The sequence below is a fragment of the Pristiophorus japonicus genome, chromosome 4, assembly GCF_044704955.1.
Source record: "Pristiophorus japonicus isolate sPriJap1 chromosome 4, sPriJap1.hap1, whole genome shotgun sequence".
NCBI lineage: Eukaryota > Metazoa > Chordata > Chondrichthyes > Pristiophoridae > Pristiophorus > Pristiophorus japonicus.
The window spans coordinates 59,304,898-59,376,986 of record NC_091980.1 but is presented as its reverse complement, the minus strand read 5'-3'; positions in this window follow the sequence as shown (position 1 = coordinate 59,376,986).

The following is a 72,089-nucleotide window of genomic DNA, read 5'->3' as shown; positions in this document are numbered from 1 at the left end:
TCAATGGAATGTTGGAAAATGACAGTCAATGCATCCGCTATTTCCAAGGCCACCTCCTTAAGTACTCTGGGATGCAGACCATCAGGCACTGGAGAGTTATCAGCCTTCAATCCCATCAATTTCCCCAATGCAATTTCCCGACTAATAAGAATTTCCCTCAGTTCCTCCTCCTTACTAGACCCTCTGACCCCTTTTATATCTGGAAGGTTGTTTGTGTCCTCCTCAGTGAATACCGAACCAAAGTACTTGTTCAATTGGTCTGCCATTTCTTTGTTCCCCATTATGACTTCCCCTGATTCTGACTGCAGGGGACCTGCATTTGTCTTTACTAACCTTTTTGTCTTTACATATCTATAGAAGCTTTTGCAGTCCATTTTAATGTTCCCTGCAAGCTTCTTCTCGTACTCTATTTTCCCTGCTCTAATCAAACCCTTTGTCCTCCTCTGCTGAGTTCTAAATTTCTCCCAGTCCCCGCTTTCGCTGCTATTTCTGGCCAATTTGTATGCCACTTCCTTGGATTTAATACTATCCCTGATTTCCCTTGATAGCCACGGTTGAGCCACCTTCCCTTTTTTATTTTTACGCCACGCCTCATACCTTCAAAGTTACCCTTTTTTAAGTTCTGCACCATGGTCTCTGAATTAACTGTTTCATTCGCCATCCTAATGTAGAATTCCACCATATTATGGTCACTCTTCCCCAAGGGGCCTCGCACATTGAGATTGCTAATTAATCCTCTCTCATTACACAACACCCAGTCTAAGATGGCCTCCCCCCTAGTTGGTTCCTCAACATATTGGTCTTGAAAACCATCCTTTATGCACTCCAGGAAATCCTCCTCCACCGTATTGCTTCCAGTTTGGTTAACCCAATCTATATGCATATTAAAGTCACCCATGATAACTGCTGCACCTTTATTGCATGCACCCCTAATTTCATGCTTGATGCCCTCCCCAACATCACTAGTACTGTTTGGAGGTCTGTACACAACTCCCACTGACGTTTTTTGCCCTTTGGTGTTCTGCAGCTCTACCCATATAGATTCCACATCATCCAAGCTCATGTCCTTCCTAACTATTGCATTAATCTCCTCTTTAACCAGCAATGCTACCCCACCTCCTTTTCCTTTTATTCTATCCTTCCTGAATGTTGACTACCCTTGGATGTTGAGTTCCCAGCCTTGATCATCCTGGAGCCACATCTCTGTAATCCCAATCACATCATATCTGTTAACATCTATTTGCACAGTTAATTCATCCACCTTATTACGCATACTCCTTGCATTAAGACACAAAGCCTTCAGGCTTGTTTTTTTAACACCCTTTGTCCTTTTAGAATTAAGATGTAGTGTGGCCCTTTTTGTTTCTTGCCTTTGTTTATTTGGCCTTCCACTATTGCTTTTTACCTTTCTACCATCTGTTTATCACTCCATATTACTTCACCCTGTCTCGCTGCATAGGTTCCCATCCCACTGCCATATTAGTTTAAACACTCCCGAACTGCATTAGCAAATGTTACCCCCACGACATCAGTTCCAGTCTTGCCCAAGTGCAAACCGTCACTTTTGTACACATCCCACTTCTCCCAGAACTAATTCCAATGTCCCAGGAATTTGAATCCCTCCCTCTTGCACCACCGCTCAAGCCACGTATTTATTATAAATATCCTGGTCCCTCTACTCTGATTAGCACGTGACACTTGTAGCAATCCAGAGATTACTACCTTTGAGGTCCTACTTTTTAATTTAACTCCTAGCTCCCTAAATTCAGTTTGTAGGACCTCTTCCCGCTTCTTACCTATAAAACCAAAGTAGAGAAACATAGAAACATAGAAATATAGAAAATAGATGCAGGAATAGGCCCTTCGGCCCTTCGAGTCTGCACCGTCATTCAATGAGTTCATGGCTGAACATGCAACTTCAGTACGCCATTCCTGCTTTCTCGCCATGCCCCTTGATCCCCCTGGTAGTAAGGACTACATCTAACTCCTTTTTGAATATATTTATTGAATTGGCCTCAACAACTTTCTGTGGTCGAGAATTCCACAGGTTCACCACTCTCTGGGTGAAGAAGTTTCTCCTCATCTCGGTCCTAAATGGCTTACCTCTTATCCTTAGACTGTGACCCTTGGTTCTGGACTTCCCCAACATTGGGAACATTCTTTCTGCATCTAACCTGTCTAAACCCGTCAGAATTGTAAACGTTTCTATGAGATCCCCTCTCATTCTTCTGAACTCCAGTGAATAATAGCCCAGTTGATCCAGTCTTTCTTCATATGTCAGTCCTGCCATCCTGGGAATCAGTCTGGTGAACCTTCACTGCACTCCCTCAATAGCAAGAATGTCCTTCCTCAAGTTAGGAGACCAAAACTCTACACAATACTCCAGGTGTGGCCTCACCAAGGCCCTGTACAACTGTAGTAACACCTCCCTGCCCCTGTACTCAAATCCCCTCGCTATGAAGGCCAACATGCCATTTGCTTTCTTAACCGCCTGCTGTACCTGCATGCCAACCTTCAATGACTGATGTACCATAGCACCCAGGTTTCATTGCACCTCCCCTTTTCCTAATCTGTCACCATTCAGATAATAGTCTGTCTCTCTGTTTTTACCACCAAAGTGGATAACCTCACATTTATCTGCATTATACTTCATCTGCCATGCATTTGCCCACTCACCTAACGTATCCAAGTCATTCTGCAGCCTCATAGTATTCTCCTCGCAGCTCACACTGCCACCCAACTTAGTGTCATCCGCAAATTTGGAGATACTACATTTAATCCCCTCATCTAAATCATTAATGTACAGTGTAAACAGCTGGGGCCCCAGCACAGAACCTTGTGGTACCCCACTAGTCACTGCCTGCCATTATGAAACGTACCCATTTACTCCTACTCTTGGCTTCCTATCTGCCAACCAGTTCTCAATCCACGTCAGCACACTGCCCCAATCTCATGTACTTTAACTTTGCACATTAATCTCTTATGTGGGACCTTGTCGAAAGCCTTCTGAAAGTCCAAATACACCACATCAACTGGTTCTCCCTTGTCCACTCTACTGGAAACATCCTCAAAAAATTCCAGAAGATTTGTCAAGCATGATTTCCCTTTCACAAATCCATGCTGACTTGGACCTATCATGTCACCTCTTACAAATGCGTTGCTATGACATCCTTAATAATTGATTCCATCATTTTACCCACTACCGATGTCAGGCTGACCGGTCTATAATTCCCTGTTTGCTCTCTCCCTCCTTTTTTAAAAAGTGGGCTTACTTTGGCTACCCGCCACTCCATAGGAACTGAACCTGAGTCTATGGAATGTTGGAAAATGACTGCCAATGCATCCGCTATTTCCAAGGCCACCTCCTTAAGTACTCTGGGATGCAGTCCATCAGGCCCTGGGGATTTATCGGCCTTCAATCCCATTAATTTCCCCAACACAATTTCCTGACTAATAAAGATTTCTTTCAGTTCCTCCTTCTTACTAAACCCTCTGACCCCTTTTATATCTGGAAGGTTGTTTGTGTCCTCCTTAGTGAATACTGAACCAAAGTACTTGTTCAATTGGTCTGCCATTTCTTTGTTCCCCATTACGACTTCCCCTGATTCTGACTGCAGGGGACCTACATTTGTCTTTACTAACCTTTTTCTCTTTACATATCTATGGATGCTTTTGCAGTCCATTTTAATGTTCCCTGCAAGCTTCCTCTCGTACTCTATTTTCCCTGCCCTAATCAAACCCTTTGTCCTCCTCTGCTGATTTCTAAATGTTTCCCAGTCCCCGGGTTCTTTGCTATTTCTGGCCAATTTGTATGCCACTTCCTTGGCTTTAATACTATCCCTGATTTCCCTTGATAGCCACGGTTGAGCCACCTTCCCTTTTTTATTTTTATGCCAGACAGGGCTGTACAACTGTTGTAGTTCATCCATGCAGTCTCTAAATGTCTGCCATTGTCCATCCACTGTCAACCCCTTAAGTATCATTCGCCAATCTATCCTAGCCAATTCATGCCTCATACCTTCAAAGTTACCCTTCTTTAAGTTCTGGACCATGGTCTCTGAATTAACTGTTTCATTCTCCATCCTAATGTAGAATTCCACCATATTATGGTCACTCTTCCCCAAGGGGCCTCACACAACGAGATTGCTAATGAATCCTCTCTCATTACACAACACCCAGTATAAGATGGCCTCCCCCCTAGTTGGTTCCTCAACATATTGGTCTTGAAAACCATCCTTTATGCACTCCAGGAAATCCTCCTCCACCGTATTGCTTCCAGTTTGGTTAGCCCAACCTATATGCATATTAAAGTCATCCATGATAACTGCTGCACCTTTATTGCATGCACCCCTAATTTCCTGTTTGGTGCCCTCCCCAACATCACTACTACTGTTTGGAGGTCTGTACACAACTCCCACTAACGTTTTTTGCCCTTTGGTGTTCTGCAGCTCTACCCATATAGATTCCACATCATCCAAGTTCATGTCCTTCCTAACTATTGCATTAATCTCCTCTTTAACCAGCAATGCTACCCCACCTCTTTTTCCTTTTATTCTATCCTTCCTGAATGTTGAATACCCTTGGATGTTGAGTTCCCAGCCCTGATCATCCTGGAACCACATCTCTGTAATCCCAATCACATCATATCTGTTAACATCTATTTGCACAGTTAATTCATCCACCTTATTACGGATACTCTTTGCATTAAGACACAAAGCCTTCAGGCTTGTTTTTTTCACACCCTTTGTCCTTTTAGAATTAGGATGTAGCATGGCCCTTTTTGTTTCTTGCCTTTGTTTACTCAGCCTTCCACTATTGCTTTTTACCTTTCTACCATTTGTTTCTGACTCCATATTACTTCGCCCTGTCTCGCTGCATAGGTTCCCATCCCCCTGCTATATTAGTTTAAACACTCCCGAACTGCATTAGCAAATGTTACCCCCCAGGACATCAGTTCCTGCCCAATTGCAGATCGTTCCTTTTGTACAGGTCCCGCTTCCCCCAGAACTGCTTCCAATGTCCCAGGAATTTGAATCCCTCCCTCTTGCACCACTGCTCAAGCCATGTATTTATTCTAAATATCCTGCTCCCTCTACTCTGATTAGCATGTGGCACTGGTAGCAATCCAGAGATTACTACCTGTGAGGTCCTACTTTTTAATTTAACTCCTAGCCCCCTTTATTCAGCTTGTAGGACCTCTTCCCATTCTTACGTATATCGTTGGTACCTATATGTACCACGACAACTGACTCTTCACCCTCCCTCTCCAGAATGCTCTGCAGCCGCTCCGAGACATCCTTGACCCTTGCACCAGGGAGGCAACATACCATCCTGGAGTCTCGGTTGCGGCCGCAGAAACTCCTATCTATTCCCCTTACAATAGAGTCCCCTTTCACGATATATCTCCCACTCTTTTTCCTGCCTTTCTGTGCAGCAGAGCCACCCATGGTGCCATAAACCTGACTACTGGTGATTCGCCTGGTAAGTCATCTCCCCCAACAGTATCCAAAATGGTATATCTGTTTTGGACGGAGATTGCCGCAGGGGACTCCTGTACTACCTTCCTGCTCTTGCCTTGTCTCTTGGTCACCCATTCACTATCTGTCCTAACCCTTACCTGCGGTGTGACCAACTCACTAAATCTGCTATCCACAACATTCTCAGCATCGCGCATGCTCCAGAGTGAGTCCATCCGCAGCTTCAGTGCAGTCATGTGGTCTGTCAGGAGCTGCAGCTGTACACACCTCCCGCACACATAGTAGTCAGTTTTTATGTCCCTGGCAAGCTTCCTCTCGTACTCTATTTTCCCCCTCCTAATTAAACTCTTTGTCCTCTTCTGCTGAATTCTAAATTTCTCCCAGTCCTCAGGTTTGTTGCTTTTTCTGGCCAGTTTATATGCCTCTTCCTTGGATCTAACACTATCCTTAATTTCCCTTGTTAGCCACGGTTGAGCCACCTTCCCTGTTTTATTTTTACTCCAGACAGGGATGAAAAGTGTTGAAGTTCATCCATGTGATCTATAAATGTTTGCCATTGCCTATCTACCGTCAACCCTATAAGTATCATTTGCAAGTCTATTCTAGCCAATTCACACCTCATGTTGTCGAAGTTAGCTTTCCTTAAGTTTAGGATCCTAGTTTCTGAATGAACTGTGTCACTCTCAATCTTAATAAAGAATTCTACCATATTATGGTCACTCTTCCCCAAGAAGCCTCGCACAACAAGATTGCTAATTAGTCCCTTCTCATTACAAATCACCCAGTCTAGGATATCCATCTCTCTCGTTGGTTCCTCGATATATTGGTCAAGAAAACCATCCCTAATACACTCCAAGAAATCCTCCTCTACCGCATTGCTACCAGTTTGGTTAGCCCAATCTATATGTAAATTAAAGTCGCCCAATGATAACTGCTGTACCTTTATTGCACACATCCCTTATTTCTTGTTTGATACTGTTCCCAACCTCACTACTACTGTTTGGTGGTCTGTACACAACTCCCACCAGCGTTTTCTGCCCTTTGGTGTTCCGCAGCTCCACCCATACAGATTCCACATCATCCAAGCCAATGTTCTTCCTTACTATTGCATTAATTTCCTCTTTAACCAGCAACACCACCCCGCCTCCTTTTCCTCTCTGTCTATCCTTCCTAAATGTTGAATACTCCTGGATGTTGAGTTCCCAGCCTTGGTCACCCTGGAGCCATGTCTCTGTGATGCCAATTACATCATAACCATTAACTGCTATCTGCGCAGTTAATTCGTCCACCTTATTCCGAATACTCCTCGCATTGAGGCACATAGCCTTCAAGCTTGTCTTTTTAACACATCTTGCCCCTTTAGAATTTTGCTGTAATGTTGCCCTTTTTGTTTTTTGCCTTGGGATTCTCTGTCCTTCACTTTTACTATTCTCCTTTCTATCTTTTGCCTGTTTCCCTTTTATTTGCTTCTGCCTCCCTGCATAGGTTCCCATCCCCCTGCCATATTCGTTTAACTCCTCCCCAACAGCACTAGCAAACACTCCCCCTAGGACATTGGTTCCGGTCCTGCCCAGGTGCAGACCACCCGGTATGTACTGGTCTCACCTCCCCCAGAACTGGTTCCAATTCCCCAGGAATTTGAATCCCTCCCTTCTGCACCACTGCTCAAGCCACATATTCATCTGAGCTATCCTGCGATTCCTACTCTGACTAGCACGTGGCACTGGTAGCAATCCCGAGATTACTACTTTTGAGGTCCTATTTTTAATTTAGCTCCGAGCTCGCTAAATTCATTTTGTAGGACCTCATCCCATTTTTTACCTATATCGTTGGTACCTATGTGCACTACGACAACTGGCTGTTCACCCTCCCTTTTCAGAATGTCCTGCACCCGCTTCGAGACATCCTTGACCCTTGCACTAGGGAGGCAACATACCATCCTGGAGTCTCGGTTGTGGCCGCAGAAACGCCTATCTATTCCCCTTACAATCGAATCCCCTATCACTATTGCTCTCCCACTCTTTTTCCTGCCCTCCTGTGCAGCAGAGCCACCCACGGTGCCATGAACTTGGCTGCTGTTGCCTCACCTGAGGAGTCAGCACCCTCAACAGTACCCAAAGCGGTGTATCTGTTTTGCAGGGAGATGACCGCAGGGGACCCCTGCACTGCCTTCCTTGCACTGCTCTTTCTGTTGGTCACCCATTTACTATCTGGCTGTATACCCTTTACCTGCGGCGAGACCAACTCGCTAAACATGCTATTCACGTCATTCTCAGCATCATGCATGCTCCAGAGTGAATCCACCTCCAGGGCGGCAATGCGGTCTGTCAGGATCTGCAGGTGGATACCCTTCCCAAACACGTAGTCGTCAGAGACATCGAAAGCGTCCGTGACTTCCCACATAGTACAGGAGGAGCATAACACATTTCCGAGCTCTCCTGCCATGGCTTAACCCCGAGATCAACTTAATTTGGCAACAACAATGCGAAAGGTTATTTGCTGATAAAGAAAGGAAAAAGAAAAACTACTTACCAATCACCAGGCAATCACTTACCCCCTTGGCTGTGACGTCACCTTTTGCTTTCTTTCTACTTCTTTATTGCCTTCTCCCTACAGCTGCACAAGCACGCCTTCTCGACCACAAACTCCCGACTGCTGAACTCGTGGCCTTTTATAGGCCTCCAACCCTGGACGCTCGCCTTCTCAACCACAAACTCCCGACTGCTGAACTCCCGGTCTTTTTATAGGCCTCCGACCCCGGACGCTCGCCTCCTCGACCACCAACTCCTGACTGCTGAACTCGCGGCCTTTTATAGGCCTCTGACCCCGGACTCTCGCCTCCTCGACCACGAACTCCCGACTGCTGAACTCGCGGCATTTTTATAAGCCTCCGACCCCGGACTCTCGCCTCTCGACCATGCAGTCACTTCTGTTAAGGCCCTAGGATGCAGGCCATCAAGTCCAGCGGACTTGTTCACCTTCAGTTCCATTAATTTACCGAGTACTTTTCCTTTAGTATTAGTGATTGTTTTAAGTTCCCTCCTCCCCCCATAGCCCATTAATTATCTATTACAGGTGCGATGTCCATAATCTGGAGTTTCGGAATCCGGAATGTTCAGGAATCGCGACACCGGGCCGATCCGTGGCGGGATCGTCTGGAAAACGGAAAATGTTCCGAAATCTGGACTCACCCACCTCGGCCCTCCGCCTCAGCTACCCGACCTCCCCCCTGCCCCCCACACCGCCGCCCCCCCGCCCCCAGCCTCGGTCTGACCTCCCCTGGCTTCGGCGGCCCGACCTCCTCCCCACGACCTCCGGTGCGGCCCAACCTCCCCCCAACCTCCGGCCTTGGCCCAACCTCCCCCCAATTTCTGGCCTCGAACCGACCTCTCCTGCCCGACCTCTGGCGGCAACTGACCCCCACCCCTCCCCGACCTCCGGTGGCCCGACCGACAACCCCCTGCCCCGGCCTCGTCCCTGGCACGACCGACCTCCCTACCCCTTCCCTACCAACCTACCTACCTACCTCAGCCCAGGCAAAGACATTCCAAAATCCAGAAATACCTGGAATTCGGAACTGCCTCAGTCTCAAAGTTTCCGGGTTTCAGACATCACACCTGTGTGGGAAGTTTTTAGTGTCTTGTACTGTGAAGATCGATACAAAATATTTGTTCAAAGTCTCTGCCATTTCCTTGTTCCCCATTATTAATTCCCCAGTCTCATCCTCTGAGGGACTAATGTTTACTTTAGCTACCCTCTTCCTTTTTATATACCTGTAGATGCTCATGCTATCTGTTTTTACATTTCTTGCTAGTTTACTCTCATCATTCATCTTCTCTCTCTTTTTTTTTAAGTCATCCTTTGCTGGTTTAAAAATAATTCCCAATCCTCTGGCCTCCCGATAACCTTGCCAACATTGTATGCCCTTGTTTTCAACTTGATACCATACTTTACTTCCTTAGTTAGCCACGGATGAATCTCCCTTCTCTTAAAGTCTTTCCTTCTCACTGGAATATATTTTTGTTGAGAGTTATAAAATATCTCCTTAAATGACTGCCACTGCTCATTAACTGTCTTACACTTTAATCTATTTTTCCAGTCCACTTTAGCCAACTCTACCTTTATAACTTTGCAATTGCCTTTATTTAAGATCAGGACACTGGTTTGAGACCCAACTTTAATACCCTCCAACTGAATTTGAAATTCAACTCTTTCCTAGAGGATCCTTTACTCGAAGATCATTTATTAATCCTGTCTCATTGCACAGTACCTGATTTAAGATAGCCTGCTCCCTAGTTGGTTCCACAATGTACTATTCAAGGAAACCATCCTGGATACACTCTATGAATTCTTCCTCAAGGCTACCTTGGCCAATTTGATTTGTCCAATCAATATGAAGATTAAAATCGTCCATGATTATTGCCATACCTTTCTTACAAGCCTCCATTATTTCTTGATTTATACTCTGTCCAACAGTGTAGCTACTGTTAGGGGGCCTATAGACGATGCCCACCAGTGACTTCTTCCACTTATTATTTCTTATCTCCACCAAATTGATTCAACATCTTGATCATCTGAGCCAATGTCATTTCTCACTACTGCCCTGATCTTGTCCTTTAATAACAGAGCTACCTCGTCTCCTTTTCCTTTCTGTCTATCCTTCTGAATTGTGAAATACCACTGAATATTCCCAGCCTTGGTCATCTTGCAACCATGTCTCTGTAATGGCTATCAGATCATACCCATTTATTTATATTCGTGCCGTCAACTCATCTATCTTGTTATGAATGCTGCATGCATTCAGATAAAGAGCTTTTAATGTTGTCTTTTTCCCATTTTTCCCTGCTTTGACCCCACTTTTTGATACACTCTTATTTTTATACAGTCTATCCCTTCCTGTCACCCGCTGGTTGTTATTTCCCCCATCGCTGCCCTGCTCAATTGCTTTCTCCCTTTTCCTTGACTTTTTAAATTTCCGCTCACCTGAATCCTCCCCCCCACTATTTAGTTTAAAGCCCTCTCTACAGCCCTAGTTATTCGATTCATCAGGACAGTAAGTGGGCCCAAGTTTCCCCAGGAGTTGCTCTTTTTTTTTGGAGCAACTTGATTTTTCTGGACTATCTTTTTAGTTGCAATTCTGGCCATTTAATTTGCGCCAGTGTAAGTGAGTTAGTTAGGTTTTTTTTTAGTTCAGTTTTTTTTTCTAAAGGAGAGGTTCCCAGCCACTTACCCCTGTTTTAGGCGTTTGGCCAGCAAATAGTTGCTCCAAACTAACTTAGGCCAGCGTATGCTGCCACTTCTGTCCGCATAGAAAAACCTTACCGAGAGTTAAGGAATCAGCGCAAGTAACTACATTTAAAGCACCACCAAGCACTAAACAAAGCACAAAACAAAAACACAAAGCAATTAATTAACAAATAAAATAGAAGGAACCCTGTACCTAAAGCACCAAGACCAAAATAATAAACAATCAATCAATCAATAAATAACAAATAAAAAAATAGAAGGAACCCTGCACCCAAAGCACCAAAATCAGTAAATAACAAATAAAAATTAGAAGTCCTACCTTAGGGAACGCAGCGGGCCGCCGATGAGGGAGCCCATTCGGCCAGGGCTAGGGACAGCGTACTTCGGGCCCCTCCCACACAGTGTTTGCAGAACCGGCCTGCCAGGAGCTACTGCACATGCGCACAGACTCTAGCACGCATGTGCAGAGGTCCCGGCACTGTTTTCAGCGCCGGGACCTGGCTTTGTCCCCAATCCACGACTGAGGAGAGGCTGGGGAGTTGTCAGAATATGGACGTCTTTTTTTGGTGCACTTGGAGATGGACAAAAGCGGTGCACCTCACGTGAGGGCGCCAGAAAAATAGGTTAGGGAAACTCTAGCCCTCCTAGCAACTGAAGCCCATCCCAATGGAACAGCTTCCTCTTACCCCAGTACTGGTGCCAGTGCACCAGGAATTGAAACCCATTTCCTCCACACCAATATTCGAGTCATGCATTCATCTCTCTGATCTTATTTATCCTATGTCAATTTGCTCGTGGCTCAGGTAGTAATCCAGAGATTATTACCTTTGTGGTTCTGCTTTTTCATTTAGTCCCTTGCTGTTCATACTCCCTCAGCAGAACCTGTTTCTTTGTTCTACCTATGTCATTGGTACCTATGTGGACCACGATAACTGGATCTCCCCCCTCCCACTCTAAGTTCCTCTCCTGAGGAGATGTCCTTAACTGTGGCACTGGGCAGGCAACACAACCTTCGGGACATCCGCTCTTGGCTGCAGCGAACAGTATCAATGCCCCTAACTATACTGTCCCCTACCACTACAACATTTCTTTTTACTCCCCCCACTTGAATGGTCCCCTGTACTACAGTGCTGTGGTCAGTTTGGTCATCCTCGCTGTAGTCCCTGCTCTTGTCCATACAGAGAGTAAAAACCTTTGGTAAAGTAAGAATCTTTTGAGGTCATAACTAGCAGATTAGATAAAGGGGAACCAATGGATGTAATATACTTGGATTTCCAAAAGGCATTTGATAAGGTGCCACATAAAAGGTTGCTAATCAAGATAAGGGCTCATGAGGTTGGGGGTAATATATTAACACGGATAGAGGATTAGTTAATTGACAGATAACAGAGAGTAGGGATAAACAGGTCATTTTCATGATGGCAGACTGTAGCTGGTGGGGTGCAAGAATCAGTGCTTGGGCCTCAGCTATTTGCAATCTATATTAATGACTTACATGAATGGACCTAGTGCAATGTTTGCTGGTGATACAAAGCTAGGCGGGAAAGAAAGCTGTGAGGAGGACACAAAGACCATGCAAAGGGATATAGGCAGGTTAAGTGAATGGGCAGTAAGGTGGCAGATGAAATATAATGTGAGGAAATGTAAGGTAGGAAAAATAGGAAAACAGAATATTTTTTAAATGGTGAAAAATTATTAATTGTTGGTACAAAAGCAAAATACTGTGGCTGCTAGAAATCTGAAATAAAAACACAAAATGCTGGAAATACTCAGCAGGTCAGGCAGCATCTGTGGAGAAAGAAACAGAGTTAAGGTTTCAGGTCGATGACTCTTCGTCAGAACTGGAACTAGTTGACATGGCCCTCGACTGTGTCCGTTCTAGTTCCCGCACTTCTGCTCTCACCCCTTTACCTCCCTCCCAGAACTATGACAGGGTCCCCCGTGTCCTCACCTTTCACCCCACCAGCCCCACCACCAAACACAACTTCCCCTCCCCTTAAAGCATTCCGAAAGGACCACTCCCTCCGCAACACCCTGGTCTATTCCTCAATCACCTCCAAAGCCCCTTCCCCTTCCCATGGTACCTTCCTGTGCTGGCACAGAAGATACAATACCTGCCCTTTTACCTCCTCCCTTCCCACTGTCCAGGACCCCAAACACTCCTTCCAGGTGAAACAGCGATTTACTTGTACTTCTTTCAATTTAGTATACTGTATTCACTGCTCACGATACGGTCTCCTCTACATTGGGGAGACCAAACGCAGATTGGGTGACTGCTTTGCGGAACACCTCCGTTCAGTCCGTAAGCGTGACCTGAGCTTCCGGTCGCCTGTCACTTTAATTCTCTGCTCCACATCCATTCTGATCTCTCCATCCTCGACTTTTACACTGTTTCAATGAAGCATAATATAATCTTAAGGAACAGAACCTCATCTTTCGATTAGGTACTTTACAGTCTTGTGAACTCAACATCGAGTTCAACAAGTTCAGACCATAAGCTCTCACCCTACATTTACTCTCTCACACGGCAGCTGTTGATGATTCTGCTATTCCCATTTGCACCTCATCGAGAGTCATCTTTTGTTTCTTAACTTGTCCCATTACCATCTCCTTCTGCCTTGCACCATCATCCCTTTTGTCTTTTAATCTCTCCTGCCTTCCGCCCTATCACAGACCTTCCCTTTCGTTATTTCCTCGCCACCCTGCTTTCCCTGCCCCTTCACTTGCTTAAAAATCTGTTACATCTCTAACTTTTTCCAGTTCTGATGAAGGGTCATCGACTTGAAACATTAACTCTGTTTCTCTCTCGAAGATGCTGCCTGACCTGCTGAGTATTTCCAGCATGTTGTGATTATACTAAACGTTGGTGTTCAGAGAGATTTAGGTGTCCTCATACAGGAAACACAGGAAGCTAGCAAGCAGTAGAGCAAGCAATTAGGAAGGCTAATGGAATGTTGGCCTTAATTACAAGGGTTTGGAGTACAAGAGGAAGTCTTAATACAATTATACAGGGCTTTGGTGAGACCACACCGGGAGCACTGTGCACAGTTTTAGTCTCCTTATCTGAGAAAGGACATACATGCCTGAGAGGCGGTGCAACGAAGGTTCACTAGATTGATCCAGGGATGACAGGGCTGTCCTCTGAGGAGAGATTGAATAGATTGGGCCTATACTCTCTGGAGTTGAAACATATACGATTCTGAGTGGGATTGACAGGGTAGATGCTGAGAGGTTGTTTCCCCTGGCTGGAGAGTCTAGAACTAGGGGGCAGTCTCAGGATAAGGGGTCAGCTATTTAAGATTGAGCTGAGGAGGAATTTCTTCACCCAGAGGGTTGTGAATCTTTGGAATTCCTTACCCTAAAAGGCTATGGATGCTGAGTCGTTGAGTATATTCAAGGGTGAGATAGATAGATTTTGGGACTCTAGGGGAATCAAGGGATATGGGGATCGGGCAGGAAAGTGGAATTGAGGTCGAAGATCAGCTATAGAAACATAGAAACATAGAAAATAGGTGCAGGAGTAGGCCATTCGGCCCTTCTAGCCTGCACCGCCATTCAATGAGTTCATGGCTGAACATGCAACTTCAGTACCCCATTCCTGCTTTCTCACCATACCCCTTGATTCCCCTAGTAGTAAGGACTTCATCGAACTCCTTTTTGAATATATTTAGTGAATTGGCCTCAACAACTTTCTGTGGTAGAGAATTCCACAGGTTCACCACTCTCTGGGTGAAGAAATTCCTCCTCATCTCGGTCCTAAATGGCTTCCCCCTTATCCTTAGACTGTGTCCCCTGGTTCTGGACTTCCCCAACATTGGGAACATTCTTCCTGCATCTAACCTGTCTAACCCCGTCAGAATTTTAAACGTTTCTATGAGGTCCCCTCTCATTCTTCTGAACTCCAGTGAATACAAGCCCAGTTGATCCAGTCTTTCTTGATAGGTCAGTCCCGCCATCCCGGGAATCAGTCTGGTGAACCTTCGCTGCACTCCCTCAATAGCAAGAATGTCCTTCCTCAGGTTAGGAGACCAAAACTGTACACAATACTCCAGGTGTGGCCTCACCAAGGCCCTGTACAATTGTAGCAACACCTCCCTGCTCTTGTACTCAAATCCCCTCGCTATGAAGGCCAACATGCCATTTGCTTTCTTAACCGCCTGCTGTACCTGCATGCCAACCTTCAATGACTGATGTACCATGACACCCAGGTCTCTTTGCACCTGCCCTTTTCCAAATCTGTCACCATTCAGATAATAGTCTGTCTCTCTGTTTTTACCACCAAAGTGGATAACCTCACATTTATCCACATTATACTTCATCTGCCATGCATTTGCCCACTCACCTAACCTATCCAAATCGCTCTGCAGCCTCATAGAATCCTCCTTGCAGCTCACACTGCCACCCAACTTAGTGTCATCCGCAAATTTAGAGATACTACATTTAATCCCCTCGTCTAAACCATTAATGTACAGTGTAAACAGCTGGGGCCCCAGCACAGAACCTTGCGGTACCCCACTAGTCACTGCCTGCCATTCTGAAAAGTCCCCATTTACTCCTACTCTTTGCTTTCTGTCTGACAACCAGTTCTCAATCCATGTCAGCACACTACCCCCAATCCCATGTGCTTTAACTTTGCACATTAATCTCTTGTGTGGGACCTTGTCGAAAGCCTTCTGAAAGTCCAAATATACCACATCAACTGGTTCTCCCTTGTCCACTCTACTGGAAACATCCTCAAAAAATTCCAGAAGATTTGTCAAGCATGATTTCCCTTTCACAAATCCATGCTGACTTGGACCTATCATGTTACCTCTTTCCAAATGCACTGCTATGACATCCTTAATAATTGATTCCATCATTTTACCCACTAACGATGTCAGGCTGACCGGTCTGTAATTCCCTGTTTTCTCTCTCCCTCCTTTTTTAAAAAGTGGGGTTACATTGGCTACCCTCCACTCCATAGGAACTGATCCAGAGTCAATGGAATGTTGGAAAATGACTGTCAATGCATCCACTATTTCCAAGGCCACCTCCTTAAGTACTCTGGGATGCAGTCCATCAGGCCCTGGGGATTTATCGGCTTTCAATCCCATCAATTTCCCCAACACAATTTCCCGACTAATAAGGATTTCCCTCAGTTCCTCCTCCTTACTAGACCCTCCGACCCCTTTTATATCCGGAAGGTTGTTTGTGTCCTCCTCAGTGAATACCGAACCAAAGTACTTGTTCAATTGGTCCGCCATTTCTTTGTTCCCCGTTATGACTTCCCTGATTCTGACTGCAGGGGACCTACGTTTGTCTTTACTGACCTTTTTCTCTTTACATATCTATAGAAACTTTTGCAATCCGTCTTAATGTTCCCTGCAAGCTTCTTCTCGAACTCCATTTTCCCTGCCCTAATCAAACCCTTTGTTCTCCTCTGCTGAGTTCTAAATTTCTCCCAGTCCCCGGGTTCTCTGCTATTTCTGGCCAATTTTTTTGCCACTTCCTTGGCTTTAATGCTATCCCTGATTTCCCTTGATAGCCACGGTTGAGCCACCTTCCCTTTTTTATTTTTACGACAGACAGGAATGTACAATTGTTGTAGTTCATCCATGCAATCTCCAAATGTCTGACATTGCCCATCCACAGTCAACCCCTTCAGTATCATTCGCCAATCTATCCTAGCCAATTCACGCCTCATACCTTCAAAGTTACCCTTCTTTAAGTTCTGGACCATGGTCTCTGAATTAACTGTTTCATTCTCCATCCTAATGCAGAATTCCACCATATTATGGTCACTCTTCCCCAAGGGGCCTCGCACAACGAGATTGCTAATTAATCCTCTCTCATTACACAACACCCAGTCTAAGATGGCCTCCCCCCTAGTTGATTCCTCGACATATTAGTCTAAAAAACCATCCCTTATGCACTCCAGGAAATCCTCCTCTACCGTATTGCTTTCAGTTTGGTTAACCCAATCTATGTGCATATTAAAGTCACCCATTATAACTGCTGCACCTTTATTGCACGCACCCCTAATTTCATGTTTGATAGAAACATAGAAACATAGACATAGAAACATAGAAAATAGGTGCAGGAGCAGGCCATTCAGCCCTTCTAGCCTGCACCGCCATTCAATGAGTTCATGGCTGAACATGAAACTTCAGTACCCCCTTCCTGCTTTCTCGCCATAACCCTTGATCCCCCGAGTAGTAAGGACTTCATCTAACTCCCTTTTGAATATATTTAGTGAATTGGCCTCAACTACTTTCTGTGGTAGAGAATTCCACAGGTTCACCACTCTCTGGGTGAAGAAGTTTCTCCTCATCTCGGTCCTAAATGGCTTACCCCTTATCCTCAGACTGTGACCCCTGGTTCTGGACTTCCCCAACATTGGGAACATTCTTTCTGCATCTAACCTGTCTAAACCCGTCAGAATTTTAAACGTTTCTATGAGGTCCCCTCTCATTCTTCTGAACTCCAGTGAATACAATCCCAATTGATCCAATCTTTCTTGATAGGTCAGTCCCGCCATCCCGGGAATCAGTCTGGTGAACCTTCGCTGCACTCCCTCAATAGCAAGAATGTCCTTCCTCAAGTTAGGAGACCAAAACTGTACACAATACTCCAGGTGTGGCCTCACCAAGGCCCTGTACAACTGTAGCAACACCTCCCTGCCCCTGTATTCAAATCCCCTCGCTATGAAGGCCAACATGCCATTTGCTTTCTTAATCGCCTGCTGTACCTGCATGCCAACCTTCAATGACTGATGTACCATGACACCCAGGTCTCGTTGCACCTTCCCTTTTCCTAATCTGTCACCATTCAGATAATAGTCTGTCTCTCTGTTTTTACCACCAAAGTGGATAACCTCACATTTATCCACATTATACTTCATCTGCCATGCATTTGCCCACTCACCTAACCTATCCAAGTCACTCTGCAGCCTAATAGCATCCTCCTCGCAGCTCACACTGCCACCCAACTTAGTATCATCCGCAAATTTGGAGATACTGCATTTAATCCCCTCGTCTAAATCATTAATGTACAATGTAAACAGCTGGGGCCCCAGCACAGAACCTTGCGGCACTCCACTAGTCACTGCCTGCCATTCTGAAAAGTACCCGTTTACTCCTACTCTTTGCTTCCTGTCTGACAACCAGTTCTCAATCCACGTCAGCACACTACCCCCAATCCCATGTGCTTTAACTTTGCACATTAATCTCTTGTGTGGGACCTTGTCGAAAGCCTTCTGAAAGTCCAAATATACCACATCAACTGGTTCTCCCTTGTCCACTTTACTGGAAACATCCTCAAAAAATTCCAGAAGATTTGTCAAGCATGATTTCCCTTTCACAAATCCATGCTGACTTGGACCTATCATGTCACCATTTTCCAGATGCACTGCTATGACATCCTTAATAATTGATTCCATCACTTTACCCACTACTGAGGTCAGGCTGACCGGTCTATAATTCCCTGTTTTCTCTCTCCCTCCTTTTTTAAAAAGTGGGGTTACATTGGCTACCCTCCACTCCATAGGAACTGATCCAGAGTCAATGGAATGTTGGAAAATGACTGTCAATGCATCCGCTATTTCCAAGGCCACCTCCTTAAGTACTCTAGGATGCAGTCCATCAGGCCCTGGGGATTTATCGGCCTTCAATCCCATCAATTTCCCCAACACAATTTCCCGACTAATAAAGATTTCCCTCAGTTCCTCTTCCTTACTAGACCCTCTGACCCCTTTTATATCCGGAAGGTTGTTTGTATCCTCCTTAGTGAATACCGAACCAAAGTACTTGTTCAATTGATCCGCCATTTCTTTGTTCCCCGTTATGACTTCCCCTGATTCTGACTGCAGGGGACCTACGTTTGTCTTCACCAATCTTTTTCTCTTTACATACCTATAGAAACTTTTGCAATCCGCCTTAATGTTCCCTGCAAGCTTCTTCTCGTACTCCATTTTCCCTGTCCTAATCAAACCCTTTGTCCTCCTCTGCTGAGTTCTAAATTTCTCCCAGTCCCCAGGTTCGCTGCTATTTCTGGCAAATTTGTATGCCACTTCCTTGGCTTTAATACTATCCCTGATTTCCCTAGATAGCCACGGTTGAGCCACCTTCCCCTTTTTATTTTTACGCCAGACAGGAATGTACAATTGTTGTACTTCATCCATGCGGTCTCTAAATGTCTGCCATTGCCCATCCACAGTCAACCCCCTAAGTATCATTCGCCAATCTATCCTAGCCAATTCACGCCTCATACCTTCAAAGTTACCCTTCTTTAAGTTCTGGACCATGGTCTCTGAAATTACTGTTTCATTCTCCATCCTAATGCAGAATTCCACCATATTATGGTCACTCTTCCCCAAGGGGCCTCGCACAATGAGATTGCTAATTAATCCTCTCTCATTACACAACACCCAGTCTAAGATGGCCTCCCCCCTAGTTGGTTCCTCAACATATTGGTCTAGAAAACCATCCCTTATGCACTCCAGGAAATCCTCCTCCACCGTATTGCTTCCAGTTTGGCTAGCCCAATCTATGTGCATATTAAAGTCACCCATTATAACTGCTGCACCTTTATTGCATGCACCCCTAATTTCCTGTTTGATGCCCTCCCCAACATCCCTATTACTGTTTGGAGGTCTGTACACAACTCCTACTAATGTTTTTTGCCCTTTGGTGTTCTGCAGCTCTACCCATATAGATTCCACATCATCCAAGCTAATGTCTTTCCTAACTATTGCATTAATCTCCTCTTTAACCAGCAATGCTACCCCACCTCCTTTTCCTTTTATTCTATCCTTCCTGAATGTTGAATACCCCTGAATGTTGAGTTCCCAGCCCTGATCATCCTGGAGCCACGTCTCCGTAATCCCAATCACATCATATTTGTTAACATCTATTTGCACAATTAATTCATCCACCTTATTGCGGATACTCCTTGCATTAAGACACAAAGCCTTCAGGCTTGTTTTATTAACACCCTTTGTCCTTTTAGAATTTTGCTGTACAGTGGCCCTTTTTGTTCTTTGCCTTGGGTTTCTCTGCCCTCCACTTTTCCTCATCTCCTTTCTGTCTTTTGCTTTTGCCTCCTTTTTGTTTCCCTCTGTCTCCCTGCATTGGTTCCCATCCCCCTGCCATATCAGTTTAAATCCTCCCCAACAGCACTAGCAAACACTCCCCCTAGGACATTGGTTCCGGTCCTGCCCAGGTGCAGACCGTCCGGTTTGTGCTGGTCCCACCTCCCCCAGAACCGGTTCCAATGCCCCAGGAATTTGAATCCCTCCCTGTTGCACCACTGCTCAAGCCACGTATTCATCTGCACTATCCTGCGATTCCTACTCTGACTATCACGTGGCACTGGTAGCAATCCCGAGATTACTACTTTTGAGGTCCTACTTTTTAATTTAGCTCCTAGCTCCTTAATTTCGTTTCGTAGGACCTCATCCCATTTTTTTACCTATGTCGTTGGTACCAATGTGCACCACGACAACTGGCTGTTCTCCCTCCCTTTTTAGAATGTCCTGCACCCGCTCCGAGACATCCTTGACCCTTGCACCAGGGAGGCAACATACCATCCTGGAGTCTCGGTTGCGGCCGCAGAAACGCCTATCTATTCCCCTCACCATTGAATCCCCAATCACTATTGCTCTCCCACTCTTTTTCCTGCCCTCCTGATCTTATTGAATAGCAGAGCAGGCTCGAGGGGGTGTATGGCCTACTCCTGCTACTACTTCTTATGTTCTTATGTTATTGCAAACTTTTGGTGGAGCAGAGCATCTCGGACAGCAACTTCCTGATTTCCACTTTTAACTGCGAATGTGTGGTCGCCAGATGTTGCTGCCTGATTTCCATGTAAATAACAGTGAGTCTCATTGTTATTTTTACTGCAAATGTGCAATGAGCAAAATTCATGATGTATCAGAAGATATTATTATGAACAGAAGAGGGCGTCATAGGATAACAGTTGAAATGAAGGATATCTAAGAGATAATGGCCCAGAAATACCGGCCTCCCAGGTCCGTACGGAATGTCTACGGACCCGGGAAGGCATCGCAAAAGCCGGTTTTCAGTGCACAATGCACATGACCTGAAAACCGGCTTTTCCGATGACAGATCCTCCACATCTCGGGAGTGAGAACAATTGCAAGGGCAAGATTGCAGTATTTACCCATATCTTGCCCAGCAAATGTCCTCAAAACTCTTGTGCCTGATAAAAGCAGGTGCATAGCCAACTTTTACAGGTGTAAGAGTCTTAAAGCACACTTAAAACATAAAAAATAACATTAAAAATATTTTTAAAAACCCTGCCCACTATGTTAAATTTATTTTAAACCATAATTAAAAAAACGTTTTAAAAACGCGGAAACATTTTCCTTCTCTAAGATATTTATTAAATTTAATTTCAATTAATTTTGATTATGTGAGGTATGTTTTTATTTTTTATTTGGTGTTATTTTGTTTGTATTTTTTCTCAATTAATAGCAATGAGAACTCGTAGATACGGAGTTTCCATTGTTATTAATTGAGAATACTGTACCTGATTGGTTGAGCAGTCACACATGACTGCACCTTCTGCATGGGAACCAGGAGGACGGGAACGCGCTTCGCAGCGTGGGAAGAGAAGGCTCCCCATCGGAATCCCACGCTCCTCCCGGACCACCAGGTAACTTCATAGAAATGTTTCAGGTCGGAGACAATTGCCCGTGAGAAGCCTCTGACTGCAATTTCAGGGCCAATAAGAAGTTTCAGATTGATTAGGAAGAATCAGACTATGTTGATTTTACAAATCAAATTATAGCCTAAAAGGGATTTGGACAAGAAAAAAAAGCAAGATCTTGTATCAAAACAAAACAAAACATAGTTTTATTTTAGTTTTTGAGGTTGGGTAAGTGAATTGGTCCCTCCGAACCTGTGTGACTAGGTTAACTGTGTTTCTGATTCCTCTTACTTAGTCTACATTTGCCAGCATGGTATGGCTCAGACTGGGAACTTTGCATGTGTACTATTATAGATGCAAAAGGGCCTGAATTTGCGGTTGGAGGCTTCCCGCGGGCGAATGCTTCTGAACCACAAGTAAAAGCTATACTTACCTGCTGCCTCCAGACCTAAGAAGACGCGCTCCTGGGCCTGCAGGGGTACGCCTGCGTAAAGGTCCACATATCCCATGCAGTTCACAAGCATCCCTGGGATCACATGGGCTGGCCCAACCAATGAGAATGGGGGCTCCTCATTATGCTTATGGAGATTCGATTTACATATCTTTCGTGGGCATTAATTGGCCAGTAGTTGGGCAAATAGTCCAACTCTCCACCAGTGAATGCCCATTTCCCAGGGATTCGTACGATCTTTCAAGCTGAAACATGACAGATCACAAGTTCTGGATTTTTGCGCATGCGGGGCACTTACGGCCACATATGCTGTGCATACGCAGTCACAGGTCATGGAAAATCTCACCAAATTGAGGCTCTCTGCAGCAGTCAGTCAGGGCTCCATGTCTTAGCACATTGAGGCTAATTGTCACAGTTGGAGCTCGGTGCCACCATCATTTGTGTCGTCGTACTTTGAGGCTCTATGGTATAGTCTACTTTACAATATTTTTGAGGGTTTGATAGATTTGGGACTATCGATCATTAGAGGTTTATAATGAGGTGCACCTCGCTCTGTATTGCAGTGTACTGAAGCTATGTAGTACTCTTTTAGCTCAGGGTTGCACTGTGCTGAGGTATTGCTTGCAATCATTGGGGATTCTGTTTGTTCTGCTCCACATTGCGGTACATGAAGCTTTGGTTTGGCTTTATGATACCGTGTGTTAGGCTTTGTTTCAGTGTGTTATGGCTCTGTGTTACGTTGTGTCAAGCACTGTTTTAGAATGTGTTGTAGTTCTGTGTTACAATGTGTTAGGGTTTGCTTTGAGAATGCTGTAGGAGTTATGTTTTACGGTGTGTCTATCTCCGTGTCAATGTGTCGTTTGCCACTGTACATTGCAGTGTGTTAGTCTCTGTTTCGGAGCGTTTTGAAGCTCTTTATGCCAAATTCTATTTCTTAGTGTGTTATGGTTTCATGTACCAGCGCAATAGGCTCTTAGATATAAAGGACTAATTTCTGTTGGGGTTATCCCACTTGGCTTTCGTAACCTTGGTGTGGAAAAGTTATATAAATCTTGCAAAATGATGCAATCAGTCACACTGAGATTTCTGCTATATCTTTAAACTTGCTTTTCCCAGCAAGGCTACAGGAAACTTGGGCCCAAATTTGGCCAGTATAGATTTCTGGTGCACTCACCAGAGGTGCGTCGCTTTTGTAGAACTCCAAGGGCGCCAAAAATCTTCAGGCCGAGTTTGGCTGCTCCACAGCCTCTCCTCGATGGTGGCGCAGCGTGGAAACTGGATTCGGGGGCGGAGCCAGGTCCCAGCTCTGAAAATAGTGCCGGGACCTCTGCACATGTGCGCTCGAGTGTGCGCGCATGCACAGTAGCTCCTCACCCCCAAAATCTGTGAGTGTGCCGAAGCGCGCCGCCCCTATCCCTGGCCAAATGGGCTCCCTCATCAGCGGCCTGCTGCCTTCTCTTCCATAAAGGTAGGATTTCTAATTTTTATTTGTTATTGATTGATTGATTGCTTATTACTTTGGTCTTGGTGCTTTAGGTGCAGGGTTCCTTCTATTTTTTATTTGGTAATTCATTGCTGATTTCTTTTTGTGCTTTGTTTAGTGCTTTGTAAGTCTTGGTGCTTTAGGTGCAGGGTTCCTTCTATTTTTTATTTGTTAATCAACTACTTATTACTTTTTGTGCTTTGTTTAGTGCTTTGTACGTCTTAGTGCTTTAAGTTCAGGGTTCCTTCTATTTTTTATTTGTTAATTAATTGTTTATTACTTTTTGTGCTTTGTTTAGTGCTTTATAAGTCTTGGTGCTAGATGCAGGTCCTTTCTGCTTCCTTGTAGTTTTTATTTGTTATTGAATGCTTATTTTTGTGCTTTGTTTAGTGAAGGCCACAAGTGGCCACATACGCTGGCCGAAGTTAGTTTGGAGCAACTATTAGCTGTCCAAATTAGCTTAAATGGCCAAAACAGGCGTAGGTGGCTGGTAATACCCCCTATTGAAAAAAAAACTAAACTAAAAAAAATCCGAACTAACGAACTCACACTGGCGCAAATTAAATCGGCAAAATTGTGATTTTTAAGATACTCCAAAAGAATCAAGTTGCTCCAAAAAAAACGGAGCAACTCCTGGCCAAATTTGGGCCCAATATTGCCAGAGCAATAATTAAAGGAAGACGTTGCAGATGGATCTGTACTGGAGACATGGCTGCTGTGTCCAGACTCTTTTATTTTATATATTTATGTCTCAAATGTTGTACTTGTCTTTAAAACCACAGATCAGAATTAACAAATCCAGGCATTGATAATTTATTTAAGAAAGTTACCTCTTAGGTTACAGTGCAATCAGCTTTTCGTTTGGTGAGTTCCATTCGTTGCAGTTCTAGTACAAACCATCATCATGGGCAGTCCCTCGGAATCGAGGAAGACTTGCTTCCACTCTTAGCATGAGTTCTTAGGTGGCTGTACAGTGCAATACGAGAACCACAGTCTCTGTCACAGGTGGGACAGAGAGTCATTGAGGGAAAGGGTGGGCAGTGAGCCTGGTTTGCCGCATGCTCCTTCCGCTGCCTGCGCTTGATTTCTGCATGTTCTCGGCGACGATACTCGAGGAGCTCAGCGCCCTCCCGAATGCACTTCCTCCACTTAGGGCGGTCTATGGCCAAGGACTCCCAGGTGTCAGTGGGGGATGTCGCACTTTATCAGGGAGACTTTGACGGTGTCCTTGTAATGTTTTCTCTGCCCACCTTTGGCTCGTTTGCCGTGGACGAGTTCTGAGTAGAGCGCTTGCTTTGGGAGTTTCGTGTCTGGCATGCGAATTATGTGGCCTGCCCAGCGGAGCTGATCAAGTGTGGTCAGTGCTTCAATGCTGGGGATGTTGGCCTGGACGAGGAAGCTAATGTTGGTGCGTCTGTCCTCCCAGGGGATATGCAGGATCTTGCGGAGTCATCGCTGGTGGTATTTCTCCAGCGACTTGAGGTGTCTGCTGTACATGGTCCACATCTCTGAGCCATACAGGAGGGCGGGTATTACTACAGCCCTGTAGACCTTGAGCTTGGTGACAGTTTTGAGGGACTGGTCTTCAAACAATCTTTTCCTCAGGCAGCCGAAGGCTACAATGGTGCACTGGAGGCAGTGTTGAATCTCATCGTCAATGCCTGCTCTTGTTGATAGGAGGCTCCCGAGATTGGGGAAGTGGTCCACGTTGTCCAGGGCCATGCCATGGATCTTGATGTCTGGGGGGCAGTGCTGTGCGGCGAGGACAGGCTGGTGGAGGACCTTTGTCTTGCTAATGTTTAGCGTAAGGCTAACTGTGATAAAATAAAGGTTCTGACAAAAGGTCATCGGCCTGAAACATTAACTCTGTTTTTCTCTCTCTACAAATACTGCCTGACCTGCTGAGCATTTATAGCATTTTCTGCTTTGATTTCAGATTTCCAGTATCTGCAGTATTTTGCTTTTGTATTAAATAAAGGAGAACGCACTCAAACTTTTTAGTGGCTGGTGGCATTAGCTTTCTGAATGCAAAGTATGAACAAGGCAGGAGTTCTGCCCTCAGGAACGACACTGGCAAGTGAGGAATGGGGACATTTTTAACAACTGGTTTAGTGGTAGCTATGGTGTTGAAATAGGTTTCCGTATTTCACATAGTGCTAGTACTGCTGTGTTCATGTCACAGTTCTGCCACAGATTCAGGGCTGCTGTTGAATGTTAATAGAAACAAAGAAAATAGGTGCCTTTTGAAAGTCCAAATACACCACATCCACTGGTTCTCCCTTATCCACTCTGCTAGTTACATCCTCAAAAAATTCCAGAAGATTCGTCAAGCATGATTTCCCTTTCATAAATCCATGCTGACTTGGACCGATCCTGTCACTGCTTTCCAAATGCGCTGCTATTTCATCTTTAATGATCGATTCCAACATTTTCCCACTACTGATGTCAGACTAACCGGTCTATAATTACCCGTTTTCTCTCTCCCTCCTTTTTTAAAAAGTGGTGTTACATTAGCTACCCTCCAGTCCATGAACTGATCCAAAGTCGATAGACTGTTGGAAAATGATCACCAATGCATCCACTATTTCTAGGGCCACTTCCTTCAGTACTCTGGGATGCAGACTATCAGGCCCCGGGGATTTATCGGCCTTCAATCCCATAACTTTCCCGAACACAATTTCCTGCATAATAAGGATATCCTTCGGTTCCTCTTTCTCACTCGACCCACTGTCCCCTAGTACATTCAGAAGGTTATTTGTGTCTTCCTTCGTGAAGACAGAACCGAAGTATTTGTTCAGTTAGTTTGCCATTTCTTTGTTTCCCATTATAAATTCACTTGAATCCGACTGCAAGGGACCTACGTTTCTCTTCACTAATCTTTTTCTCTTCACATATTTATAGAAGCATTTGCAGTCAGTTTTTATGTTCCCTGCAAGCTTCCTCTCATACTCTATTTTCCCCCTCTTAATTAAACCCTTAGTCCTCCTCTGTTGAATTCTAAATTTCTCCCAGTCCTCAGGTTTGTTGCTTTTTCTAGCCAATTTATCGGCCTCTTCCTTGGTTTTAACACTATCCTTAATTTCCCTTGTTAGCCACGGTTGAGCCACCTTCCCCGTTTTATTTTTACTCCAGACAGGGATGTACAATTGCTGAAGTTCATCAATGTGATCTTTAAATGTTTGCCATTGCTAATCCTCTGTCAACCCTTTAAGTATCCTTTGCCAGTCTATTCTAGCCAATTCACGCCTCATACCGTCGAAGTTCCCTTTCCTTATGTTCAGGACCCTAGTTTCCGAATTAACTGTGTCACTCTCCATCATAATAAAGAATTTTACCATATTATGTTCACTCTTTCCCAAGCGGCCTCACCCAACAAGATTGCTAATTAGTCCCTTCCTTACACATCACCCAGTCTAGGATGGCCATCTCTCGAGTTGGTTCCTCGACATATTGGTCTTGAAAACCATCCCTCATACACTCCAGGAAATCCTCCTCCACCGAATTGCTACCAGTTTGGTTAGCCCATCAATATGTAGATTAAAGTCGTTCATGATAACTGCTGTACCTTTATTGCACACATCCCTAATTTCTTGTTTGATGCTTTCCCCAACCTCACTACTACTGTTTGGTGGTGTGTACACAACTCCCACTAGCGTTTTCTGCCCTTTGGTATTTCGCAGCTCCACCCATACCGATTCCACATCATCCAGGCTAATGTCCCTCCTTACTATTGCATTAATTTCCTCTTTAACCAGCAATGCCACCCCACCTCCTTTTCCTCTCTGCCTATCCTTCCTAAATGTTAAATTCCCCTGGATGTTGAGTTCCCAGTCTTGGTCACCCTGGAGCCATGTCTCCGTGATGCCAATTACATCATATTTGTTAACTGCTGTCTGCATAGTTAATTCATCCACCTTATTCCGAATACTCCTCGCATTGAGGCACAGAGCCTTCAGATTTGTCTTTTTAACACACTTTGCTCCTTTAAAATTTTGTTTTGATGTGGCCCTTTTTTTTTGCCTTGGGTTTCTCTGTCCTCCATTTTTACTATTCTTCTTTCTATCTTTTGCTTCAGCCTCCATTTTATTTCCCTCTGTCTCCCTGCATAAGTTCCCATTCCCCTGCCATGTTAGTTTAACTCCTCCCCAACAGCACTAGCAAACACTGCCCCTAGGACATTGGTTCCGGTCCTGCCCAGGTGCGGACCGTCCGGTTTATACTGGTCCCACCTCCCCCAGAACCGGTTCCAGTGTCCCAGGAATTTGAACCCCTCCCTCTTGCACCACGCCTCAAGCCATGTATTCATCTGAGCTATCCTGCGATTCCTACTCTGACTAGCACGTGGCACTGTTAGCAATCCTGAGATTACTGCCTTTGAAGTCCAATTTTTAATTTAGCTCCTCGCTCCCTAAATTCGTCTCATAGGACCTCATCCCGTTCCTTCTTTTCCCTCATCCCTGAACGCACTGTTTATATATATTCTATAATTACTCATTGTATTGCTCCACTCAAGTTCGATGAATGATGAGTTCTCACAGAAATGCAACAAGTTCATCACATGGCTCTCAGACTCTGCGGAAGATTAATCAGCTGGACAACAGCCCCAGTGGAACCATTCAAGTTGCAGGATTTTGAATAATTGCAGACTTTATAGTATATGAAATGTAAATTTAGCCAATGGGATTATTATGCAGCTTAGAGGCCTCTGATGTGAGTAAGAAAGCTAGGCGAGAACTCATTCTCAATCGTGTTGCAATGTATTCAGCACCTGATTCACGGAGACCATGTTTTATTCACATTGATCATTTCGTTATTGCGGTGAGAATTTTGATATTACATTTGTATTTAATCTGATACCTAGTTTTGTTATTTTTTTCCAAAATATGATTAAGATATAACACTTTTTAATACTATTAAGTGCAATGGAAAATCATCAGAGGTGACAATGGTTCTGTCTGTTGTGGTGAATAAAGGGCACATCTGTATAAAACAGCTCAATTGTGAGTGCTAGCCAGTGGCTCAAGTTGGTTGACCCCTCAGCGATGAATCAGAAGGTCACAGGTTCAAATCCCACTCTCAAGATCTAAGCACAAAAATCTAGGCTGAAAATCCAGTGGAATGCTGCATTATGTCTTTTGGATGAGACATTAAACAGAGGCCCTGCCTGCTCTCTCAGGTGGATGTAAAAAATCTCATGGCACTATTTTGAAGAAGAGCCAGGGAGTAATCCCTGGTGTCCTCGCCAATATTTATCCTTCAACCGCCTTCAGTAAAAACAGATTATCTCGTCATTATCACCTTGCGGTTTATGCAAGGTGATAATGGGAGCTTGCTGTGTGCAAATTGGCTGCTGTGTATCCTACATTATAACTACACTTCAAAAGTACTTCATTGGTTATAAAGCGCTTTGGGTGGTTATGAAAGGCACTATACAAATGCAAGTTCTTCTTCTTATACCCATTGGATATAAAGTAAATGCCCTTCGCCGAGCTCCCCCACAATCAATATCCTGGGAGTCGCCATTAACCAGAAAGTGAACTGGTCCAGCCAGTAAAATGCCATGGCTACTAGAGCAGGTTATGTATCACTGTTCACTGCAACTCACGAAGTCACTTCCAAAGGTGCACAGATTCCTGTCCAAGAAGGCAAAGTGCTTAAATTTAAGACTTCAATGTTTGACAACACATTAGCAGAAACTTTACATGAACATTGGCTAAAAGACCCAAGTGCCTTCTCTTGTGTGTTGTTAGTTGGTATGATGGTGTGGCTAGTGATCATCATAGGCAATCCCTCGGAATTGTAGACTTGCTTCCACTCTAAAAATGAGTTCTTAGGTGACTGAACAGTCCAATACGAGAAACACAGTCCCTGTCACAGGTGGGACAGACAGTTGTTGAGGGAAGTGCTGGACGCTCGTTCCGCTGCCTGCACTTGATTTCTGCATGCTCTCGGCGATGAGACTCGAATTGCTCAGTGCCCTCCCTGATGCATTTCCTCCACTTAGGGCGGTCTTTGGCCAGGGACTCCCAGGTGTCGGTGGGGATGTTGCACTTTATCAGGGAGGTTTTCAAGGTGTCCTTGAAACGTTTCCTCTGCCCACCTTTGACTCATTTGCCATGAAAGAGTTCCGAGTAGAGCGCTTGCTTTGGGAGTCTTCTGTCAGGCTTGCAAACAATGTGGCCTGTCCAGCGGAGCTGATCGAGTGTGGTCAGTGCTTCAATGCTGGGGAGTGGCTAGTGAGATGGGGATGTGATAATGTAGATAGAGAGAGGGATGGGTGGAGATGCAAGCTAAGTTGAGTAATGATGTGCAGGAGAAGGGTAGGGAAGGTAGAGTGATGGGATATGATGAGTGGTACAGCAGGATGAGGTTGAATGTGGCTTTGCAGTAATATTTTGTGATCCACTGAGATCATTGAAATGTTTGTGCCACTGCAGCCAGATCCCCCTGGTGACACCCCTGCTTGTGACCTCATGTACAATGTGCAACTAAGCTGCATTGGTGTCCTGGGGAGGTCTCTTTCACCTAGTAGAAGGGAAGAGAACCTCCCTGCATGCTGTGACTCCCTCCATAAGCATCTGGAGAGAGTCGTGGGGGAGCATGGGTGCAGTCGTGCACATTTGTGTAGTGCTGGTCAGTGTTTGCAGCACCTCAATGCTGTAGAACACAGACAGAACAACTGTCAAAATGAATGTGGACATGGTCCCTTTAAGGAAAGCAGCTGATGACTCGTCATTAAATGATGTCATCAGACCTGTTTCCTTTTAATTGACCGGCAACCTCACAGGGCAGGCTTAACAAGCCCAATTTATGTAAATTCACTTGGACAGAGGCGGATGAAGGAGGGAGCAGGGTTCCAGTGCACACCTGAAGTCGGTTGCCTCGCTCCTAAACCGGTAGGAAAAATGGCTGCCTTATTGTCTGAAACAGGCAGATGCTTTGGGTCACCAGCGGATGCAATGTCGAAGTTTACAGGGTGATAAGGCTACTGACCCCATTTTGAGGCTGTTACCGCCCCATTAATAATAAATTAAAATGAACCCCAAGATGCGCACCCACTCCTACTTCCACATACCATCACTGCTTCCCTTGGAACACTGTTTAACTGAGGCCTATCGTCTCTTGCTTTCTCCTAGCCCCTGCCTCCCCATTCTCTCCCAGTATAAGATCCATCCCCTATTTCTCTCTCACTTCTGTGTCTTACATCACCTCCTGGACAGTCATGTGTATATTTCTGTCTGCAAAGATACAAATATAAAATAACAAATCACCTTCAATCAGTCAATCAATGAAACAACCCACTTTGTTTTATTCGATAAAATGTTCAAGTCTACTCGCTAATTCAAAATGCAATGAGCAACTCAAAAATTCGTAACCAGGGTATGCACATACTTCGTAGCTCACCTTTCAATTACTTTTTAATGCAAGTAGTTGAATTATTTAAACTTCAGAAAGCTTTGCAATTTTGATGGAGCTATCAAATGTGTTTTATAAACTGTGTTTCAATCAAGAGTTATTGTTAGCCACACAATAGGGATTGATATATCTTTGACTGTTTTTCTATGAAGAGTATCTGGAAAAGGAAGGGTCACTGATGTAACTCTATCTATTTATCTTAACCCCACCAATCCAAAATGTGCTGCAGTGAATGGAACATATGTTGCGACTGGTATATAGTTTTCAGGCTATTCCCATGAATCATTTTGGTCTTTACAATGTGTTGTAGTTTTTCATCTCTATACAACAACATCATCAATATTAATTGCTGATTTTGGACAGCACAATATACTGTTAGTTACAAAGAGAATTAATTAGATCAGTCTCATATGAGATACTCCTGTCTTGTTATGGCGAAAATAGGTACCTTCTGCTGACTATGTGAAATACTGTCTCTTTATTAATATTAATACCACACGTTTTTCCATTATTACAGATTGCACTAGTTATATTTAGTCATTTTGATCTGCCTGATATTTCACAATACGTTAATAAAATGTACATCATAAAGGTGTTTCTACAACAGTTGGTTTGACAAATTTTGGGGTTAAAGAAGAATAACCTAGTATAGGAAACACATTTTTTTCTTGCCATGATCTCACTGAATGACGGGACAGGCTCGAGAGGCTGAATGGCCTGCTCCTGTTCCTATGTTGTTCCTGTATAATTTGTTGAAAAGAAATAAAGATCTCACACCTTTTGGAGACTATTCTTAATTATTAAAATGATATCACTGAGAGTAATTTCTTTCCTTAGATGTCTCCGTAAATATACACACAAACCTAATGAGTAGCATAAGGTGAATTCATTTTAAGGTACTGTGGTGTATCTAGCACACAAATCACTGACTCCACACGGTCTGGTGTAAGTCTAACTGCTGTGACCTTCGACCTTTATTGTTCAGCTCCAGGGTGCCTCTCAGGTGTGGTGGTCAGCCTTTTATAGTGCTTGTTGCAGGCACTTCCAGGTTTCCCATCAGAGCGCCCTCTGTGGTGTAGTATTGTGCCTACATTACATTTAAGGTACCAGGACGATACACACATCAACACATAACAGGCATTTTCTAGATTTTATTTAAATCTGAATAAATTTTGGAGCTATTCTTAATTATTAAAATGATATCACTGAGAGTAATTTCTTTCCTTAGATATCTCCGTAAATATACACACAAACCTAATGAGTAGCATAAGGTGAATTCATTTTAGGGCACTTTCTAGATTTTATTTAAACCTGTTCTGAATGCCAAGTACAAATGCAGTTTGTTTAGTTAACCAGATGTGTGACTTTTCAGAGTCTCCAAACCAAGCTACTGATACATTGAACAGATCGAATTTCTGTTTGTATGGGATTGCACATTTTTCTCTCAGAAAGACACACCCCATGTGAAAGAAAAAGTTAAGTTTTTGGGTGTGACCTTTCTATTGCACTGACAAGAACCAGTCAGGACACGCCAAGGAAAGGAGAGAGAAAACAACAGCAAGAGTTTAGATCTACAACTTGCGTTCACAAAGATTGATTTAACAATCTATGTTGCTACAAACGGTTACACGATAGTGTTTTTTAAAATGTGTCTGTTTTTCCCATTTTCGCCTCTTTTAAAGGCACTGGGGGCAAATTTGTTTTGTATACTGTCCCATGCACACAGAGAAATAGAGCAACTGGCAGATTACATTATTTTTAAAAATCCTACCGCCCGACTCAATGGACTAAAATTTAACGTGGAATGACGCGCGGGTTTGGGGGAATAAAACCGACGAAATTGACAATGTGTCAGGAAATCAGCTCCAACCCATCGACATCCACATTTAACAGTAGCGCGTTAGGCTGCGTGTAAGCGGCGAGAGAGGCGGGTTGTCAATTTCAATAAGTTAAAAGATCAATTACAGCGATATTAATGTGCGATTTGGAGTTTAGCTTTGGCTCCATGGGTTTCCCGGGCTTCCTGGAACTCGCCAGTGAAAGCAAGGCAAGCAGAAAGTGGCAATTAAGGGGGCTGAAGCCATGACAGTTAAATATGCCAATAAGTACTGACTACTCACAGCTGCTTTCTTGCCTGCTTGTGTGAAAGGGTTTGTGCTGCACTTCAGTCCCACACTCCTGATCTTTGGGCACCCTGTGCGGAGGGGAGCGGGTAGGTCCGAGGGCCTCCTCGTAGGACTGCTCCTGGGCACGGCCAAGGGTACCATCAGCTGGTCCAGGCAGCGGGCGGTCGAGGGGGTCGTTCAGCCTGACTGCCTGCCTCTCTTCCGCGCCTACATCCGCGCCAGGGTGTTCTTGGAGATGGAGCACGCGGTGTCCACCGGTACGCTCGCGGCCTTCCACGAGAGGTGGGCGCCGGAGGGACTGGAGTGCATCATCACGCCCGGCAACCAAATTTTAATTTGGTTTGATATGTTTTAAAGTTTAATTTGTTTTAATTGCCGGGTTTTAGTGTCCCCCTCCCCTTTTAGAGGAGGCACTTGTTAAATTTATGATTTTAAAGTCCAAAAAAAACCAAAATAAAAATTTTAAAAAACAAAAAACAAAAAAAAGGGCATTTGAAAAGTGTCTGGAATGTCCCCCAGATTGGGGGGCACTTGATTTAACTGTCTATTTTGTTCCCCAAAAGAGTTGAAAGGGTTTGTTCACAGTACTTGTGATGAGAGGTTACTTTACGTACTTTAGATGCGTCATCTATACTTTGAAGGTACGGAGGTCTGATTGCACTTTGGAGCTCTGATCTGTCATATCAGCGTGGGTGCCGCTTACGCTGTATTACTTTGGATCTCAGATGAGAACCAAGATGACCACCAGCAGCATCAGGAGCAGCAGGAACACCACCAGCAGGCCCTGCACTAGGAACAGCCTGCTGCTCAAAGATCAACACATCCACAGGAGAGAGGGGGCTGAAATTCAAGTCCGCAAGAAAACTGGTGCACCTCCCGACTTTTTGGGGCCATCACCACCGAAAATTTTTCGGCAAGCCCCCGATCGAAATTCAACAAAAAAAAATGGGGTCCTGTGCTAACAAGCAGCCGGAAACTCCAGTTTGCTTTGGTATGGGTGTCTTGATTGAAACGGGATCACCGCGGAGAAATTCAGTATGTTGCTAATGTCGATCTAACGAGCCAGCTGCTACCTGGCCTTCTTAAAGGATGTCTAGTGCTAGTAGACCAAGGAGGGCGAGCCGCTTTACTGACACAGAGCTGGAGACCCTCATGCAGGGTGTCAAGGGCAGGAGGAGACTGATTTATCCTGACGTGGACAGATCAAGTCGTGAGGTGTTATGCAATGCATGGAAGGAGATTGCTGGGGAGGTTTTAGGTACCTCCCATGCAGTGCAGAAAACGCATCAATGATATCATCCATCTTATGAAAGTGAGTACTTGTTCCACTAACTGCTGACCTTGCATCTGGGAGCCTCTCCTTCAACATTCTCTGATTTCCCATCCTCACTGTTTAGTCACTGAAGCTGTATTTCATTGTTGACAACTATATATATATATGTGTGTGCTCTCGCAACGGAGGCTCCCTTTCATCTCACACTTACAGCTGCATGTCAGGGGCAAAAAACACTTGTGCACCACAGTGGTACTCACCAATCAGTCTTTGTTTTGCCGGCTAAACTGGCTCACAATAGAAAGGAGCAACGGAGGATGACTGGTGGTGGCGAGGCAGACATCGAGGTCCTCACACCTTTGGAGGAAAGGGTTGAGGCGCTCTTGGGTGGACATGGTGCCTTGCCTGTGGGCCAGGTTACTGCTCACACCGATGTGGGTAAATGAGAGCCCTCCTTTAATGCACTCTCTCCTTGAATGCGCCAGCGCCTACTGTTCCTTACCTTCTGGAAGTCTGCTATTTTCAGGCTCCATGCATCAGTCCCCCACCTCCCTTCATGGCAACCCTTCTCCCATTTATGCTTACAGATGACAGACCAACTGGCAGCACACCCAGCACAGTGGGGAGTGAGGAGAGACTGCGCAGACCAGCTGGAGGCCTGCATGAGACCATTCTACACATCACAGCCAACATCTCGAGTCGCAGCAGTGAGGAGATTGAGGGGCCAAGCCCTGCCGACACTATAGAGAGCACTCCATCATTTGGGGATGCGACTGAAGAGGAAGAGGAAGAGGAGGACACTGATGGCACCAATGGATTACTGCTGCTACCCACATGTGCCAGCTTGATACTGGGAGTGAGCGGTCTGATATAATTGATGTGGTACAGGGGTCTACACAGGGTATTGCACTGGCACCTAGCGGGCTGCAGCATGGTGACGGGTCCACACCGGAGTTCTGCCAACGAGGACTCAGATGATGCCATCGATGTTGCGGCTTATGTAGAAAGGTGGAGACCACGCACTCGTAGATGTTGGGAGCACTGACAAAGATGCCAGAGAGGCTGTCGGAAGTGGTGAGGAGTGTGGAGGAGTCCACCTCCCGCATAGTCGACAGCTCTGTGCACACCATGGAGCCCATCATTGCCAGTGCAGGTGATGGTGGACCCTCAGAGTGACCGTATGGATCCAGCTGTGATGCCACAACCTGCAGGTGATGTGGCAGCTGCCATTTCAGCACAGGCACGATGGAGCAAGCGCATCAGTGCTGGATTGGAGAGGATGGCCATGGCCCTGGAAGCTCAGAATGCTTTTATTCACTCTGGGCAACAGGCCACGGAGCGTCAAACTGCTGCCATGTCTGCTGGCTTTGAGACTCTGGTTGCTCCCATGAAGTATCAGCTGGATGCCACACGACACCTCAGTATTGCGTTCGTGGCTGGGTCCAATACGGGCCATGGGGGACCTCCCGGTGTGGCTTATGAAAGAAGGTGGAGGCCATGCATTTGCACTGACCTGACCTCCCTCAGCTTGGTGGTGGTGGTAATGTGCCGCCCCCGGTGAGTGACTCAGGCTTGTCGGACCAGGATCTGATGATGTGCTCTCTCAGGATCACAATATTCTTGGACCCAGACCTGCCACTCCACCAGTGCCTCCATGCATAGCCTTGCCTGAGCCAAACCAGACAGAACCCTCCCAGGAGGGTGCTGACCTGTCTGCACCCGGCCCTTCCAGGCCCAAAGGTGGGCAAGGGCATCTGAGAAAGACATCTCTAGGTACCGCAGAGCAGCCTTCCCAGATCCATGAGGCAGCCACATGGGAGACACTTGGGCGAAGTGATAGGATAGTCATGCGTAAAAGGTAGTATAAGGAGATGTTGATGCGTCTGTCCTGCCAGGGGATTTGTAGGATCTTGCGAAGACATCATTGGTGGTATTTCTCCAGCGACTTGAGGTGTCTACTGTACATGGTCCATGTCTCTGAGCCATACAGGAGGACAGGTATTCCTACTGTTGTGTCCTTACACTCTACTGTAAACTACTGCAAATCAACACGAGGCACATACTGGAGACAAGGTCACTCTGTGACCTGTACCTTTATTCACAGGACCAAGAAGTGATGACCCTGCGTGGAACCTCCCTTTATATACCTGGATGACCAGGTGAGGAGTGTCTCCCACATGTTCACTCCCTGTGGTCAAGGTGTGCATTTCTTAGGTGTATACAGTGCACAGTGTTGTTACAGTTACATGAAGGTTACATACATGACAACTGCAGCCCTGTAGACCAGGCCAACATCCCCAGCATTGAAGCACTGACCACACTTGATCAGCTCCGCTGGACAGGCCACATTGTTCGCATGCCTGACACAAGATTCCCAAAGCAAACGCTCTACTCGGAACTCCTTCACGGTAAACGAGCTAAAGGTGGCCAGAGGAAATGTTTCAAGGAGCCCCTCAAAGCCTCCCTGATAAAGTGCAACATCCCCACTGACACCTGGGAGTCCCTGGCCAAAGGCCGCCCTAAGTAGAGGAAGTGCATCCAGGAGGACGCTGAGCACCTTGAATCTCATCGCCGAGAGCAAGCAGAAATCATGTGCAGGCAGCGGAAAGAGAGTGCGGCAAACCAGCCCCACCCACACCTTCCCTCAACGACTATCTGTCCCACCTGTGACAGAGTCCGTGGTTCTCGTATTAGACTGTTCAGCGACCTAAGGACTCATATTTTAAGAGTGGAAGCAAGTCTTCCTCAATTCCGAGGGACTGCCTATGATGAAAAGGAGATGCACTAGGGTAACAAATTATGTTTTTGAATTTGTTTCTGGGACTGTTTTTTGTTCTGTTGTCTTTTTGCTATAACTTGCATCATGTCGTAAATCTTTATTTTTTGCACACATATCTGGGTAGGTGTTTCATTTGAGAATGGGCAATTCTGTGTAAAGGCACTCATTGGGATGGCCATTGAAAATAGGAGCTGATGGGTCATGTGGGGATGAGATTATGTGAATCGAGCAGCAATGAGACATAGCTGTACCTCCCTTGCAGGGTTGTGATGGCGACGACGCCTCCTGGCTGGGTGGTGATGGGGATCCTCTGCCTCCTCCTCCTCATCAGGTGGTACTGCTGGCTTGACCTCCAGTGGCTAGCCCCTCATGACGGCCAGGTTGTGCAGCATGCAGCAGACCACGATGATTATGGAGACCCGTTCAGGAGAGTACAGCAAGGCGCCACCCGATCAGTCCAGGCAACGGAACCTCTGCTTGAGGATCCCAATGCAGTGCTCAATGATGCACCTGGTGCCAGAATGAGCATCATTGTATGCATGCTTGGCTGCTGTCCTGGGGTTCCATAGTGGACTCAGCAGCCAAGTGGACAGGGGATATCCTTTGTCATCAAGCAGCCATCCACAATCATGGTTTAGCCCGATGAAGATGGCAGGCACACTGGTCTAGAGCAGAATGAATAAATCATGGCTGCTACTTGGGTATCTAGCATCAACTGCCAGGATCCTATGCTGGTGGTCATATACCAGCTGTACATTGATGGAGTGGATTCTCTTCTTATAGATGAAGACTTCGGGATGGTATTGTGGCATCCGCAGGTCAACGTGCATGCAGTTGATTGCACCCTGCACCCTGAGGAACCCTGCAATCTGGACAAATACAGTCTGCCACTTGACCTGCTTCTCCCTCGTCATCAGGAAGGAGACATAGTCCACTGTTCTCCTATATCGAGCTGCCAGGTGGAGCAATGGGTAGAGAATTGGGAGATGTAATAAAGTAGTACTAGGTAAAATAATGGGACTAAAGGCGGACAATTCCACGGGACCCGATGCCTTACATCCTAGGGTCTTAAGGGAAGTGGCTGCAGAGATAGTGGATGCATTGGTTGTAATCTACCAAAACTTCCTGGATTCTGGGACTTTCCAAGCAGATTGGAAAACGACAAAAGTAACGCCCCTATTTAAAAAAGGAAGCAGAAAAAAGCAGGAAACTATAGATCAGTTAGCCTAACATCTGTCGTTGGGAAAATGCTGGAGTCCATTATTAAGGATGCAATAGCGGGACTTTTGGAAAAGCATAATTCAATCAAGCAGATTCAGCATGGTTTTATGAAAAGGAAATCATGTTTGACAAATTTGTTGGAGTTCTTTGAGGATGTAACGAGCAGGGTGGATAAGGGGAACCAGTGGATGTGGTGTATTTGGATTTCCAGAAGGCATTCGAAATGGTGCCACAAGAGGTTACTGCACAAGATAAAAGTTCACGGGGCTGGTGGTAATATATCAGCTTGGATAGAGGATTGGCTAACTAACAGAAAACAGAGAGTCGGGATAATTTTCCGGTTGGCAAATAGTGACTAGTGGGGTGTCGCAGGGTTCGGTGCTGGGTCCTTAACAATTTACAATCTATATTAATGACTTGGATGAAGGGACCGAGTATAATGTAGCCAAGTTTGCTGATGTTACAAAAAAATGGGTGGGAAATCAAATTGTGAGCAGGACACAAAAAATCTGCAAAGGGATATAGACAGGCTAAGTGAGCGGGCAAACATTTGGCAGATGGAGTATAATGTGGGAAAATGTGAGGTTATCCACTTTGTCAGAAATAATAGAAAAGCAAATTATAATTTAAATGGAGAAAAATTGCAAAGTGCTGCACTACAGAGAGACCTGGGGGTCCTTGTGCATGAAACACAAAAATATTAGTATGCAGGACAGCAAATAATCAGGAAGGCAAATGGAATGTTGGCCTTTATTGCAAGGGGGATAAAGTACAAAAGCAGAGAAGTCCTGCTACAACTATACAGGGTATTGATGAGGCCACACCTGGAGTACTGCATACAGTTTTTATGTCTTGAATAAAGAGTCAGACTAAATACTGCAAGCTCAAAGTAAGGTGTGACCGTAGTCCTTTATTAGAAATCTCAGAGTGCCTCTCCAGCCTGTGAGGCCTCCTTATATACAGGTGCTCCCAAGTGATTTTGGGATTCGAGGGGAAAGCCCTCTGGTGGTTAGATATGGTATTTACAGGTTTACATACATAAAAACACTCCCACCCCGCCCCCCCCTCCCCACAAAGTCAATAGTGTAACTATTTACAATGTGAGTTCATAGAAACATAGAAACATAGAAAATAGATGCAGGAGTAGGCCATTCGGCCCTTCGAGCCTGCACCACCATTCAATAAGATCATGGCTGATCATTCCCTCAGTTCCCCTTTCCTGCTTTCTCTCCATACCCTTTGATCCCTTTAGCCGTAAGGGCCATATCTAACTCCCTCTTGAATATATCCAATGAACTGGCATCAACAACTCTCTGCGGCAGGGAATTCTACAGGTTAACAACTCTCTGAGTGAACAAGTTTCTCCTCATCTCAGTTTTAAATGGCCTGCCCCTTATCCTAAGACTGTGTCCACTGGTTCTGGACATCCTCAACATCGGGAACATTCTTCCGCATCTAACCTATTCAGTCCTGTCAGAATCTTATATGTTTCTTTGAGAACACCTCTCATCCTTCTAAACTCCAGTGTATAAAGGCCCAGTTGATCCAGTCTCTCCTCATATGTAGTCCAGCCATCCCTGGAATCAGTCTGGTGAATCTTCGCTGCACTCCCTCAATAGCAAGAACGTCCTTCCTCAGATTAGGAGACCAAAACTGAACACAATATTCCAGGTGATGCCTCAACAAGGCACTGTACAACTGCAGTAAGACCTCCCTGTTCCTATACTCAAATCAACTAGCTATGAAGGCCAACATGCCATTTGCCTTCTTCACCGCCTGCTGTACCTGCATGCCAACTTTCAATGATGGATGCGCCATGACTAGCAGGTCTCGTTTACCTCCCCTTTTCCTAATCTGCCGCCATTCAGATAATATTCTGCCTTTGTGTTTTTGCCACCAAAGTGGATAACCTCACATTTATCCACATTATACTGCATCTGCCATGCATTTGCCCACTCACCTAACCTGTCCAAATCACCCTGCAGCCTATTAGCATCCTCCTCACAGCTCACACCGCTACCCAGTTTAGTGTCATCTGCAAACTTGGAGATATTACACTCAATTCCTTCATCCAAATCATTAATGTATATTGTAAAGAGCTGGGTTCCCAGCACTGAGTCCCGCGGTATTCCACTAGTCACTGCCTCTCATTCCGAAAAGGACCCATTTATCCCTACTCTCTGCTTCCTGTATGCCAACAAATTCTATATCCACGCCAATACCATGTGCTTTGATTTTGCACACCAATCTCTTATGTGGGACCTTGTCAAAGGCCTTTTGAAAGTCCAAATACATCACATTCACTGGTTCTCCCTTGTCCACTCTACTAGTTACATCCTCAAAAAATTCCAGAAGATTTTTCAAGCATGATTTCTATTTCATAAATCTATGCTGACTTGGACTGATCCTGTCACTGCTTTCCAAATGTGCTGTTATTTCATCCTTAATAATTGATTCCAACATTTTCCCCACTACTGATAACAGGCTAACTGGTCCATAAGTACCCGTTTTTTCTCTCCCTCCTTTTTAAAAAAGTGGTGTTACATTAGCTACTCCCCAGTCCATAGGAACTGATCCAGTGTCGATAGACTGCTGGAAAATGATCACCAATGCATCCACTATTTCTATGGCCACTTCCTTAAGTACTCTGGGATGCAGACAATCAAGCCCTGGGGATTTATCGGCCTTCAATCCCATCAATTTCCCCAACACAATTTCCTGCCTAATAAGGATTTCCTTCAGTTCCTCCTTCTCACTCGACCCTCAGTCCCCTAGTACATTCGGGAGGTTATTTGTGTCTTCCTTCATGATGACAGAACCAAAGTATTTGTTCAATTGGCCTGCCATTTCTTTGTTCCCCATTATAAATTCACCTGAGTCCGACTGCAAGGGACCTACGTTTGTCTTCACTAATCTTTTTCTCTTCACATATCTAAAGAAGCTTTTGCAGTCATTTTTTATGTTCCCGACAAGCTTCCTCTCATACTCTATTTCCCCCCTCTTAATTAAACCCTTAGTCCTCCTCTGTTGAATACTAAATTTCTCCCAGTCCTCAGGTTTGTTGCTTTTTCTAGCCAATTTATCTGCCTCTTCCTTGGTTTTAACACTATCCTTAATTTCCCTTATTAGCCAAGGTTGAGCCACCTTCCCCGTTTTATTTTTACTCCAGACAGGGATGTACAATTGCTGAAGTTCATCCATGTGATCTTTAAATGTTTGCCATTGCTTATCAACCGTCAACACTTTAATTATCCTTTGCCAGTATATTCTAGCCAATTCACACCTCATACCATCAAAGATACCTTTCCTTAAGTTCAGGACCCTAGTTTCCAAATTAACTGTGTCACTCTCCATCATAATAAAGAATTCGACCATATTATGGTCACTCTTCCCCAAGCGGCCTCGCACAACAAGATTGCTAATTAGTCCTTTCTCATTACACATCACCCAGTCTAGGACGGCCAGCTCTCTAGTTGGTTCCTCAACATATTGGTCTAGAACACCATCCCTAATACACTCTAGAAAATCCTCCTCCACCGCATTGCTACCAGTTTGGTTAGCCCAATCAATATGTAGATTAAAGTCGCCCATGATAACCTTTAATGCACACATCCCTTATTCCTTGTTTGATGCTGTCCCCAACCTGACTACTACTGTTTGGTGGTGTGTACACAACTCCCAATAGCATTTTCTGCCCTTTGGTATTCCGCAGCTCCACCCATACCGATTCCACATCATCCAGGCTAATGTCCCTCCTTACTATTGCATTAATTTCCTCTTTAACCAGCAATGCCACCCCGCCTCCTTTTCCTCTCTGTCTGTCCTTCCTAAATGTTGAATACCCCTGGATGTTGAGTTCCCAGCTTTGGTCACCATGGTGCCAATTACATCATATCCATTACTTGCTATCTGCGCAGTTAATTCGTCCACCTTATTCCGAATACTCCTCGCATTGAGGCACAGAGCTTTAAGACCTGTCTTTTTAACACACTTTGTCCCTTTTAGAATTTTGCTGTAATGTGGCCCTTTTTGTTTTTTGTCTTGGGTTTCTCTGCCCTCCACTTTTACTATTATCCTTTCTATCTTTCGCTTCTGCATCCATAATATTTCCCTCTGTCTCCCTGCATAGGTTCCCATCCCCCTGCCATGTTATTTAACTCCTCCCCAGCAGCACTAGCAAACACTCCCCCTAGGACATTGGTTCCGGTCCTGCCCAGATGTGGACCGTCCGGTTTGTACTGGTCCCACCTCCCCCAGAACCGGTTCCAATGTCCCAGGAATTTGAATCCCTCCCTCTTGCACCACTCCTCAAGCCACATATTCATCTGAGCTATCCTGTGATTCCTACTCTGACTAGCACTGGTAGCAATCCTGAGATTACTATTTTTGAGGTCCTACTTTTTAATTTAGCTCCTAGCTCCCTAAATTCGTCTCGTAGGACCTCATCCCGTTTTTTTACCTACATCGTTGGTACCTATATGTACCATGACAACTGGTTGTTCACCCTCCCTTTTCAGAGTGTCCTGCACCCGCTCCAAGACATCTTTGACCCTTGCACCAGGGAGGCAACATACCATCCTGGAGTCTCGGTTTCGTCCACAGAAACGCCTATCTATTCCCCTTACAATCAAATCCTCTATCACTGTAGCTCTCCCACTCTTTTTCCTGTCCTCCTGTGCAGCAGAGCCACCCACTTGCCATAAACTTGGTTGCTGCTGCCTTCCCCTGATGAGTCATCCCCCTCAACAGTACCCAAAGCGGTGTATCTGTTTTGCAGTGGAGTTGCCGCAGGGGACCCCTACACTAGCTTTCTTTCACTGCTCTTGCTGTTGGTCACCCATACCCTATCTGGCTGTGTACCTTTAATCTGTGGTAAGACCAACTTGCTAAATGTGCTATTCACGTTATTCTCAGCATCGTGGATGCTCCAGAGTGAATCCATCCATGATATGTATTCTGTTGAAGTCGCCTGCCCTCCTCTAGCTGTGTAGATTAGGGTGTACTAATGAGAGCCTTGTCTTAAATGCCCTTTTCATGAGCAGTTCAGCGGGAGGGACCCCAGTGAGCGAGTGGGGTCTTTTGCGGTAACTAAGCAGGACTCCGGATAAGCGATTCTGCAGTGAGCCTTCAGTTACCATTTTCAAGCTCTGCTTGATTGTTTGAACTGCTCGTTCTGCCTTGGATGCTGGTTTAAACAAGGCAGATGTGACATGTTTGATCCCAATGCGGGTCATGAACTCCTTGAACTCAGCACTGGTAATGTCACTTACAAGGACATCAGGCAGGTCGTGCATGGCAAACATAGCCCGTAGGCTTTCAATGGTGTCAGCGGACATGCTTGCCGACATTATCACACATTCAATCCATTTAGAGTACGCATCAACAACCACTAAGAACATTTTCCCCAAGAATGGACCAGCATTGTCGAGATGAACCCTGGACACGGTTTGGAAGGCCAGGACCATAAGCTTAGTGGCGCTTCCCTGGGTGCATTGTTTAACTGTGAACATATATTACATTTGTGCACGCAGGACTCTAAGTCTGCATCGATACCGGGCCACCACATGTGGGATCTGACTATCGCTTTCATCATTCTGATGCCTGGTGGGTGCTGTGGAGATCACTGATGAAAGTGTCCCTGCCCTTTTTTGCCACCACTACCCAATCACCTCATAGGAAGCAATCTGCCTGTACAGAGATTTCATCTTTGTGCCGGTGATACGGTTTTAGTTCTTCCTGCAATTCTAGCGGGACAATAGACCAACTCCCGTGGAGCATACAGTTTTTTTACTCAGGACAGTAAAGGGTCCTGGCTCGTCCAGATTCTAATCTGTCGGGCGGTAACAGGTGATTGCTCATTCTCGAATGCTTCCATTCCTATAACTAAATCTGCAGGTTGTGCCATCTCCACCACGGTGGTGGGCAATGGCAGCCAACTGAGAGCATCGGCACAGTTTTCTGTGCCTGGCCTGTGGCGGATGGCATAGATGTATGCTGACAACGTGAGCGCCCATCTCTGGATGCGGGCCGATGCATTCGTATTTATCCCCTTGCTTTCAAAAAAGAGGGATATAAGTGGCTTATGGTCGGTTTCCAATTCAAATTTGAGCCCGAACAGATATTGATGCATTTTCTTTACCCCGTAAACACACGCTAACGCTTCTTTATCGATCATACTGTTGGCTCTCTCGGCCTTAGACAGGCTTCTGGATGCATAAGCAACCGATTGCAATTTCCCAAATTCATTAGCTTGTTGCAATACACCCCGTACGATGATGCATTACATGCTAATACCAAACACCCACATGGATCGTACAACACAAGCAATTTGTTTGAACATAACAGCTTCCTAGCTTTCTCAAAGGCATTTTCTTGGCTTTTACCCCATACCCATTCATCTCCTTTATGCAGTGAAGAGTGCAGGAGTTCTAACAATGTGCTAAGACCCGGTAAGAAGTTACTAAAATAATTCAGGAGTCCTAGAAACGACCGCAGCTCCGTCACGTTCTGTGATCTCGGTGCGTTCTTGATTGCCTCGGTCTTCGAATCGGTGGTCCTGATGTCATCCGCTGCAATTCTTTTCCCCACGAACTCCACTTCAGGCGCCGGAAAATGCACTTCGAGCGTTTTAGCCTGAGTCCCACACGATTAAGCCGACTAAGAACCTCCTCCAGGTTCTGCAGGTGCTCGACGGTGTCCTGACCTGTAACCAAGATGTCGTCCTGGGAGATCACGGTGCGTGGGACCGACTTCAGCAAGCTTTCCATGTTCCACTGGAATATCGCTGCGGCCGAGCGAATACGAAATGGGCATCTGTTGTAAATGAAGAGAACTTCATGCGTGTTGATGCAGGTGAGGCCTTTTGATGATTCCTCCAGCTCCTGTGTCATGTAGGTCGAGGTCAAGTCCAGCTTTGTGAATGTCTTCCCTCCCGCCAGCGTCGCAAATAAGTCATCTGCCTTCGGTAGTGGGTATTGATCCCGCAGTGAGAAACAATTGATAATTACTTTGTATTCACCACAGGTTCTGTACGGTGCCGTCTCCCTTGAGGACTGGAACTATCGGACTGGCCCACTCATCTTGCTCATCTCAGCCTGTCCAGCTCAATCTCCACACTCTCTCTCATCAAGGTAGTGCTCTTGCCTTGTGATGGATGGGTCGTGCTCCCGGAATCAAATAGATCTGCACTTTTGCTTCTTGGAACTTCCCGATGCCTGTTTCGAACAGCGAGGGGAACTTGTTTAGGACCTGGGTACATGAGATGTCGTCAACGGACGAAAGGGCTCGGACATCATCCCAGTTCCAGCGTATCTTTTCCAACCAGCTCCTGCTGAACAGCATGGGGCCATCGCCCGATACCACCCAGAGTATTAACTCGTGCACCGCTCCATCGTAGGAGACCTTTTCAGTAGCACTGCCGATTACGGGAATCAGTTCCTTTGTGTATGTTCTCAGTTTAGTACGAATGGGAGTCAGGACTGGCCTTGAGGCCTTGCTGCACCACAATTTATCAAAAGTCTTTTTGCTCATTATGGACTGGCTTGCACCCGTGTCCAACTACATGGACACGGGGAATCCATTTAATTCAACCTTCAGCATTATCGGGGGGCACTTTGTGGTAAATGTGTGCACCCCATATACCTCTGCTTCCTCGCCCTGAGGCTCTGGTTCGTCATGATCCACCATGGATCTGTTCTCCTCTGCAATATAGTGGTTTGCAGGATTAGCAGGGTTTGCAGCTCGTCTGCACATACGTTGGAGGTGTCCCATTGTTTCACAGCCCTTGCAAACGTATCCTTTGAACCAGCAAGAATGGAAATGATTATCACCCCCACAGCGCCAACCAGGTGTTAATGGCCTTGTATTCACCACCCTTGATGGTGGACTCTGAGTCATCTGCGGACATGCAGCTGCTGGTGTGGAAGCCCTGTCCTGTACATTTCGATTCAAAAACAACATTACTTTGTTCATAGTACTTGCAAAAGCATTTGTGTGCTGAGAAATTTGTTTGGTATTGTCACTGGTGGCGATAAACGCCTGGGCTATGCTATGGCTGTACTCAAGGTTGGGGTATCTGCAGTCAAAAGTTTGAGAAGTATTACTTCATGGCCAATGCCAAGTAGAAAGAAGTCCCTGAGCATGTGCTCCAAGTGTCCTTCAAATTCGCAATGTCCTGCAAAGGCGCCTTAGCTCGGCGACATAGCTTGCCACTTCCTGGCCTTCAGACCTCTTGTACATGTAGAACTGTTACCTCACCATCAGAACGCTTTCCTTTGGGTTTAGATGCTCCTGGACCAGTGTGCACAACTTATCGTATGACTTGTCTGTGGGTTTCGCTGGAGCGAGCAGATTTTTCATGAGACCATATGTTGGTGCCCCGCAAACGGTGAAGAGGATCGCCCTTCGTTTGGCAGCATTCGCTTCTCCTTCCAGCTCGTTGGCCACGAAATATTGGTCAAGTTGCTCCATGAAGGTTTCCCAATCATCTCCCTCCATAAATTTCTCCAGGATGCCCATAGTTCTCCGCATTGTTGTGGTGGGGTTCGTCATTTGTATCTCATCGCCAGTTGTTATGTCTTGAATAAAGAGTCAAACTAGATACTGCAAGCTCAAAGTAAGGTGTGGCCATAGTCCTTTATTACAGATCTCAGAATGCCTCTCCAGCCTGTGAGGCCTCTTTATATACAGGTGCTCCCAAGAGATTATGGGATCCCTTGGGACTTCAGGGGATAAGCCCTCTGGTGTTTAGACATGGTATTTGCCCTGGTCCCCGGCGGTCCGACCTCGCCCTGGCTCTAGGCGGCCTGACCTCGCCCTGGCTCTCGGCGGCCTGACCTCGCCCAGGCTCTCGGCAGCCTGACCTCGCCCTGACCCTCAGCGGCCTGACTTCGCCCTGGCCCTCAGCGGCCCGACTTCGCCCTGGCCCCTGGCGCCCTGACCTCGCCCTGGCCCCCAGCAGCCCGAACTCGCCCTGGCCCCCAGCGGCCTGACCTCGCCCTGACCCCCGGCGGCCCGAACTCGCCCTGGCCTGACTTCGTCCCAGTTCTCGGCGGCCCGACCTCAACTCCGCCCCTTACCTTGGCCATCCGACCCTGCCCGACCCCGCCCCCACCCCACCTACCTCAGCCCAGGCAAAGACTTTACGAAATCTGAAAATACCTGGAATCCGGAATGGCCTCGGTCCCGAAGTTTATAGGTTTCAGACATCACACCAGTTTTGCCGGAACTAATATGGCGTTGGACAGATATCAGGCACTCTTGGGATATGAGAGACAGTACCAGAGGAATGGTTGATTTTTGCCCCAGTTCTGTGTAGTCCAATTTCTTCCCTAATGTATCATAGAAATAGACAACTGTAATGTATGCACCTGTGAGTATGCTCACAGATTTGTAGAGCTGTTGCGGCGCCTAAATTCGGCCGACGTCCGCCGCGCGGCCAATGCCATTGAGTTGCTAAAAACAGCTTTGGACCCTGACTCCGTTAGGTGTGTCGAGAAGGCTCAAGCACGTGGGGAGATCCCGTCCGAACTGACCCCCGTCCGGACGGAATTCCTCATCGGCGCCAAACCCCGGAGCCTCCCTCGGGAGCCGGCGGCGCCTCACAACTTGAGCCGCCTCAGGGAAATCCCCTCCGTGCCTTTCAGTTCTGCGCAGAGGGGTTTCCTGTACGGGCTGCTCCTACACACTCTCAACCTTGCCATCCTCGTCTGCCGTCCGGACACGCCATGGCGTACCATCTTGCCATCCGGAGGAGGCGGGGGTCCCCAATGGAGGGCACTCTACGCGGGAGTCCTCCCACTATTTATCGGGGACTTGACCTGGAGGGTGGTGCACGGAGCAGTCCCGTGCAACAAATTTTTAAGTCGGTTCACGGGCTCCCAGGCCGCCTGCAATTTCTGCGGTCTGGAAGAGTCCGTGTTCTATGTTTTTATTGAATGTACGAGGTTGCAGCCCCTGTTCCATTGTTTAAAGGGGCTGCTCCTCAATTTCTGGTTGCACTTCAGTCCCACACTCCTGATCTTTGGGCACCCTGTACGGAGGGGAGCGGGTAGGTCCGAGGGCCTCCTCGTAGGACTGCTCCTGGGCACGGCCAAGGGTGCCATCAGCCAGTCCAGGCAGCGGGCGGTCGAGGGGGTCGTTCAGCCTGACTGCCTGCCTCTCTTCCGCGCCTACATCCGGGCCAGGGTGTCCCTAGAGATGGAGCACGCGGTGTCCACCGGTACGCTCACGGCCTTTCGCGAGAGGTGGGCGCCGGAGGGACTGGAGTGCATCATCACCCCCGGCAACCAAATTTTAATTTGATTTTATGTTTTAAAGTTTAATTTGTTTTCATTGCCGGGGTTTTTAGTGCCCCCCCTCCCCTTTTATAGGGGGCACTTGTAAAATATGGAATTTTAATGCCCTAAAAAAACAACACAAAAAAACCCTAAAAAAATACAAAAAAAACAAAAAAAAACAAAAAAAAAGAGGGCTGTTATAAGTGTCTGGAGTGTCCCCCAGATCGGGGGGGCACTCGATCTAATGTTATTTTGTACTCCCCAAAAAGAGTTGTAGAGCTGCTGCATTGTGATTGGCTCAGCTAGTCATGTGATGTTCACAAGACTCAGTAAAACCCCAACCAGTTGGGTCTAGGTCACCCATGATGAGCTATGCTGTTGTGAGCCTAGTGGATGAACTGGTAATATGTAGTATGATTGTTAAATCTTTGTTAATAAATCAATTAGTTCTTAGTAACAATGTATTGCGATGAATTCTTAAGCAAAGAACCCATGAAGCAAATACATTACAATAACTAAAATCAAAATTGCAGGGTCCCTGCTCTGCTGCTGGATGTGCCACAGAGTGGGACTCCCAAATGTTTGCAGTGGAGGATGTTGATTCTAACCCATTCGAAGATTACAGGCCATTAATTAAGTCGTTGTGATGGGTGGCCTACACCTGTACCAGCACAATAGACGGCTGGCCGGAAAATCAGAGCGGCAACGTGCCGGTTTGATGGCGGAGTAAGAGAGCATTTTAGGTTGAATAGAAACTGCAATATTTTCGAATTCACCCAAAGCGAATCACGTTCCTTAACCAAAAGGTAATCAATTCCCTCTGAGGCTCAATTAACTTTTCTTGGTGGCTTTATTAGGCCCACAACAAAACTCATGCAAGAATGTTATGTGCAGAATTCCTGGGGTAGCCTGGAAAGTGTCCTAGTCAAGCTCCCAAAGCAGTCCTAGGATGTAGACAGAAAATTTATTCATACCTCATCAAATTTTGCGAGACAGCGAATGGGATTGAAACTACTGCTGGCCAGTTCTGCTTCTGACAAGTTATACCTCTATTATCTACATTAAATTATACCAATACAAATGATGTCTAATGGGGATGACAGTGACTGGAATTCGAATGTTTTACACCGACCATCTTATTTGCGTATGCATGTCAGTGAAGAGGTGGATTTAGGAAATTGCCTCTCCCATCGGGACCATGTTCCATCCATCAAACCTTGGTTTCCTCTTCCCTCAAGCTGCAGGCCTCAGCACCTCAGACTGTATTGCTACCAAACTCTAGCTCACTGAGTTGTGCCAAACCAATGCTAGCAAAACAGAAGACTGACCTCAGTGCAAACAAACTGCAGCCCATCCACTGTGCTGCTAAATACCAGAGACATTCCCTGAACTGGTACATCTTGCATACCATCTTGCTGTGCACCATTAACTTGAAAAATGGTAAAAGATAAAAGTTAATTAAAAAGGTGCTTAAAATATTAAATTTTTATCTGATTTAATTTTATTTAAATGTTAGTCGCAAAAATGTTGGCTTGTCATTTTTTTAAATTCTAAATTATGGTAATTGGATATAATTAAAAAGTAATTAGAGATGGTTACATTCACCTTGAATCACAATTCCAATGACACAGCTCGTGTGTTTATAATTTTTCCGGATTAGTGCAATCGCTAAATGTAAAGCACTATGGCCGAGAAATTCCTTACCTTATCTCTACCCGTGCAATCCGGTCTAAAAATGGCGGCCGCCACTCTCGTGCCCTTCTGTAGTGTGGGACTTGGTGGCCACAAATTTGGTGAGGGTCTCAGCGCTGCCACGCTGGCCCTGAAAATGTAATTGGGGAGAGGCTGATGTCAGTCAGCGTGCAATGTCAACTAAATGTTACCTTAGCGCACTTGGACCTTAGTGCTGAGTTCAGCGCTGGGTCATACACTCGCCAAAAAAACCCAGGGCTAGACTTTCCACTTTGTTGTCTATCACCCAAAAAATGGGCGATGTTCTCGCAATGTTCGATGTCCCAGCCTTGCCGATCGCTGGCTCATCACCCATTTTTTGGATGCCAGCTATGTCAAATGGGTGATGAAAAGGTCAGCGATGTGACACTCGCCCAATGAACGTTTGGCAATGTGGAAAGCAAAAGTTTCCCGAGCAACGGCCTTCTGCGCATTCGATTTAAATTTTTTTCCAGTTGACAGCATTTCGCGTGTTTCAGGAGGCCAGGGGTCAACCACACATGCGCAGAAGGCTGTTGGGGAGAGAGAGAGGAGAGATAAAGGAGCGAGTTGTTGGAGTTGGAGGGAGGAGATTTGTGGAGTTTGTTGAGTTTTTTACCGTTGGAGATTTGGATAAAGTGTTTTTTGCCGTTGGAGAGATGGAGGTTTGGATAAATTGTAAAGATGTCATCATCATCATCATCCGAGAGTGTGGATGGGGGTCGGAAAAGGGCAAAGCCATTTTCGGAGGTCCACTCCAGGTGGGCAGAATTTACCCGGGGTGCTAAGGGCAAACCTCCACCCCGGGCATATAGGAAGTTGTGATCTGAGATTGTGGATGTCGTCTCCTCGGTATCCCAGGAGGCGAGGGGGCCCGACCAGTGCCGGAAGCGCTGTAACAGCCTTGTGGCGTTAGCTAAAGTAAGTACAGATTTTATATTGTGTTGATGAAGATTGTAATTTAAAGTGTTATAGCAAATCTCCTGGATTGAATTAAATTTTGTAAATTCTTACATACATGCATACATGTGCATAGAACATATGTAGATCCAAAACACGCTGATCTTTGTTATAACTTATGGATCAATTATGGATTTCATTTGCATGTAACGTTTGAAGCCGTTCTCTTTCCATGAAACTACCTAGTCAATTAGCTTATGCCATGCTCTTTTCACGTTTGCAGAAGAAGATACCTAACAACAGGGTGCAGCGGAGGTGCACCGGAGGAGGCCCTGCTTATATGCAGACTTTAAGTGAGCTGGAGGAGCATGCAGCAGCGTTGGTGGTGACTACCAGTCGCTAGGCCACCACCCGTGGTGTTGTGGGACTTTCCCATGCGCCACGTAAGTAATGTGTGAAATAGTTTTAAAGCAATGTAACATCATTTAATTAAAATGCAATGTATGGATGATGTAATGTCATGCCATGTCATGTCATGAATGCAGCCTTTGTGCTACTCTCAGGTTGACAACTTAAGAACATAAGCAATAAGAACAGGGGAAGGTCATCTGGCCAACTGTCCCTGTTCTCTGTCTGGACCCTGTTGGTAGAAGATCTCCCTTGCACAAGTGTTGACCCACTGCACAAAGCTGGAGCGCTGCATGTGAGGCCATGGGTGCCTCTTCCCTGGCTTGCTAAACTATTTGTGTTACTATTTGCATTGTTCTTTTAAGATGCCACAATGCTTTGGGAAATCACAGCTTCGCTTTCAGAGGCTGTTCGAAGAGGCTTCTGGATGCTTGGGGTCTGGTGCTGGGACGAACGCCACCAGGAGGGCGTTAGGAGTGAGGTTAGCGTTAGGCTAATAATCATTAGTCCCCAGTGCTAAATAGTTTAGTCCTACCAGCTCCATCATTTTCGGCGGCCGTTAAATCACGGCTGTAGGTTTCATGGCAGCCACAAATTTCTAGGCCCATATAGTATGATTGCATATGATAGATGTAATTTAAGGAATCCATTTCCCCCGCTGAATTGTGGTATAAAGTGGTCAAAGTGTTGATCTAAATGGTGAGAAACAGTCCAATGAAAGATGATTGAAGATGACTTAATTGTCACATTTTAATTACTTTTCAAGTTAATCATGTTTAAAAAAAAATCAAGTTAGGTTAAATTGGTTTGTAAAATTTACGATGAAAAGTACTGAAGTATGAACGAATTTTTAAATGTCATCCATTTTAGAGTAAAAAAAGGATAGATCGGAGTATTTTTTAAATGATGAATAGCTGGGGACAGTGGCGGCCAAAGAGATTTGGGGGAACATGTACATAGATCACTAAAATGTAGTGGTCAGGTACAAAAAAAAAATCAAAAAGACTAATGAAATGTTAGCCTTTATAACAAGAATATAAATGTGAGGAAGTTTTACTGCAGCTATACAAATCCCTCGTTTGATCACATCTGGAGTACTATGTCCCAGCGTTATTTTAAGCTGCCCAGCCGCACAGCACTCTGCAGGTCCCGGTGAGCTGGCTTTCAAAATATTAAAAACCATGCATGAGGGAATTTTGAATGGCCCAAGCAGCCTGTTAAAGGGGCTACGCTGGACAAAAAAAAATTAGAGGTAACATTGCTGTGCAGTTCTGGGCACCACACCTTGGAAAGAGTGCAGCACAGATTCACCAAAATGTTACCAGGGCTCCAACGGTTAAATCATGAGGAGAGATTTTATAAACTAGTTTTATATTCCCTGGACTATAGACAATTAAGGAGGAGAAACTGGGCTTCTTTGCACCTCCTGTAAGTGCCTCCAGAGGGGCGGGGGGCGATAACGGGACTGAACTAGGTTTCCGACCAGGCGGGGCGAGATCAGCGACTCCCACTAAATTCAGTGGGGGTTTTGAGGCGGTGGTCAGACGTTGCGTCCCGATCTCCTGCGCACGGAGATCGTGACGTCATTGCTGTGCACAACGCCCCGATAGTGTCCCGGATGAAAAATTCCCTCTCACTCCCTGCTTGTGTGCCTGCCGTTAAAATGATAGGTAGAGGAGCCGGTTTTCAGTCCGATGTCCACTGGAGGAGCGCTATTTGAAGGCGTCAAAACTCAGATTCGTTTTAGTCGACCAACAATGCTATCTTGTTATTTCACATAAGCAAACAGGTCTTTGACTGATTTGTACGTTTTGGAGTTTAACAAGTGTTCTAGCTTGAGTTTCATTGAGGGGAGATTTGAAACTGCAATATTTTGATCCTTTCATGGGGGCTATGCTGGATCCCGCCATTCAGCAATAATGTCAGAGGCAACTGAGTTACAGAGAAAGAGTGCAAAATGTGGCCAGTGGTAGGAAAGACAACATGGCTCTCAACAGGAGGCCTTACCCACCCAGGATATTCCATCTCGTGCAGTCGACCTTGAGCCTCAGACTAGGCTAACCACGGCTCTCTCAGTGACAGTCAACGTCACCATCGTGCTCAATTTCTATTCCAGCGGATCCTTCCAGGTGACATCTCCAACATCTCCTAGTTTCCTGTCCGCTGCTCCATCCGCCAGGTCACAGATGATCTGTACAGAAGGAGAAGGGACAACATTTTGTTTCCCATGACCATAGAGAAGCAGCATGAGTGTGCATGTGGCTTTGCCAGGATAACAGGCTTCCCCATGGTGCAGGGCCCCATTGACTGCATCCATGTCACTTTGCAGGCACCTCATAACAATCCTGAGGTATTCCGTAACCGCAAGGGCTACCACTCACTTAATGTACAGTTGGTGTGCAACCACATACAGCAAATTCTGGCAGCAGCCACGATGCCTTCATTCTGTGCCAGCTCTCTTCCAGTCACCACATGAAGCTTGCGGCTGGCTGCTGGGAGACAAGGGCTATCCGGTCTCCACCTGCCTCATGACTTCCCTCAGCAACACTCGTGCCCAGCACTCATGTAATGGGAGCCATACTGCTACCAGGAACATCATTGAGCAGACCATCGGAGTGCTGAAGCAATGGTTCCGTTGCCTTGACCGCTCGCGAGGAGCCCTCCAGTGCTCAGCTGAGCAGGTGCCACTTTTTGTCGTCGTCTGCTGCATAGTGCACAACGCAGCTGTAGTTCTGGCCGTGAATGTGAGTCATGTGCTGGGAGTTGTGGAACACTGCAATAATCAGGGTATGATTATTGCAGCACTGTAACACCCACAGTAAGTGCCTGAACACTGGCCTTCACATTTAACATGCTTATACTTAACCCTTTATTTAGATTAGAGAATATCAGCGGCAGGTCGGGGCCATAAAAGGAGCGGTGAGCAGCCTCGGGAACAGCGTGGAGGCATGCTGCTTCAGGGAGCAGTGCGAGCTGGTGCAGGAGGGCGACGGCAGCGGAGAGTGACGTCATCACAGTTCAGGTCAGTGATTGGAACGTGGGCAGACACAGCAGGAGTGGCGAGGTCGGGGCGAAGGAGCGGCGAGAGAATATAGAGCAATGTGATTGGGACCTGGGAGAGGTGTGAGTTCGGGGCCAGAAGAGGCGAGGGCCCTGGGGTAGCACGAGCAGCCCGCACTGCGATATGTGTGCACACTTGGCCCATGCAGCAGAGCAGGTCTCCAGTAGTCTTGGGTAATCCTTGCCATTGGACCAAGACCAAGCTCTGACAAGCCCATGTGGTGGCTGGTGTGCAACGGCCACCGCACGTTAAAAAAATCCACGCACAGGCATCTTCCACCCTTCAAGATGTAGTTCGGGATCTGGAATATCAGGTCCTTCATTGAAACACCTATGAACTCATCCCTTTTTAGCGTGGAAGCAAGTCATCCTCGTTTCGAGGGATTGCCTATGATGATGATGACTGCACAACTTGACCATCATGAGGGTGCAGCCATTGCCACCAGGCATAGCTCCACCACCTCGGGAGGAGAATGAGGACAAGGGTGAGGATGAGGAGAAGGAGGAGGAAGAGGAGCAAGAGGAGGAGGAGGATGAACAGCAGCAAAGAAGGAGGTAACCACTCAATCGGATTTCTGGAAGCTCGGTCCATGACCGCCTCATCAGACTTCGTTTCCAGTGACTTTGAGGCCCCTTCCCCGTTGCTGAGCACGTCCTCATCATTGCAACAATTTGGCATTCCATACCACACCCCAAAACTGAAATGAGAGACAGCACCAAATCTGCAACATTCCAGTAATAAATTTATCAAAAACCATTAACCATATATACACAACAACAATATTGACTAATCACACTTGTGCAAACCCTTATCTCCCCTCTTTACAGTCCCTTTACCTAATCAACTGCTCCGACGTAGTGTCTCCCCAGTAGCTGCAGCAGGGCTGCTGGAAGGTTGCTAAGTGTCAGTTCCAGAGACTACAGATGGCCTTGCAGGGCACCCTCGACCAGCTGTAGACTGCACCACCTCAGGCTGGGCAGCGGCAATCTGGTGTGGATCACAGTCATGGAACAGTGCAATGGCCGAGTGGCAATGGTGGGATCAGGAATACTGTCATCCTGAGAGAGCACAGCAGGTTCCTGCTTCACTGACCCACTGCCTCTCCCCTGGGGCACCACCTCAGTATCGCTGCCAATTTGCTGGAGAACAGATTGGTGGCCTGCTGCGACACCATGAGATCCCCGATGGACTGTGGTGGACCCAACGACAACGGCAGCAGTTAAAGCTTGCATGGCATCCAGCTGAAACTGCATGAGAGCAATCTGAGATTGGATGCCACCAGCTTTTGTCTGCATTACAGCACTAAGACATATTGTCGTTTCTGCCTGTGCTGTAATGGAAGCTGCCACATCGCCTATGACCCAAGTCATGACATCTGGATCTGCACGGTCTCTCTGGGAGTCCACCATCCTCTGCAGAGTGGAAATAATGGGCTCCATAATGTGTGAGAGCCATTTCACCTATCGGCCGTAAAATCCCGGCCTTGCCAGGTCCGTATGGAATGCATATGGACCTGGTGAGGCCTCGCAAAAGCCGTTTTTTCTGATCTGTCAGGATATCTCTTGACAGATCTTCCGCATCCCCGCAACAAGGACATCTGTGTGGGTGAGATTGGGCTATTTCCCATCTCTTGCCCAACGAATGTCCTTAAAACTCTTGCGCCTGGTAAAAGCAGGCGCATCGTCTACTTTTACCAGTGTAAGAGTTTTAAAACACATAAAAATGTAATTTTATCACTAATTTTTATATTAAAAATCCTGTCCATTCAGGTAAGTTTATTGTTAACCCTCTTAATGGGCCTGAAATTCTAGTTGGAGGCTTCCTTCGGACAAATGTCTCCGACCCGAGAATTTTTTACAATTTGCCTGGTGGTCCCAGAGGCGCCTGAGATTCCGGTGGAGAGGCCTTCTCTTCCCATGCTTCGGAGCACGCTCCTGTCCTCGAGATTCTGACGCAGAAGGTGCAGTCATGTGTGACTGCACAACCAATCAGATACAGTATTCTCATTAATAGCAACGAGAACTCAGTATCTATGAGTTCTTATTGCTATTAATGAGAAAAAAAAACAAACACACTAAACACAACATAAAAAAATAAAAAACACAGCTCACATAATTAAAATTAATTGAAATTAAAGTTCATTAAATGTTTTAGAAAAAAGAAATTGGGGGAGGGGATTTTTGTTTAAAGTGTTGTAATAGGGTTTAAAATAAACTTACTTTAGTGGACAGGGTTTTAACATAAAACTGTGTTTTTAATTTTTATTTTTTATGTATTTTAAAACTCTTACACTGGTAAAAGTAGGCTATGCGCCTGCTTTTACCAGGCGCAAGAGTTTTAAGGACATACACTGGGCAAGAGTTGGGAAAATAGCTCAATCTTGCCCGCGCAAATATCCTGGCCGCGGGGATGCGTGCGATCTGTCAAGCCAAGACTTGCCAGATCAGAAAAGCCAGTTTTCGGCGCATGCGCATTGCACGCCAAAATCCAGCTTTTGCGGGGCCTCACCAGGTCCATACATATTCTGTACAGACCCAGCGAGGCCGGAATTTTAGCCCCATTGATTGAGGTTTTTAGGATTTTGAAAGGAAGTTATTGGTAGATAGAGAGAAACTTGTTCTACTGGTGAGGAAGTCTAGGACAAGGGGACATAACTTTAAAAACAGAGCCATGCCATTCAGGAGAGAAATTAGGTAACAATTCTTCACACAAAAGGTGGTAGAAGTGTGGAACTCTCACCTACAAAAAGCAGTAGATGCTAATCTTATTTGTTTTTACATGATGAATACAAATACCTGGCAAACATTGTTCTGTTAATAAGCAGATTTTTCAGCCCACTGTTACGGAAGAATACTGCAGCAATATAGTAACAGGAGTAGGCCATTCAGCCCATCGAGCTTGTTCTGCCATTCACTGAGATCATGGCTGATATGTATCCTAAATTCATCCACCCGCATTGGCTCCATATCATAGAATCATAGAATGATACAGCACAGAAGGGGACCATTCAGCCCACCATGCCTGTGCCAGCTCTTTGGTAGAGTTATCTAATTAATCCCACTCCCCTCTTCTTTCCCATAGCTGTGTGAATTTTTTCCCTTCAAGTATTTATCCAATTCTCTTTTGAATATTACTGTTGAAGCTGCTCCCACCACCCTTTCAGGCCGTGCATTCCAGATCACAACAATTCATTGTGTAAACAAATATTTCTTCATATCGCCTCTGGTTCTTTTACCAATCACCTTACATCTGTTTCCTCTGATTAACTAACCTTCTGCCGCTGGAAACAGTATCTCCTTATTTACCTATCAAAACCATTGATGATTTTGAACATCAGCCCTGGTACCATTCTAGTAAATCCTTTCTAAAGTGTGCTCAGAATTGAACACAACACTCCAGCTGCAGCCTAATCAGGAATTTATAAAGGTTTAGCATAACTTATTTGCCTCTATTAATAAAGCCAAGGATCCCATATGCTTTTTTAATAGCCTTCTCAGTTTGTCCTGCCAGCTTCAAAGATTTGTGTACATACACCCCCAGATCTATCTGTTCCTGTACCCCCTTTTAAATTGTATCATTTAGCTCCTATTGCCTCTCCTCATTCTTCCTACCAAAATGTATTACTTCACACTTCTCTACGTTAAATTTCATCTGTCATATGTCTGCCCATTTCACAAGCCTCTCCATGTCCTCCTGACATCTGTTACTATCCTCCTTATTGTTTACTACATTTCTGAGTTTTGTGTCATCTCCAAATCTTGAAATTATGTCCTGCATACTCAAGTCCAGAATATATATCAAAAAGAGCAGTGGTACAAATACTGACCCCTGTGGAACATCACTATATACCTCCTTTCAGTCTGAAAAACATCCATTCACCAAAACACCAAACACAAAAGCAAAATACTGCAGATGCTTGAAATCTGAAATAAAAAGAGAAAATGCTGGAAATACTTCAGCAGCATCTGTGGAGAGAGAAACAGAGTTACTGTTTCAGGTCGATGACCCTGTTCTGACGAAAGATTATCGACCTGAAATGTTAATTCTGTTTCTCTCTCCACAGATGCTGCCTGACCTGCTGAGTATTTCCAGCATTTTCTGTCATTCACCACTACTCTCTGCTTTCTGTCCTTTAGCTAATTTTGTACCCATGCTGCCACTGTCCCTTTAATCCCATGAGCTTTAATTTTTTTATCAAGTTTATTATGTGGTACTTTGTCAAATGCCTTTGGAACCCTTCCTGAGGCTGGGCGGCTCTGAACCGAGCATGCTCTGCTCACGTTTGCCAGGCGTGGGTGCAGCCTAGCAAGCTGCTGCCACCAAAAAGTTAAATGTTTTAATTTCAAAATCATGTGAAGCCAGGAGGAGCAGGCGTGCTCCAACTGGTTCCAGAGCACTCCTGCTGGCTGCAATTATACCCCTCCCACTGACCTCCCCCCCGCCCCCTGTGGAATTGGCTGTCTGAAATGTGGGCAATCTGCCCATTAAAGATAAATATATTTACATTTCCTGGTCATTCTATGGAAAGTATTTTTTTGCCTGTTTTATTTAAAGTTAGAGAAAAAAACTTGCTTTTACATAACACTTTTCACATCCTCAGGATATCCCAATCCGCTTCATAGCAAGTCATTAATTTTTGAATTGATTACTTGCTACAACATCACTGTTGTTATGTGGGAAATGCAGCAGTTAATTTGCACACAACATGGTCCCACAAACGGCTGTGAGATAATGACCAGTTAATCTGTTTTTTATGTTATTGGTTGATGAATAAATGTTAGCCAGGACACTGGGGGAACATCCCTGCTCTTCTTCAAATAATGTCATGGGATCTTTTACATCCACCTGAACCGGCCGATAGTGTCTAAAACAACAACAACAACAACTTGCATTTATATAGCGCCTTTAACATAATAAAACGTTCCAAGGCATTTCACAGGAACGTTACCAAATAAACTTTGACATCAAGCCACATAAGGAGATACTAGGGCAGGTGATCAAAAGCTTGAAGAAGGAGGTAGGTTTTAAGGAGGATCTTAAAGGAGGAGAGACAGGTAGAGAAGCAGAGAGGTTTAGGGAGGGAATTCCCTAATTGTTCCACCATTGGCAGCCATGCCTTAAGCTGCCTAGGCCCTAGGGCCGCGGCAGCTTAAGGCATGGCTGCCAATGGTGGAACAATTAAAGTCAGGGATACAGGAGAGGCCGGAATTGGAAGAGCAGTGATATCTCAAATGCTTGTAGGGCTGGAGGAGGCTATAGAGAAAGGGAGGCGTGAGACCATGGAGGGATTTGAAAACAAGGATGAGAATTTTAAAATTGAGGCCTTGCCGGACCAGGAGCCAATATCGGTCAGCGAGCACGGGGTGATGGGTGAAGGGAACTTGGTGTGAGTTGGAATATGAGTTAGGTTAAATCTATCATCTGAAAGACAGCACCTCCAACAATGCAGCACTCCCTCAATTCCACGCTGAGGAGCCAGTCTAGTTTATGCACTAAAGTCATGTATCAAAAACAAATAAATCATAGCGACTCCATGGACAGTCATCAACAAGATTCTATATAAAGGTTAACATTCAGGAATCTTTTATCTGTTTAGCACATGAACTGCTTGTTATTTTCTATTTCCAAGGATGGACAGTTAACTACTGAACTACTGAAAATCCAATGTGTCATTGCTTCTCCTCACTTATACATTTATTATTTGATAAATCTGTTTGGCAGTTTATTGCTTAAGTCACAGTCTAGTGATTTATTCTACCACCTTCTAAAAGAAAGAATTGTATTTATATCGCGTTTTCATGACCTCAGGATATCCCAAAGCAGTTTACAGCCAATGAAGTACTTTTGAAGTGTAGCTGCTGTAACGTAGGAAATGCGGCAGCTAATTTGCGCACAGCAAGCTCCCATAAACAGTAATGTGATAATGACCGGATCATTAGTTTTATTAATGTTGTCGAAGGAAGATTCCAGAGGGCTTAAATACAGTGACAAGGGCTCACTGTTGACCTCTGGGCCTACTAAAATGACCTAGATATTGGAACGTTAAAGACACACTCCAGTTCGTGGCGAGTGAGATTTGACTAATGTTAGTAGTCAGAGACACTGAACCTTGAAAAGTATAAAGACCTGAAATATGACAAACATGTCACAAATTAGTGAATGTTACTGAAAGTACCAAACACTGCAGAGGGTAAAAATGCTGATCTTATTGGTACAGATGAAGGATTACATTAGTTTATTGTATTCCTTGCAGTGAATAAACATTTTTTGGCAGAATAAGTGTTTGACCTTCATTTGGTAACTTGCAGATAAATTAATTTGGAATTGTTTAAAGTAGTATAATTAAATGCATTGAAATTTGCAAAATAAATGATGTTTTTGAATTTCTGCTATATCACTTGGTAACATATATTAATGCAGACGGTATAAAAAAACTCTAGGTGGAAAACATCTGCTGGATGTTAATAGAACATCTCTTTTACTCACTGGAGCAGTGAAAACATCACATTCATCAGAATTAGCATAAAGCACCAGGTGACAGAAACAGCTGTGAAAGCACACAAAACTGTCTTGCATTACATTGACCTAAAACAATAAAAATGAAGGTCAATTTACTGTCAAATTTTGAAGAGGAAACAAGATTTAAATGCTGTTGCTGTGTTGAAAAGAATTTTCATCTGATTGTTTCACTCGATCACCTCAGAATTGATACTGACTTTTCATTAAAGAATGACCTCCTTATTCCATATGCATTTTATTTTTATGGTACAATTGCTACTTTCCTAAGCATTTCTTTCCTATTACCTCCTAATGGGCTCAATTTTGCCCAAAGCCATTTTTTGGCGTATTGCCAGAGTTACGCCCATTTTTCTAGGACATAACTACTCCAAAAATAAACGTGCCAAGTTTCCCCGCTGAATTTTTCAAAATTGGCGCCGCGCAGCCTGTCCAATCACCTCAGGGGGTGGAGCCTACTGTCTGCACCGAAAAAGCGATGCTGCCCCTTCTAACATGCGTGGGGAAAAAAAGGAAATTTTTGACGTGATTCCTATGGGCGCGCATGCGCAGTATAGCTCCTGGTCTGCAATCGGCCATTTTTAAAGAGCCAGTTGTGTGTGTGAGAACGTTGACTGTTGTGTAAGAACTATAAAATTATCATTCGAAAAATCGGAGTTGCAATACAAGATGCAACGTGCGCTAAGACCAGGAATTTTTTACAGGATGAAGTGGAGGCACTTGTTACTGTGATTGAGGGCAGATGGCAGGAGCTGCACACCAGCAGAGGTCACATAAAAGTTTCACCCAATGAAGAAATGATGGAATCAACTTGCACAAGATTACTGTGCAATGGTGACCACCCTGAGGTCTGGACACCAATGCAAAAAGAAGTGGCAGGACCTTGGTCAAGTAGTTAATGTAAGTAATATTTTCATTTTTCAATGGAATTGCAATTGTAAATGTGACCATCTGTACATGTCCCACCCAGCAGAAAGACACCCTCTCTAAAAAGTTATATTTTCATCTTTGCAGAGGAAAGTGGCACACAACAAATAAGAATGAACTCGAACATAAGGAGGCCCGGCAAATCTGCACCCACTGACACCCTTGGAAGAGAGGGTCGCTGCTTTGGTGCATCCTGCCTGGAGAAAAGCAACCACCACTGCACAAGCTGGGCCCACACTCGAGGGAGAGGGTAAGTCCTGCAAATTACATAGTCTGCCTTTGCTAAAAGTTAAGTACTGCGCGGCTAGCCATGTTTCGGTTCCTGGGGATGTCTCCGTCAGCTACGCTTCGGTTGATGCAATGTGCTATCATTCATCGTGGTCCTTCAAATGAGCCTGCTGCCTGCGCTGTGTTAGCCTACTCATGCCACCCACCCTGCCCCCTCCTCTGCTGCTAACCATTTGTCAGTTCCGTTATATTTTGCAGAACTTGAGGCCAACCCCGACGATGCAGAAGAAGTTTCAGATGCGGACGAGCCTGAAGAGGAGAACATCTTCCAATCTCACCTTCAAGAGCCTGGGGGTGAGGGGGAGGGTGAGGGGATGGATGAAGCCCTCACTGTTTTACTGACTTTGGAGGAGGTGCAGGTGCCGCCCATTGAGTTGCCAGCCTATTCCCTGACTAGTGGTTTGAATGTTGGTGGGACATTCTATGGTTTCCCACTGTCCGAGGCTGGGGATTCCAGTGGGGTGCAGTGAGGCACACCCAGGGCCATACCTGTCCAAGGCTGCGGGTCCCAGTGCTGGGGTGCAGCGAGGCACACCCAAGGCCCCACTGTCCGAGGTTGCACGTCCCAGTGGTGGGGTGCAGCGAGGCATACCCAGGGCCCCACCGTCCGAGGCTGCAGGTCCCACTGCGATGCTGCGAGCCACAACAAGGGAGAGGAAGGGAAGGAGAGCTCGACCACGCTCTCCTGAGATACAGGATCTAACAGATATGATTCACATGATAGCAATGAGTGTGGAGAGCATTGACTTTACATGACCACTCCTGGACACCATGAGTGGGGTGGGTGATGAGGTATCGGGACTGTTGGAAGAAGTAACAACACTCTCACGGAAATGGAAACACTTGTCCGGGAACATGAGGGAGGGAATATCACGTCAGCAGAAACAATGAGGTAATGTCGCAGGTAGCTGATGCGCTTTCAGTGAACATGAGGGAGGGAATGTTGCAGGTAGTTGACACACTTTTCATCAACATGAGGGAGGGCATGTCACGGGTAGGTGAGACACTGTCGGCGAACATGAGGGAGGGAATGTTGGAGGTATTTGAGAAACTGTCAGGGCACATGAGGGAGGGAATTTTGTAGTTAGCTGCTGCAATAAGGGAACACGCCCAGACCCCACCCCTCTCCAATCCCCAGACCAGCCTCTGAAGAGGCACATGCTGGGCTCTCCACATGGCCGCCTGCCGCCCCCCACCCCATCCCCCATCCACCTACCCCCCGCTCCCCCCCCCCGCTCCGGCCCCCACCATCAACAGATGCGCATTACCCAAGATGTTAGAAAGAAGATGCTTGGTACCAACCCGAGAAACACTGCGCCACCGCTTGCGGGCAGGGGTGGTGGAGTCACCAAGACCAAGCGCAGCAGGAGGTTTTGGAATAAGGTGGAGTAGAGATGGGTGCAGCCTTTCTTTGCTGCTGCTGTTGTTGTTATTGTTATTGTTGTTACTGTTGTAATTGTTGTTCTCAAATTAAAGGTTTTTTATATGTAAGTTATGTAAATTTAGTTTAAAAGTTAATTAGTGATCTTAAAGTTTTTAAGTGATCTTAAATGAAAACTTTAAAGTTTGATACCAGAATATGTTAAAGTTAAGTACAAACAAATATTTGTTAAACTTATGAATAAAATATATTTTAAATTATAACTGAATCATTTCCATTATTTTTTTCCATTACTAACATAACTTTTGAAGTAAATTAGAATCATTTCCATCATTTGTTCCATTAACACAACACAACATTACGGAACAGGTCCAAACAGTAAACAGGGTCTATGTGGAATAGTTGCCGCTGAGCCTTCAGGCAGCAAAGCGTCCACAGATGAACTGCTAGCACAAGGCTCGAGCAATCGTTAAAGGGGCATGACGGCCCACCCTCCTCTGCTCCGGGTTCAGGTAGTTGCATGGCTTCCTCCTCCTCCTCCTCCTCCTCCTCCTCCTTCTCATCTGCATCTTCCTCATCATTATCATCAGCCATTCTCACCTCAGGTGGGTCTTCTACTATCAGCTGCTGCTGTCTCATGATGGCTAAGTTATGCAGCATGCAACACACAACAGTGAACTGACCAACAATCTCAGGGGAGTATATGGAGCAAGTAGCCTTCAGAATGGTCCAGGTATCAGAAGCACAGTTTCAAGATGCCAATGGTCCTCTCTATTATGCTGCAGGTCACAATGTGCAACATGTTGTATTCCCGGTCAGCTTCTGTCCGGGTTTAATTAGGAGGGGGATAATAGAGTATGAGAGGAAGCTTGCTGGGAACATAAAAACTGACTGCAAAAGCTTCGATAGATATGTGAAGAGAAAAAGATTAGTGAAGACAAACGTAGGTCCCTTGTAATCAGAATCAGGGGAATTTATAATAGTGAACAAAGAAATGGCGGACCACTTAAACAAATACTTTGGTTCTGTCTTCACGAAGGAAGACACAAATAACCTTCCGGAAATACTAGGGGACCGAGGGTCTAATGAGTAGGAGGAACTGAAGGAAATCCTTATTACGTGGGAAATTGTGTTAGGGAAATTGATGGGATTGAAGGCCTATAAATCCCCGGGGCCTGATAGTCTGCATCCCAGAGTTGGTAAGGAAGTAGCCCGAGAAATAGTGGATGCATTGGTGATCATTTCCATAGGATCAGTTCCTATGGACTGGAGGGTAGCTAATGTAACACCACTTTTTAAGAAGGGAGGGAGAGAGAAGGCGGGTAATTATAGACTGGTTAGCCTGACATCAGTAGTGGGGAAAATATTGGAATCAATTATTAAAGATGAAATAGCAGCACATTTGGAAAGCAGTGATGGGAACGGTCCAAGTCAGCATGGATTTATGAAAGGGAAATCCTGCTTGACCAATCTTCTGGAATCTTTTGAGGATGTAACTGGTAGAGTGGACAAGAGAGAACCAGTGGATGTGGTGTATTTGGACTTTCAAAAGGCTTTTGACACGGTCCCACACAAGAGATTGGTGTGCAAAATTAATGCACATGGTATTGGGGGTAATGTACTGATGTGGATAGAGAACTGGTTGGCAGACAGGAAGCAGAGAGACGGGTCCTTTTCAGAATGGCGGGCAGTGACTAGTGCAGTGCCGCAGGGCTCAGTGCTGGGACCCCAGCTATTTACAAGACACATTAATGATTTGGATGAGGGAATTGAGTGTAATATCTCCAAGTTTGCAGATGACACTAAGCTGGGTGGCGGTGTGAACTGTGAGGAGGACGCTAAAAGGCTGCAGGGTGACTTGGACAGGTTCGGTGAGTGGGCAAACGAGTGGCAGTTGCAGTATAATGTGGATAAATGTGAGGTTATCGACTTTGGGGGCAAAAACACGAAGGCAGAATATTAACTGAATGGCGGCAGATTAGGAAAAGGGAAAGTGCAACTAGACCTGGGTGTCATGGTACATCACTCATTGAAAGTTGGCATGCAGGTACAGCAGGCGGTGAAGAAGGCCAATGGTATGTTGGCCTTCATAGCTACGGGATTTGAGTATAGGAACAAGGAGGTCTTACTGTGGTTGTACAGGGCCTTAGTGAGGCCTCACCTGGAATATTGTGTTCAGTTTTGCTCTCCTAATCTGGACGTTCTTGCTATTGAGGGAGTGCAGCGAAGGTTCACCAGACTGATTCCCGGGATGGCAGTACTGACATATGAGGAGAGACTGGATAGACTGGGCCTGTATTCACTGGAGTTTAGAAGGATGAGAGGGGATCTCATAGAAACATGTAAAATTCTGACGGGACTGGACAGGTTAGATGCAGGAAGAATGTTCCCGATGTTGGGGAAGTCCAGAACCAGGGGACATAATCTAAGGATAAGGGGTAAGCCATTTAGGACTGAGATGAGGAGAAACTTCTTCACTCAGAGAGTTGTTAACCTGTGAAACTCCCTGCCGCAGAGAGTTGTTGATGCCAGTTCATTGGATATATTCAAGAGGGAGTTAGATTTGGCCCTTACGGCTCAAGGGATCAAGGGATATGGAGAGAAAGCAGGAAAGGGAAACTGAGGTGAATGATCAGTCATGATCTTATTGAATGGTGGTGCAGGCTCGAAGGGCCGAATGGCCTACTCCTGCACCTATTTTCTATGTTTCTTCCGTGTAGGGGCGTCATGAGCCAGGTGGCGAGGCCATCCATACCCTTTGTCTTCTATTAGCTAGCTCTGCCCTTCTGGCTGCTGTTGAAACATTGCAGATCTAACGCTCTTGCATAGGATGAATGCATCATGGGTACTCCCATGGTATCTTGCATTAACTGACATGATGCGATGCATGTCGTCACACACGAGTTGCACATTAATGGAGTGGATGCCTTTTCTGTTCCTGTACATCTTGGAATCCACCAAAGGTGCTCGCAAGATGATATGGGTACAATCAATGTAGCCCTGTACCTTTGGGAAACCAGCAATCCTGGAGAAACCCACAGCCCTTTCATGCATTGCCTGGGTGGTCATGGGGAACCTTATGTAATCATTCCTCCGGGCATATAGTGTAACAGTCACCTGCCGAATGCAGACATGTGTTGCTTGTTGAGAAATGGTGCACACATCCCAAGTTGTAACTTGGAAGGATCCGGATTCCTAGAATGAAAGTGCAGCTGTAACCTTCACTTCAACTGACATAGCTATCTTCCTGGTGCTTCTACGTTGCAGGTCTGCTTTCATCAACTCACAGATCTCAGTTACAACTTCTTTGCGGAAACGCAGCCTTCTGATACAGTCTGCTTCACTCAGGTGCAGGTATGAATGCCGGTCTCGATATACCTGACATGGGTAAGGCCTCCTGCACATCATCCTACGTGCTCTGAGGTTCCTCATGCGATGATGTTGAATCAATTGTCTCCTCTGCAGCACCAGCATGCAAAAGGTTTGCACAAGGTATGGCATTGTCAGTATTGCCCCTATGCTTAAATTTTACCTTTGCAAGAAGCTCAAAATGGCAGGCAGGACAAGGTTCTTTGTTATCTCTCCCTACAAGGTCTGTATGGACCACACTCAGGTCTGAGCAGGCACAGTGATCGGGAACCCCTCCAGCCCAAGCCTCCGGGCTACATTTGATGCGTAGTGCAGGATTTGCATGCCTTCCGATCGCCTTCCACAGCCCCGCACCCACCCGGGCTTAAGTTGATGGATAGTGCAGGCTTCTGATGCCTTCCAATCACCTTCCACAGCCCGTCCCACTCCTCCCGAGCTTCTTTTGCAGTCGAGCCCTGAGCCCCTGTGTCCGGGAGCAGGACCAATTTTGCCGGCCGACGCTCCAACCCTCAAGCCCTGTTTGCAGACGTTCAGTGGTGGCGTGTCAGTTGAAAGAATATGAAAGGTTACAGAATTCAATCAAACTTCCATTTACTGCGTTATAAGGTAAAAATAAATAATCTTTATTATGTATCTTTAAATCTTCTTGACTCCCTCCAAATCTTCGCTGAAAAACAATGGCATCTTTCTGCACTGATTTTTCAAAGTGCACTGCTTTTTCTTAACTCACCAGGAGGTTTTTCGGGAGTGGTCAGATACACCAACCAAGCAGAATTTTGGGGGGGAAAATTTCTATAATTGACAAAATCTGGCGCAGACATTGGGTTATGGTATGACGCAAAAAAAAAATAAACCTAAAAAATTCGTAACTAACTCAGTTACACTGGTGCAGATTCCTTGGGGAAACTTACATTTTTTAACTTATGCCAAAAAAAGCAGTGCGCACCAAAAAAAAGGCGCAAATCTCTGGGGAAAATTGAAGCCAATATGCTCCTCTGTAATCACCCTCTACAAGGTACAATGTCGGCCCAGGTTGTCAGTGGGCTAGCTTCTGCTATGTGTTTCTCTCTTATCCCATAGCATTGATTGGAAATTCATTACATGGCAAATCGCAAGCATAGATCCATGTGGCAGAGCACATTGGGACTGTAGTGCCTATACTAGAACAAGCTAAATATTAGACTATGTTTAGTGGAATGAAAATACCTCCCTGTTTGACACACTTGGTTCACCTAGCATTACTACTGGAACATAAGTACATTGGGCCTTCAAATGTTGCACTCACAGATACAGAGCTACTTTGGATATATAGATGGACTGATTGGACTGGCTGGTACACTGGGTTAGTATACTATTCCCTCATCTTTGAAATGTGGGATCAAATCCACCACAGATTGGCAGAATGAAAAAAACCTTTCTCTGCCAACTGTATACTCATATTCTTATAGGTTTGAGGCTAAGGCACATTATTGGGGCAGAGAGGAGTAAGCTTTACCTTGTATGTAACCTGACCTGTGAATGCTGTATATTGATGCTACAAATTCTCATCGCTAATTGCTACTCACTTAAATTGGATGAATAAAAGAGTAATTGGGGAGGGCTAGAAATTAAATTTTTGGCGATATTGTTTTTTTCCCGTTATTTTATGGAAACAATGCCACTCAAAACTGTCGCCATTTTTTAAGGGGGTAAAATTGGCAAAGAAATGCGCCCGACAGTAAGATTCGGATTTGCGATGGAAACCACTGTCCTCGCCAACTTTAGCCTGAGGCCTATCACCGTCAAAAATACAGGCCCTGGAAGGGGAGAAAACACAAAAAAAATTGCAAAAATAAAAAAATTAAAAATCAGAAAACATTCACTACACACTTAACTAATGAATCGCTGAAAAAAAATTAAAAAATAAAAACTTCAACTTACCTTGTTTGTAGGTCGTCATACCTACAAACCCGCTGTTTCTGGGGTTACAACGCAGTCTTTTCTCAGAATTTTTTTTTCACCCTGAGTACAGGTTCGGCGAACGACCAATTTTAAGTGGTGCATTTTTTTTGGCGTTACATGCATTAGATCCACTTTTCGACAATATTTCAAAACGGCATTTGTTAACTTTGGCCAAATTAGGTGACTACCTTTTACCAGCAAAAAAGGCTAAATATTGCCGAAAAAATTTGCGCAAGGCTGTCCAATTTCTCCCCTTCAAACTTACACACTTATCACACCATGGGGAAGAAATTCGCCAGCGTCCCGATTGCGGGCAGTAACCGACTTGTGGCGGGACTTCCTACGCCTGGCGCGGATGTCCCACCCTAGCCACAAACTTGCATTATCACTCCTCACAGGAAGTGGAGTGCAATCTCGTGCACTCCACTTCCTGCTGCGGCGAGTTCCAGGGTGATACTGGGGCATGATCGTCAACACTACGTGGAAGCTCAACACCCCTTCCCTTTGCTTAAAGGAGAGGGCCGCTGCGCACTCTGCCGGGCCTCTGATGGCCTCTACTAGGCCACCAGGGTGGTATGATGCCGAGGCTGCAGCCCGGCACCCAAAACAGAGTGCCAGGCTACACGATGATGGTCCGAACCACACATCAGAGAAAGTCGCCTAGTCAACTGATGAATCAGCCAAAAAGGTAAGATGGTGGCATGGAGCGCTCCCGTCCTCCCCTTTAACTTCCGTGAGCGAATGTCAGCCCAGTTCGCAACGCATGAGATTGGCACTGACGCAGCTCATGGCAGTCTTGCAGGGCGCAGGGCAATACCTGCGGCGGGGTGGAAAGGGGTCAGTGCGCGGCGCTAAGGGGTTGCCGCATACGTTGATGATGTCATTGCCAGTTACGGGCGGCTCAGGGCGCTAATGGCGGGGCGCGGCGCTACTGTGGCAGTGCCTCCGCTAATTCCCTCCCAGGCAAAAAGTGTTTTACGCCACATTAACGCCCCCTGGAGAAACTATGGGGCATCGCATAAAGGGGCAATTTCGACCCACATATTCAATAAAAATCCTGTGCTGATAAAACCACTCTATTCATATTATACTCATAGTAGTGTTGTATTCTCAAAGAACTTCATTGCTCTGTATCATGTGAACATTCAGAATTGTAATACTTACAATGCCGTTCGGTAATGGTTATAAGTTACTGAGGACAGTGCAAAAGCTGCTACAGTATAAATGCCAGATCTGAAATGTAAGTGTGCAATTAAAGTCATATGGATAAGTATGCAACATAGAACCCTGGAAATTCTTGGGGCCCCACTCTGCTGCCATATGCGTGGTTCACTGGAATTCCCCGTGGTCACTGGCTAACAAGGATGGGTCACTGGAGCCTACAAGAGTGCATTAGCAGTAGCTGCCCAGCTTGAGCCGATCTGCCCTTGTAAGGCGGTGTTGCGTCCTCCAGATGCCCAACTGGTCGGAATTTTTTGGGGAGTGAAATTGACCGAGGGTGCTAGCACACATTGGGTGATAATAAATTGTCAGCCCGTTTTATATTGACGTCATTGGCATAGAAAATCAGGCAGAGTAGTGATGGCCAGGCCTTAATGAAACCATATTTGTGGTTCAATAAAGATAATTATTTTAACAACGGCTGGTTGACTAATAAATCATAATAAAAGAGCTACAAACATAGAATATCTGTAGGGTGAATTTGAACCCTACCAGCCGACAGAAACCTTGTGGATCCAAAGTTAACATGGAGTGGGTCAATTTCCTGCTCCAAGCCACCCACCTGAATCAGACGGGAGGCTCAGACATATATGCCAATTGGGGCCTTATGATGTACATGGGACCCCAAAGGCATTTTAACCACCTTTACTCCCGAAATGAGTGGTGAATATGTGGAACTCGCTGCCACAGGGAGTGGTTGAAGCGAATAGTATTGATGCATTTAAGGGGAGGCTAGACAAGCATATGAGGGAGAAGGGAAGAGAGGGTTATGTTGAAAGATTTAGATGAAGAAAGACAGGAGGAGGCTCGAGTGGAGCATAAACGGCGGCATGGACTGGTTGGGCCGAATGGTCTGTGTTATGTCTTTAGATGTTCTGATAATGACACCATGAGGCAATGTGTTGTACTTGAACTGTAGTGACCTTAGTTCTTTATTGATAACTCCAGAGTGAGGATCACACCTGGTGGCCTGCCTTTGATACTAGGCCTGGCACACCTGTACAGGTAACTGACAAGTCTCCTACTGCTGTGCCCTCTGGTGGCACACCTTGTAATAGTACAAGCAGTAACCATAAAGGATACATGACATCACTCTCCCCCAAGCCTTTAGTGCAAATCGCCTTTGCATTGACTGTGCTCTGCACTTAGCTCCATCTAGTTGACCCTTGGCGGGTCGTTTCCAGCTTGGGTGAGTGGGTGGTTTCTGTTTGTGGTCCCTGAGCACTCCATTCTCTCCCACTCCGTCCACATACAGATGGAGCCGTTCGCTCATTACATTCATATACATTCAAGTCCAAAGAAAAATTGCATTTACAATATTGCATTCATGGTACATGCTTGGAATATTAGAAACATAGAAACATAGAAAATAGGTGCAGGAGTAGGCCATTCGGCCCTTCGAGCCTGCACCACCACTCAATAAGATCATGGCTGACCATTCCCTCAGTACCCCTTTCCTGCTTTCTCTCCATAAACCTTGATCCCCTTAACCGTAAGGGCCATATCTCACTCCTTCTTGAATACATCCAATGAACTGGCATCAACAATTCTCTGCAGCAGGTTAACAACTCTCTGAGTGAAGAAGTTTCTCCTCATCTCAGTCCTAAATGGCCTACCCATTATCCTAAGATTGTGACCTCTGGTTCTGGACTTCCCCAACATCGGGAATATTCTACCCGCATCGAACCTGTCCAGTCCCATCAGAATCTCATATGTTTCTATGAGATCCCCTCTCATCCTTTTAAACTCCAATGTATAAAGACCCAGTTGATCTAGTCTCTTCCCATATATCAGTCCAGCCATCCCGGGAATCAGCCTGGTGAACCTTCGCTGCTTTCCCTCAATAGCAAGAACATCCTTCCTCAGATTAGGAGACCAAAACTCAACACAATATTCCAGGTGAGTCCTCACCAATGCCCTGTACAACTGCAGTAAGACCTCCCTACTCCTATACTCAAATCCCCTAGTTA